At 34.7% G+C, this 56,776-nt stretch overlaps 6 protein-coding genes and 2 pseudogenes across 10 annotated transcripts; 3 read left to right on the top strand and 5 right to left on the bottom strand.

Annotated features, from left to right (window-relative positions):
- The first annotated feature begins 1,726 nt into the window (after positions 1-1,726).
- LOC146916868 (F-box/kelch-repeat protein At3g23880-like) lies at positions 1,727-3,053 on the top strand. The gene has a single exon (XM_085721759.1). The coding sequence runs from the start codon at positions 1,740-1,742 to the stop codon at positions 3,051-3,053; it is 1,314 nt and encodes a 437-aa protein (XP_085577885.1). The 5' UTR covers positions 1,727-1,739.
- Positions 3,054-4,555: 1,502 nt separating this feature from the next.
- On the top strand, positions 4,556-7,512 carry LOC146916867 (protein trichome birefringence-like 4). 3 transcript variants are annotated; one of them, XM_085718751.1, is made up of 7 exons: positions 4,556-4,817; positions 5,001-5,051; positions 5,530-5,583; positions 5,803-5,925; positions 6,627-6,823; positions 6,910-7,083; positions 7,165-7,512. In XM_085718751.1, exons 3-7 carry the CDS (start codon positions 5,539-5,541, stop codon positions 7,283-7,285), a joined length of 660 nt encoding a protein of 219 aa, XP_085574877.1. In that variant the 5' UTR covers positions 4,556-4,817; positions 5,001-5,051; positions 5,530-5,538; the 3' UTR covers positions 7,286-7,512. The 3 variants fall into 3 exon arrangements, with proteins under 3 accessions (XP_085574877.1, XP_085574878.1, XP_085574879.1); XM_085718752.1 differs by lacking the exon at positions 5,001-5,051; XM_085718753.1 differs by having other exon boundaries at positions 6,910-7,366.
- Positions 7,513-16,177: 8,665 nt separating this feature from the next.
- Positions 16,178-21,804, top strand: LOC146916866 (SPFH/Band 7/PHB domain-containing membrane-associated protein family). Its single transcript, XM_085718750.1, has 5 exons — positions 16,178-16,462; positions 18,283-18,403; positions 18,736-18,827; positions 19,928-20,024; positions 21,070-21,804. Exons 1-5 carry the CDS (start codon positions 16,268-16,270, stop codon positions 21,441-21,443), a joined length of 879 nt encoding a protein of 292 aa, XP_085574876.1. The 5' UTR covers positions 16,178-16,267; the 3' UTR covers positions 21,444-21,804.
- A 2,855-nt stretch (positions 21,805-24,659) lies between these two features.
- LOC146916864 (pentatricopeptide repeat-containing protein At3g62890-like) lies at positions 24,660-29,274 on the bottom strand. 2 transcript variants are annotated; one of them, XR_015015342.1, is made up of 3 exons: positions 28,324-29,274; positions 26,301-27,840; positions 24,660-25,984 (listed from the first exon to the last, which is right to left on the bottom strand). XR_015015342.1 is itself a non-coding variant. In XM_085718749.1 (2 exons), exons 1-2 carry the CDS (start codon positions 28,744-28,746, stop codon positions 26,647-26,649), a joined length of 1,617 nt encoding a protein of 538 aa, XP_085574875.1. In that variant the 5' UTR covers positions 28,747-29,198; the 3' UTR covers positions 24,660-26,646. The 2 variants fall into 2 exon arrangements, 1 of the variants encoding a protein (XP_085574875.1); XM_085718749.1 differs by having other exon boundaries at positions 24,660-27,840; positions 28,324-29,198.
- On the bottom strand, positions 25,319-26,309 carry LOC146916865 (uncharacterized; annotated as a pseudogene).
- A 10,938-nt stretch (positions 29,275-40,212) lies between the features above and the next one.
- Positions 40,213-42,767, bottom strand: LOC146916863 (uncharacterized). The gene is made up of 3 exons (XM_085721758.1): positions 42,264-42,767; positions 40,930-42,083; positions 40,213-40,639 (listed from the first exon to the last, which is right to left on the bottom strand). The coding sequence occupies exons 1-3, from the start codon at positions 42,765-42,767 to the stop codon at positions 40,213-40,215; spliced, it is 2,085 nt and encodes a 694-aa protein (XP_085577884.1).
- A 517-nt stretch (positions 42,768-43,284) lies between these two features.
- LOC146916862 (uncharacterized) lies at positions 43,285-44,269 on the bottom strand. The gene is made up of 2 exons (XM_085721757.1): positions 43,776-44,269; positions 43,285-43,636 (listed from the first exon to the last, which is right to left on the bottom strand). Exons 1-2 carry the CDS (start codon positions 44,267-44,269, stop codon positions 43,285-43,287), a joined length of 846 nt encoding a protein of 281 aa, XP_085577883.1.
- A 526-nt stretch (positions 44,270-44,795) lies between these two features.
- On the bottom strand, positions 44,796-48,342 carry LOC146916861 (uncharacterized; annotated as a pseudogene). The gene has a single exon (XR_015016648.1). The product of XR_015016648.1 is annotated as an uncharacterized LOC146916861 (transcript).
- Positions 48,343-56,776: the final 8,434 nt, after the last annotated feature.

Genomic DNA, 56,776 nt, shown 5'->3' with positions numbered 1-56,776 from the left:
GATATCCGGGGAGTGTGTCTCTCAAGGTGTTAGACCTATTCTCATGGCTAACTCCTATATTAAGATCCTTGATTGTACGAGATTCTATAAGTCCCAAGGTTCACTAGGCTATTCTCATGCTTCGCAATCCTTGTCTAAATTCACTTGTTCGGTTATTAAGACTTCTTCGTTCGATTCATCACCTTAATAACTAGGGTAACGAATTAACAAGTACTAACCCTCCGCGTTCGCATCCAAAGTTTGGTACTTGTTAATATCGTTGTGAAGAACGGTGAATTTAGATAAGAAAAGTAGGGTTACATAAACTAGGGTTTCGGATTAGGATTGTTGGATCAAGCCATAGGACTCTCCCAACAATCTTAAGGTCTAAGGGAATTACTCACTCATGGTTGGTGTTGCCATGAATGAATAAGAAGAAAACAATAAGAACAATTGAATAAAAACGAGAACTTTTATTGAGAAATAGTATTCTGTCACAATACAATATTCAGAATTCAAGATGATAAAACAAGGAGAACAAGCTCTCTATTTATAGCCTACTAATGACTTAAGCCCTAAGAAATAACTGAAGGAATATTCTCTGAAGATCCATGGGCTGTATCGTCAAAGCAGGCTGCGTAGAAAACCGCTGTTCGGAGCAAAAAGCAGCTAAAAGGGATGCTGGCAATCGCGCACGGCCGTGCGCCTTGCAGGCGTGGGCCGTGCGCCCTTCACTGACTTGGGGGAGCGAATTCTGATTTCTTCAAGTGCATATTTCGGTCCCAAATCTTGGAAATCTCCTATTTTTGTGCTCCAAATCCCTTTTCTTTAGCTACAAGCCTTGCAAATCATATATTTGATCCTGAAATATAATATTGGATTCTTTGAAGTAAAAAGCTCTTAAATATAAATAAAAACACATATAATCTAATTAAATCTAAATAGAATTAAACTAAATAACTTAATTAAAATACGTAATAAATCTACTTATCAGCCGCCTCAGCCAGCTTCTAGAAGCCTCTAGAGCTCGACCTAAATACATAAATACCCTCATTAATTATAGCTTAAGTAACCATAAATCAGGCCCATAGATGACTATAAATACAACCCTTGAGAGCTTTCTCAAGGCATGACCAATACAATACTAACCCTAATTGCGATTATTGTAATTTTGCAAGTACATGTTTGAAAATTATGAACGGTGTTTTTTTTATGAAATTTTGAATTTGATTAAAACTAAAAATTATATAAATGTTTGTTGCTTTCAAGTTATAAAAAATCAAACTAATCATGATTATTTATTTCAACGACACAGACAATAATACAATATAACAAAAAAAATCTAAATTCTTTTTTTAAGGAAACCAACAACAATTTTATTATAGAAAAAGTTGTTTAAGGGTATAATTGGATTGATGAAAAAGTAAGTATAAATACACTCATCTAGTTTGTTACCACTTTTTAAATGATAAAGGAAAAAAAACAAAATATATATATATATATATATATATATATATATATATATATATTCATATCGTGTTTGTTACATTTGTTTTAATATTTAAATATATTTTTATATATTTGTTGAATGGTAGCCCAAAAGTTGTGGCAGGGGTGGTTTTATATATATATATATATATATATATATATATATATATATATATATATATATATATATATATATAGTATAGATAAATACAATTGCTCAACTATTTAGGTTAGGGTTATCACTCTAAACTCCAATAACAAACGCCATAGTCATGAACATCCAAAAGCAGCCCCGTGTGAAGTACTCCGGTTCAAATCTCGCAAATTCTCATGAACATCGTCAATCCCTGGTAATTCTCCCGGACGAACTTATTACTGAAATACTATCACGGCTTAACGTGAAATCTCTGATGCGATTGAGGTGTGTAAGTAAGTTATGGAAAACGCTCATCTCTGATCCCACCTTCGTCAAAATGCACCTGCAGCTATCTAAACGAAACCCGAATCTCGCACTTCACATGGACAACGGATGTTTCGGATATTTATATACCGTTGCACCCATCTCTGTGAGTCGTTTGCTGAAGAGTAGGTCGAATCCCATCACACGTACTGGAAATCGTTACAGCCGATTCCATGCCCATCAGTGCCATGGGATTGTTGGTTCATGCAATGGATTGATTTGTTTGCACAGTTATAAATACAACAACAAATCTATAGAACACTGGTTCTGTTTCTGGAACCCAGCCACAATGTCAAAATCTGTTACTGGGTCTTTTCGCTCTGATCACATGCCCATGAATAAAATATTTAGGTTCGGGTTTGGTTATGATAATTCAACTGACACCTACAAGGTGGTGATGGTAAGATATTTTTTTAGGGATGGTGGCGCTAGAGATCAGGTGAGAAACACTGTCCAAGTTTTCACTTTGGGTGATAATATTTGGAGATATATTCAAAGTTTTCCTGTGGAAGTAGTGTTTCATAGTTATGGTCGTTCGGATGAATACGCAGGTGTATACGCGGGTGTATATTTAAGTAATAGTATTTGTTGGTTGGTCTGTCATCAGAATAATCTTATAATCAAGAAATTTGTGATCGTCTCCCTTGATTTGGCGAAAGAGACATACACTCAGTTGTTACTCCCTCAATGTTGTGATGAATTTCCACTTGATAATCAAACTCTTTGTGTGTTGATGGATTGTATTTGTTTTTCTCATGATTTTAAAAAAAAAACTCATTTTGTTATATGGCAAATGAAGGAATTTGGAGTTGAAGAGTCATGGACTCAATTCCTTAAAATTAGTTATCATAATCTTCAAACATATTATAAACTTTGTGAGTTGGATGCAGATTATGTTCGTCTTCATCGATTGGTTCCACTGTGTTTTTCTGATAATGGTGATACACTAATATTGGCAATCAATAGTGGAGTCCAAGCAATCCTCTATAATTGGAAAGATAATAGACTAAAGGGAATTAAAAGTACCTATAGAATTCAGTGGCATAGTGCTAAGGATTATGTTGAAAGTTTGGTTTGGTATCGACCTGTTGAAAGTAAGTTCCTCTTCGATGATTTACTTGTTTGAATTTGTGTTAATTCATATGATAGTTTCGAGTTGATCGTATTGTTGAATGATTATCTATCTTATTGTTAGCTTTTTTTCAGTTCTCTTTTTACATATCAAGCCTGTCTGTAACCTTAAAATTGATTATAACCATATGGTTTAACTTAAAATTAGCAAGGATTTGTCAATTTTTATTGACAATTATATCTTCATATTTGTGTCGCAGGCCGTAGGCGCTATGCGAAACTCTGTCATGTTGTGTTTTTTAGTAGATGTCCCTAAACTTTGACGTAGTGGCCATACCGCTATAGCGTTTTGGTGGTCGGCCTCTGCGCTCTGCTATTCAAATTCTAAGCTTGAGTGTATTCTATAGTGTAATATTGTGAACATGAATAGTTATTCAAAGCCCTCATTATCATGAATTTTGTCATAAATAGTTATTTATACGCTCAACCTAATAAATATATTTAATACACAATATGCAAGAGAAAAATACATATAAATGTGGTGAGAGTTTGAACTGTCTATTCCTTTTGGGCAATATTTAACTAGCAAAAACCAAGGTTGTAGAGTCCAAATGATTTAGGTGCTGAGTTCTACTTAAGAGATTCTAGCTGAAGCCTGCAACATTCACCAATATGGTTAGCAGTAAGATATTAGAAGGATGTTGTTCACACTTCACTCAATGCTAGGAATAACTAGTAATTTACCAATATAACATCATCGGCAGTTAATTGTCGATGGATTTTAACTGACGGCAGATAGATTTCGATGGACATTTACGTCTTTTTTTGGTGTGTTTCAGCCTTGTTAGAAGTGTATACGGCAATTTTCAAGATATTATATGAGTGGCATCTATGAATTCCCATACATTACTAGAAACTGTCGAATTACCTGCGGATTTTCCTGCGGAAATATATCCGCAGGAATACCTGGGGATTTTCATGCGGATATGGTTATACTGTGGTCCTTTCATGCGGATTCTCCCACCGCAAGAAAATCCGCAGGTAACTGTAACTTTTGCTGAGGATTTTGCTGCGAAAATGTGTTGGTCACTTTTCCTGCGGAATTTCCTGCGGATTTGTTTAATTTTTATTTTTTTAATTTCTTCATGAATTTTTTTTTTGACAGAATTTCTTCATGAAATTTTAAAAATTGAAAGATTTTGAGTATATTATTTTTTTCTCTTTACATTGTGAACATGGACCCTATAATATTAAATTTAAGTTCAAATAAAATATCAAACTATTTTTGTCGATTGTGATTATTTTTTAATACATATTCAGTGTTAATATAAAATTAATGGGACCTATTTAAATATTTTTCATTGGAGTCCTTATTAGTGTATTGGCAACAATAGGCTTCTATAAAAACAATTGGAAGAGATAATTGAGTTTTTTTATCCAAATAAAAAAGATACACATTTACTAACTTACACCTTATGTTTTTTTGGTTGGTTTAAATCAGCAAAACCTCATCATAAATATATATAAATATAAACATATACTATTATTTTTAGATAAAAAAAAACTCAAAGTGTCACAAAGAAAAAGAAGAGAAAACTCAGTCTATCGTTGTTCTCTCTCTCACCGTTCCACCACCGCTCCACCGCCGTTCCACCAGCGTTCGACAACTGCTCATCTCCCTTCCAGCAACGCAAAGCTTCAAGCTAATTTTTGCTCAAATCAAATTTGTGTTTGCTCAAGTTGAAGTTGCGTTCTCGTAGAATTTGTTCAAACTCGTGGTCTTTTAAGCTCGGATTTGTGGTCTCTTACTCTCTGATTGGTGAGTTTCATGATTCTAGTTTGTTAATTTGATCTAATCTATGAGTATTAGGTTTTAGATTACTTTCATTATTCAACTGAATTTGATTCTAGTTTGTTAATTTGATCTAATCTATGAGTATTAGGTTTCTGATTTGTGATTTTCATAATCCTAATTGTGAGTTTAATCTAATTTGAGTTTTAGGTTTTAGATTCTTACGGACGATGATGACGAGCTTTTCATTCGAAGAAATAGGTAATTCATTCATTACTTAGTAAAAATTGAATTTTGGAGAAGGCACATAAAGTGTTTGCTGAAATGATTGTGAGAAATTTGTTTAATTAGTCTACTGTTGTTTACTTAGTCTACTGTTATGCCAAATCTCAGGTTCAATTTGCTCCTAAACAGGCTTCAAACAAGCTTCATTGCCTTGTTACTTAATTTATTTCAATTCAATTTTCTGTGTCAATCAAGTTCCTATTTAATTTTGTTTGTTAACCTTTGTTATAATATTCGTGAATATGCTTTCTCTTTTCTCTTTCTCCTGGTGTTGTGATGCTCATATTTAGCTTTTTTTGTTGTTTGAATTAGGTTCTTTGTTTGTCTAGCTTTTATTTTAGTAAATTTCTGAACATGTGTTAATATCATTATACATTTTTCACCCCCTTTTTTCACTCTTTTTAATTCATTTTGTACCTTTGATGTGCTTTATATTGAAATTGGGTTTCTGCAGGCAAACCCTATGAATCTGAAGGGGCAGTGTCATGAGCTTCTTGCTGCTAAGCAGGTGATTACTTGCTGTTGTTATACTTCAATGCATTTTGGTGGGTTCTTTATGTAGAATTGGATTTGAATGGCTAATATAACAGTGACAATGTCGGGGACTAATTTGGTGGTTTGCTCGTAGTTCATAGTCTGATTATTTTTTGTAATAATATACATATGTTAGTTGAATTGGGAATAAGATCTAGGTTTTGAAGTATTGTTTGCTTGTTGAATTGTGCAGGATTTGATTGATAAAGGTCAAACAGTTCTTGTTGAGAATAGAAATTTAGTGCAGCGTATGGAATCATCTGTGGGAATCCCCTTTACTAGTGAAGATGATGACGCATTCACTAACTTCAAACAGGTTATTGTGTTTGTCTTTATTTTAATCTTTTTATACAGTTTGAATGATAATATCCTATATTTGAATGTGTGCTCTTTGATTTGCCTTTTTTGTGGGTGGCATTTCATAGTACCTTTACTCATTCATGTATGCATAATGATTCATCTTCTTTTTCTCCTCTTTGATTTTGTTCATGTAATTTAATTTCTTAAGTAGATGCATTAGTTAGTCATAAGGTCTGTAGGAGTGCTTAGGGCTCAATTCCTTCAATGGAGAGAGGAGAGTGGAGTTCAGATGGACACAATTTTGTCAAATAGCAGTTATATCGGCTCTGCAGTGTTGTGGAATTTGAACAAATCACTATAGTGCTGTAGTGGCTATTTGCTAGTAGATTTTAACAAACGGCTATTTTCTTCCATCCGTGATTAACAACACTGGTACACTACTAGATTAAAGTTAGGTAATAATGCTTACCATGCTGTCTTAGTCATGTCCTTGCATGGTGTCTTCCATCCTTTTCCCTTGTATATCATTTCTAGAATTCAGAAATGCAGAAAATAATTATCCTGTAAGTTAGTATAGTAGTTTGACTGTAATTTGGTGGGACAGGTTTGTGTTAGGATGTTGGATGTGTTTGTTTGGTTGTGAATTTTATAGAGCTTTTGCTTGCATAAGGTTTAAGGTTTGATATTGTGTTTTTGATGTGTTGTGATGTTAATTAGGATTATGGATGCTCCATAGACATTGTGAAATCCCCATTTCTTGTACAAGAATGGAAAGTGTCACGTAACGATGAAGTTCCTCAAAGAGAAACTCTTAGGCTTGATATGATTCAAGCTTCCAAGTCTCAATATTATGATGCTGATATAATCATTTTCAACACAGAATACTGGTGGAATCATGAAAAGACAAAAAATGGGTAAAAAACAATTCTGCTAAGACACTATTCTTTTATTATTAATAAGTAGTTCAAAGGCTAACTACTATCAATTTTCATTCTTGCAGTAGAAACTACTTTCAGCAAGGTAATCATGTCTATGACAGATTAGAAGTTTCTGAAGCATTACAACAAGCATTTAAGACATGGGCTAAGTGGGCTGATTCCACAGTTGATAGCAAGCACACGTACAAGGGTCTTTTTCACTGGATTTTCAGCTTCTCACTACAAGCAAGAAGAATGTGTACTTCTACTTCGTTTTATTTTTACATCTTGTCTCTATTATGTAGTTAAGTAATTGATTCTATGGCTGAAATTTGCAGAGGGGGGCAGGGGAACTCTGGAGGTAAATGTGATGGGGAGAGACAACCCATTACAAATGAAAGCTATCTTGCAGCATATCCATTGACAACGGGAATTGTCGAAGATGTTATATGTGTGTGATCCATTATAGGAAGTATGTTAGGTGGTGTTGGTGTAACAAACTTTTGAGAAGGATGAGACATTATCAATCGGGGTTTTATATTTTGTTGTATGTTTAGTTCAATTGTAAAACATTCTATTGAAATTTCAGTGTTTTTAAAGGCTATATTTTGTTGTATGACATTATCAAACGCTTTGAAGTGTATTATCTTTTATTAAATTAAATAAATTTAAATGCCTGGGCTACAGATTTACCAGCTTTTTTTTACCTCTTGAAAGCATTTCCTGCGGATTTTCCTGCGTCATTTGCTGCGGAAATACCTGCGGATTAGTTGCAGTAAACATGCTTACGGGCAGGTAAAACTGACCAAACTTTAGCTGCGGATTTAATGACATTTCCTGCGGATATATTCGCAGGAAGCTTTCCTGCGGATCCAAAAATCCTCAGGAAACAATTACCCACGAAGGTATTACCTGGGAACCAAAATCCTTGGCAAATTCCGCAGGAAACAGGTTTCCTGCGGAAATTTCAGTGTATTCCGCAGAAAATTCCGCAGGAAATTCGAGAGTTTCTAGTAGTGATAGTTGACATATGCCACCTCATCTGTTGTCAAAATATGCATGCCATCATGCACATATGCTATTTTTTCTAAGCTCATACCATAGCTAGATTGATCATGTGAGATGTGACAACTAATTTTAGATTTGTTGCTGCCTGGATGTAATGTACGTGAGTAAATGTATAGTAACCTTTAAAAAAAATAAACTATAGAGCATATATCAAAGAACAATGATAGGTAGACACCTCTAATATGTACACCCCTTTATACCACTCTGGAAAATTTAAGTTACCAAATATATGGTCTATGTGACCACATTTATTTAGTTGCATGACCACTATTTATTTGGTTAACTAAGTAGAAAAAAAGTGGTCATGCGCATTTTAGTTGCGTCACCACATTTTTCAGCTTTTAAATGCTGAAAAAATAGTATTCACGCAACTGAAAAAAATGAGGTTACACAGACCATATATTTAGTTAACTGAAATTTTTCAAAATGGTATAAAGGGATGTACACATTAAGGGTGTCTACCTATCTTTATTCTATAGCAAATAAGGAGGTTAGAAATTTGGTTTGGAATGAGCACAACATGAAAGAAAGCAAGTGAGGAATGTATCTTCCTTTAGTTTGCAATTTTATAAAAGCTTTATGGTGTTATTGTATCTTTTTTGGGCATATCTACATAACATATGTTTACTGGTAAATTCATATATGTTAGTAATCAATTTTTTAAAATGATATGTAGTTTATGTTTATTCTTACTGGCTATAATAATAACAATTGCAGGTGACTTACGGAATATAAAAGAACATGACTGGAAATTGGCGATGTTTTCTTTTGACACAGAAATCAACCAACCTTTCTAATTTTGTGAGCAAACAAAATCTGATACCTTGAACAATGAAAATATGATCAGATCAATTGATGGAGAACTTGATGAAGCAAAAAAAGTACTATGTAGTTTGCAGTTTCATTGGTTAATTCTTTCCTCCAGCACCCAAGGCCTCAACTAAATGCGCAGAGGATTATATTCTCATTTACCGTAACGATTTACTCCCTCCGTCTTACAATTATTGTCTTTTTGTTATTTTTTCTTTTTTACAAAATAATTGTCACTTTACAATACTAATGCAGCATTTATTTTTTTTTCCCACTATTTTACCCTTATTGAATTTCATCCAACTTAACTACTGCACTAACTACAATTAATAAGGGTATTTTAGTAAATGCTACTAATTTTACCATTGAAATCAACACAATTAATCATTTATTTAATAACCGTGCACAAACCTTAAACGACTAACATTTTGAGACAGATAGAGTAGAATGAAAGTGTCTCATTTAATAGGTCAGATGATAAAAATATGTTACTTATATGATACCATTAATATGGTAACATGTCCTTCATTCACTATATTTGCTATTAATACTGATAGTAGTATTTTCAATGAAAGTTTTTTTAACAAGGCAAAATGAATTATATTGACACTCACAGCGCAATCGGTTCAGCACAAGGCGTGTCAAAGCAACCACGAAAAATATAAAGAGTATGTCAAAAAACACACAAAAGGCTAGATGATGCCCAAACACATAAGGGGGCTCGACCACTACAAATGAGTACCAAAAATAAAATAGCCTTACTAGCTTTCAACCACCACAAAGAGTATGACTATACTTTATGTAACAGATGAGAAATAGAGCTTTCTTGATTCTTAAATAACCTATTGTTGTGTTCGTTCCACAAAACCCAAACACAAAAAAAGCCATATCAGTTGTAAAAGGGTGTGCCGCGATTTCAGATTGATCTGAAATAACCTGAGAGTCCACCCCATCAAAACCTATCCACGCCCGCATGGAACTATTAATCTTGACACGGAAGCATGGAACGAATGCATTTTAAAAAAATAACAAACTATAAAGATTAACCTTGACACGGAAGCATGGAACGATTGCATGACAAGGCAAAATGAATTATATTGACACTCACAACGCAATCGGTTCAGCACAAGGCGTGTCAAAGCAACCACGAAAAATATAAAGAGTCTGTCAAAAAACACACAAAAGGCTAGATGATGCCCAAACACATAAGGGGGCTCGACCACTACAAATGAGTACCAAAAATAAAATAGCCTTACTAGCTTTCAACCACCACAAAGAGTATGACTATACTTTATGTAACAGATGAGAAATAGAGCTTTCTTGATTCTTAAATAACCTATTGTTGGGTTCGTTCCACAAAACCCAAACACAAAAAAAGCCATATCAGTTGTAAAAGGGTGTGCCGCGATTTCAGATTGATCTGAAATAACCTGAGAGTCCACCCCATCAAAACCTATCCACGCCTGCATGAAACGATTAATCTTGACACGGAAGAGCATGGAACGAATGCATTTTAAAAAAATAACAAACTATAAAGATTAACCTTGACACGGAAGAGCATGGAACGATGGGTTCGTTCCACAAAACCCAAACACAAAAAAAGCCATATCAGTTGTAAAAGGGTGTGCCGCGATTTCAGATTGATCTGAAATAACCTGAGAGTCCACCCCATCAAAACCTATCCACGCCTGCATGAAACGATTAATCTTGACACGGAAGAGCATGGAACGAATGCATTTTAAAAAAATAACAAACTATAAAGATTAACCTTGACACGGAAGAGCATGGAACGATTGCATACCTTGACACGGAAGAGCATGGAACGATTGCATATTAAATAATAAATAAATGCAATGGCACCGTACTACCAAAGTAAATTTACTCTTTTTATATTTGTATATAATTTGATGTTATACATCTGTATATTAACACTCAAAGACTCTCTAAACTTTTCTATGTGGGACTTCTAAACTTTTGAAATATAAGAAAAAGTGAAAAACACTTGAAAACATAACAATCTCTCACATGTCTTAAAGTTCAAGAGTAAAATATTAAGCGGATTTTACACTATACTCACAATTTCTTGAGAACTTCCAGGTAGGAATATCTATTTGCATATCAAGTTTGTCCTCCATTCTTTTCCGTCTTCTTCAATAAGATCACTCAAATACATATCTTTCTTCCCCAGAATCATTGGACTTCTAACAAAAGAATTTTCTTCATCTCGTAACCAAGCATCATGCCAAACCTTTATGTCTCCCATCACCCATTCTCAATCTTAAGCCTCCCTTCACAATTACATGTGAAGTGTCGAATCCCCTCTAGGATAATATCTAGATTTGAAGATCCTTTCACTTATAGTATCATGGTTGGTAGTTAATTTCCAACTTCGCTTCCCTAGTCAAGTTGAAACTATAAAGATGTCGAAACCTCATATATTCCCATGTTCCTTTCTCATTGTTAATTTATCCCAACTCAACCAATTTATGCCTTTGCCATTGTTCCTATTCGACCCTCACCAAAAAGAATTTAACATTCGTTGAATCTTTTATCTCAATGTTGATGGAAGGAGAAAAGAACTCATACAATATGTTGGTATTATTGATTGAGCCACCGATTTGATTAAAACCTCTCTACCTGCTAAACACTCTATTTTATTACTCAGTGATATGAATTGAGACAATGAAACAATACTAGATGAAGTGTTAGAGTTCGATAAATTAAATACCAACATTTTCCCAATAAAACTATAAAATATTTTGACTTGAAAAAGTTCATCGTCAAACATAACTTTGCCTCTATGTGGTCCTACCATATATCCTATAAATTATTAGAATGCCAAGTTATTGTTTGATCTACCGCCTTTAGAACACCACAACACTCCTATTTTTGGGGTTAATGCTCTCAATGGTGAATTGATCATTCGATATCCTCCGTCTTTGCCTTTTGTTGTGAGAGAACGGAATGGAAGATAAGCAATGAAACCCGCAATGGCTACTGAATAACCTCTCCTCTGACTTTATCAATAATAAAGCCTTTCACGTTTGTATCAATAATAATGGCTACAGAAAGAAGGAACATATTATCAACTAGTTATGAGCAGATTCGTTACAGGGACATCATATCGTATAACTTAAATTTTGGTATTTTTACTTTCATAATGTAGTAAACAAAAAAGCACAAATATGATTAAAATCAAAATGGACAAGTTCATCATCAATAATGATTCATTGAAATATTTAAAAAGCAAAAATTCAAGGTCTGTGAAAAAATTAACGGATCAAAATAAAAAAAAAAAGTGATCAAGATCAATACCATGATAAAGAATCGCCGCCGTTCGTGGGAGAGAGACGGAGATCGCCGTTTGAGCAGCCTCAACATAAGCTCTTGCAGCTTCGTTTATCATATCTGGCATATAATCGCTAGCTGTCTGTTGATTTGAACCATCTTGACCATTTTATGGTTTTTGATAAGACCATCTTGAGAATTATTGTATACTTGAAGGAGCACTTCTCTACGTAGGTTCACTTCTCTTTAGTGATAGTTTTGGCTTATCTTTGTTATGGTCTCCATTCTACCACTATATGCTTCATGTTCCAAAAATAAAAAATGGAAAAATGGAAGAAAAAATTAATGGTTGTGTATGATAAAAGCACACATTTAGACTCATTTTAAAACATATATTAATTTCATTATGAAAAAGATAGCTCAAACATAGATTCTTGTATCGTTTCTTTTTTTAATCCAACATAGATTCTTGGTAACCCTTGACGATCATACTTTGGGGATCTTATTTTAGATAATTGGTTTTTGCAGAAGTTGCGCCAATACTATGAATATTAATGTTGCGCTTCGTGCTATTTCGTATGTATTGTAACTTATTTGAGATTGTGAACTTAGAAATGTCATTTGATTGATATAAAAAAGGGCTAATTGTTCAAAATAACCCTGTAATATATGGGAAGTTCAGAAAAATGACTCTGTAAAAATAAAAACACATATTTTAACCATGTAACTTGAGATTCTTCTTATTTTTTACCATGTAATATACGCTAAGTCTAGAAAAGTGTCCTAGATGTTGAATTTTTTAACCATTTTTTGCATTCATATTTAGGACGTTAAAATATGAAACTACACAAAAAAAAATTGATTTTTTTTTACAAGGGATTGATTAATTATGAAGTTTCGCTTGCCATAACTATGAATTCCTTAAACACTTCATAATTAATTCATCCCTAGTTTAAAAACTTAAAAATTTCATGGTGAAGGTTTTAATGATGTTCTAACCATGTCTACAAAATAAGTGAACAAAATTTGACTTGTGAGTATATGCTTGTTTAGAGCAAAATTCCAAATTTGCTCGTTCTGGTTGAAAATTCAAATTAATCGAGATGTCTTCGAAATGTCATGAAAGTTCTCAGATCCTTTATATATGTTTTTATAGATGTCTTTGTAAACAATCAGCAAAAAATTCAATTTCTAGATCAAGACTTCCTTTATTTTTGTTTTTTGAGTGTTTGATGCTTTAAAAATTCATAATTAATTTGTTTCTTGTTTAAAAATTCTATATTTTTTTGTGGAAAGTCATATTTTAAAGTCCTAAACATGGCTACAAAAAATCATGAAAAAATTCAACCTATAAATCATGTTTTTGAACTTCGCTTAACATAGAAGAATATCAAATTATAAGGTTAGAATGTGTTTTTTTTTATTTTTACGGGTCATTTTTTAGACTTCGTGTATATTACGGGTCAATTTGAATAATTAACCCTGTAAAAATCGGGATAAAACTTGTCATCGATAAATATGAAAATACGAAACAAATCATTGTCACTAATACATAAAAAAAAAAACATAAAACAAATATTTAAACAAACAAATCAAATCGGTTTTAAATTTGTGTAAGTTGATCTTGACAATTTGGTGCAAATATTCAAAACCAAACAACGGTGACCATAATCATTTTATTCGATTACACTGAAAATATATAATTGTTCGATGAAAAACATATTGTTGTTGTTTAATTTCAATTATATAGTTATGATAAACTTTATATTACAATTGTTTTAATCAATAAATAAAATATGTTATTCATTTCATAACAACATCATCTATAACTAACTTTTCATCGCACGAAGAAATAAATGTAATGTCGATGCATCTTTCTCAACGGTAACAAGTAGAGTTGGTATTGGTATATGTATCTGAGATGATCAATGGAGCTTCATACTAGCCAAAGCATAATGGATTTCACCTATTCTTAAAGTTGAGGAAGGAGAAGCTTTGGGTTTGTTATTTTCAATACGATGGTTGAAGGACATGTGCATAAATAATGTAATTTTTGAATTTAGTTCTAAGAAAGTAGTGGATAGCTATTATAGTAATCGTAGAGATGAATATGATTTTGGAGCTATTATTAGAGAATGTTGTAGAACATTCTTGACTTTTTTTTTACACATCTTTACCTAGTTTCCAATTGCTTATTGATATGTATGATTGTATCGAAACTCTTATTGATAATGAAAGAGATAGCTTTATTCTGGTAAAAAAAACTAACCTTTCATACAAAATAAAATAAAAACTTTTAGCCAAATACCTCCCCGGATCCTTTAAGTTTCGAGTTTGTTTTGGATAGGTCCTTTAAGTTTCTAAGGTTTCAGATAGGTCCTTTAAGTTTCGAGTTTGTTTCGGATAGGTCCTTTAAGTTTCTAAGGTTTCAGATAGGTCCTTAAGTTTCGAGTTTGTTTCAGATAGGTCCTTTCTATCAACCTCCGTTAAGCCAAAGTTGATCTGTCCGTTAAGCCAAACTCGAAACAAACTCAAAACTTAAAGGACCTATCTGAAACCTTAGAAACTTAAAGGACCTATCCGAAACAAACTCGAAACTTAAAAGACCTATCTGAAACCTTAGAAAACATAAAAGACTTATCTGAAACAAACGTAAAACTTAAAGGATCCAGGGAGGGAGGTATTTGGCCAAACTTTTATAAACTACCCATGTTTGTTTTTAAGGAAACAAATCCATGATATAAGAGAAGGATCCAGGACTAAGTTTTTGGTGTGGTTAAATAATTAAGTAAAAAAAATCTGGCCAATAAAATTTAAAATCATGTACTATTTCACCAAACTAATAGTTTTAGTAATTTTAATTGGGTTAGTTTTATTAATTTAAGTTCATCTGTAACATTAACAATTGTTAAATGAAACAAAATGAATTACCAACTTTCTCTGACATTTTATTTCTATAGACATTCTTCATGTGTAAAACAAAAACTGAAATTTTTTTTGTGTGGTCCTATGATATATCCACCCATGGCACAATATCTTTCTAGTTCTTTCAAACTTAAAATAAACGCTACACTGTATTTTAGATATTTGTTATAGTTAAATGATGTCGGTTAGTATGACAAATATGGTAAGGGGCAGTTCTATTACCATCGTCCTTATTCAATATTTTATAAAAAGTCAATAAAAAATCACAATCAATTGAGATTACACATAAAGAAAGAAAAAACAATTAAAATGGGGAATTAGTCACTTTAGTCCCTGAATGGGGAACGATTCGTCAATTTAGTCCCTGAATGCTGATAATATGCAAAACAGTCCCTGCATGATCAATTTCAGGGACTAAAGTGACTAACGAAGTCTACATTCAGGGACTAAATTGACTAACGGAGTCTGCATTCAGGGACTAAATTGACTAACAAAGTCTACATTCAGGGACTATTTTGTAATTTATCTGCATTCAGGGACTAAATTGACGAATCGTTCCCCATTCAGGGACTAAAGTGACTAATTCCCCAATTAAAATTTATCATCCTATCCATTGAGAAATGGGTAATAGTCATTTTGATTTTGCTTCTAACGAATAACTACAATAATTATTTATTGTATCAAAATTTTAAATTGTTTTAGATTAAGCACTTTTTAATTAAAATATTCTTTGACGTTTAAATAATCCTTCAGACAATAAGTAGTATATTGAAACTAATATGACAATATTAACAAGAGAAATGATAAAGAGTACCATTAGAGTCTGACCAAAAAATAAAAGTACCCTTAGAGTATTGGTTAAGAAGATAAAATTGAAATATTGTACTGAGAAATGATGAAAAGTAGTGAATTTAACTTTTTAAAAGTTTAAATATTGTTAAATTCAACAAAAATCTACTATTTTAATTTCTTTTCTTTAACAAAGTATCTTAAAACACTCGTTAACATAACTCTATTAACAAAGCATTTTAATATAAAAGTCTATTTCATTTTAAAATATTAATAAACGAAAGATTATCGCGATTACTTGTCACCAATAACCAAAATGAATGTGTTATATTCACTGGTTTTCCAAGTCTTTCATGCAAGTCGTGTAGGATACAAATCCACAATACACTCACATCACACCAAATTAATATTTCAAAACAACCAAATTAAAATTTTATTACCATAAATAGCAACAAAAACAAAAACATAAACATAAACCAAAAAAACCAAACTTAATTAAACATAGCGGTGTTATATCTACTTTCCATAACAAAAACCGATTCAATAGATCAAAACAAAAACATGGGAAACACGTTCTGTTTGTTCTGTGGTTGTGTTGAACAATCAAGCGTAGGAATTGTTGAACAGTGGGGTCGTTTTCAAAGAGTTGCTCAACCTGGTTTCCAAATCTTTAACCCTTTTGCTGGTGAATGTCTTGCTGGTATTCTTTCTACCAGAATTGCTTCTCTTGATGTTAAAATTGAAACCAAAACTAAGGTATTCTTCTTTTTTTTTTTTGTTCTTATTGATCTATTTTTTGTTAGAAATGATCCTAGTAATCTGGAGTTCGGTCTAATTCAATTTAATTTAAATTTGTTGAATAAAAAAAAAAGTGATTTTGATGATTAATTAGAATTTAGAGATTAATTTTTAGATATTTTTATAGTAATTATGAGTTGTTTTGTGTCTGTAAATGATCCTGGTAATCTCGAGTTCGGTCTGATTTGGTTAAAGTTTGTATTTTTAGGGGTTGACCGGGTTTAAGTTAAATTTGTTGAATAAAAAATAGTAAAAGTGATTTTGATGATTGATTAGAATTTATAGATTAATTTTTAGATATTTTTATAGTAATCATGAGTTGTTTTGTGTTTGGAAATGATCCTGGTAATCTTGAGTTCGATCGGATTTGGTTAAAGTTGGTATTTCGTAGTTTGGTTGGGTTTAAGTTAAATTCGGTTGACTAATAATTATTTTCTAGGTCATTTTGTTAGGGATTATGAAGGAAAAAAAAAGTGATTTTGATACTTAATTAGAATTTAGAGATTAATTTTAAGATATTTTTATAGCAATCATAAGCTGTGTTTGTGTTTGTTTGACGAAAAAACAGTGATTTTGATACTTAATTTAGAGATTAATTTTTAGATATTTTTAGAGGAAGCAGAAGTTGTTTTGTGTTTGTTTAACGTGCTGAAATCAAATTTGTTTAATCAGTTATCAAAAATTATTTTTTTCAGAGGCCAGTAAGTCTGTTTGCTACAGTTTTTTTAATGAAAAAATCATTTTTTTTTTAAACAAAATAATCACTTTTAGAAGTTTTCATTAGAATTTAGAGATTAGTTTTTAGATATTTTTAAAGCAACCATAAGTTGTTTTATGTTCGATTAACGTACTGAAAATCAAATTTGTTTAGGGCCCGTTTGGATTAGGCTTATTTTGAGCTTATGCAAATAAATAAGGTTTTATGTATTATTCAGAAGTTTCTCAGTGTAGTTTATGAAAAAACAGTTATGAAGATATAATTTCCGTTACTCTGAAAACTTATGAATTACCATAAAAAGTTTATTTATTTGCATAAGTTATTTTTCATAAGCTCAAAAATAAGCCGATACAAATGGGAAATGGTTTGTTTTAGAAGCTAGTAAGCCTGTGTTACAACTTTTTTTAGGATAAATGCACTTGTCTAAACAAAATAATCACTTTTAGAAGTTTTCATTAACTTGTTACGGATTTTCAAAAAATCATAATCTGGGAAAAATCAATGAACTCAATGAGAAGCTGGTTTTGATAGCTTCTCATGGAATCATTTTCTGATAACTGATTTTTGTTTTTAAGTCATTTTCATTATGGTAGACAAACACATAGCAACTTCTGCCTTTTTAAAAAATCTCTAAATTATTGAGTACCAAAATCACTTTTTTTTATATTCGGGAACAAACGGGCTCGAGTTATGTGTAGTAGTTTTTAATTTTATATTTTGTTTGTTTTACAGATACTCATTTTTGAAAACCTATAACAAACTAATGAAAACTTCTAAAAAGTGATTCTTTTGTTTAAAAAGTGTTGTTTTTTCATCAAAAAGTTGTAACAAATGGTCTCTGAGATATTGAATTTGGATAAGATCAATTTGATCTTTAATTAACTGCTTAAACCTGAATTTTTTGGTTTTATGTCTCAATTGGATAGAAGAAAGTAAAATTTGAGCTTAATTGAAACTTATTAACCAGTTGAATTTGTTTTATTTATAAATTTCATTTGTAATTGTCAATGTTTTATTATGTGATAATAATAGTGAGAGGTATTTTTGTGTCTGGCTGCAGGACAACGTGTTTGTGCAGTTGTTATGTTCAATTCAATATCGTGTAGTGAAGGAAAATGCTGATGATGCTTTTTATGAGTTGCAAAACCCGCAGGAACAGATCCAGGCTTATGTTTTTGATGGTTTGTTTGTTTTCTCTTGTCTTTGTTTATGATTTCGGCTGTTTTTCTATGCGGTTGTATTTAGTTTATAATGATAAATGTTACTAGTTATTACTATATGGTGCTATCTCGAACCGTGTTTCACAAGGTTGAAGAGTAATTTTTCAACCGAGTAACCTCTTGAGAAACTGGCTTGTTGTTAGTTGACCAAGTTGAGTTTATCATTGACGACTACTTTATCACTCAGATCTCTATGTTGCTCCTTAAAATTACCAAGTCATCTTATCACTATTGATTTATGTAGTTTTAGTTTTTGATTTACTTAACTGTGTCTATGTTGTTCGTTGTTGTAGTGGCCCGTGCTATTGTTCCAAAGATGAATTTGGATGAGCTGTTTGAGCAAAAAGGTGAGGTTGCCAAAGGTGTCATGGAAGAACTTGGAAAGGTGATTGTCACTGCTTTTATCAAATCATGTTAATTATAGTGAAAAATATATGGTCGTTTTCATAGAAATATGTAAGTGTTGGTAAGTGAAAAGAACCTTTAGACTTTTTACACAAGAGTTTCATAAATGGTGGGTTCTGCTGTGGACTCCCTTAACAGGTTGTCCGTAGTGGATATGTTCTTATAACGCCTCTTGAAAGTAGAAATTCACAGTCTTGCTCATGCTTACGGTTGTGATAGTGACTTTATCGGTGTCTGTTTGACAAAAACTAAAAAAATAACGAGTATAAGTAGAGTTTTGAGGCACACATATTTGTTTTCCCTTGTTTTTGTCAAACCAACACCGATCAAATTACTGTATGAATATCAGCTATGAGGACGTAGAGAACCATGAGCTTCTACTTTTGGAATTTGACATCTGTCTTTGTTGGAGTTTCAAACAATTTTCAAGATAGTTGTTAATTTTGCGTGGTGGTTTTCGTTGTCAGTTCTGTTGCTGCTCTTAAATTATTTGTTTCCTGATACAGGAAGATTTTAATTGTTTTTGGTCTAGCTATAGACCCTTGATATCATACAAGTTACATCAGGGTGAAATTTATTCTCTAATTTTAGGACGAGAAAGACATGGTATGGTGCCTCTGAGTGTTTAGAGGAGAGAGAAGGGTGAGTAAAATAAGGAGATAAATATAGGAGAAAAGTGTGAGTAAAAAGGGATAAAGAGGACTAACCTGAGTCAAGCTAGATGGATCCGTTTAAAAAAAAAATTAAAAACTCTCTTGGCATGTATTTTTTTTTTCTTTCCCTATTCTCAAACCTTAGATTGTGCTTAAGAAATCCAAGTCCATTGCAACTTCGATAGGCTATGTTAAAGCATCTGTTTTAAAATATTAGAGAATCGAGTCAGATTTCACTATACTCATTCACTTTCTTCAAGGTTCTACAACTGTGCGTTATTATAGTTAATTGAATTTATATTAATTTTATGCGTTGTATAGTTACGTTGTATAACTTTTTTCTGAGTGCTTCTTGCTGTCTTTTTCACATTTATGCCAGTACCAATCTCCTAATTTACTCGTCCTCCTTCTGAATATCATTTATCAGGTGATGGGAGAATATGGATATAGCATAGAACACATACTGATGGTTGATATTATCCCTGATCCTTCTGTGCGGAGAGCAATGAATGAGATCAATGCAGGTAATAATACTTTGTGGTTTTTAGACTGTTTCTTATCTTCCTATGGCCACATCAAGCAGTATACTCAATCACAAAATTTAAGTATTGGGTTCTGAAAGATTACTCTGCATGTTCCGATGTTTTGCTACTTCAGTTTCCTTCCCACGACTTTATTTGCATGATATCTGATGAAGTGGGCCATCCTAGTTTTATGTTTTGTGGGACCCTGAGGGGTTGATAAAATTAACCATTTTTCCGATATGAAAGTTGTTAGTGGTTATATTAGTTTTCAGGGTTTGAATTTTAGGCCTCCTGGTTAAAACTCCTTCAATGTCCCTTAGTTTACCAAACGGGCTGTCTACTTGGGACATACCTTGTATATCTTAAGCTCACTTTGTGCGTATTCGCCCCTGCACATGTGTTTATCCCATCTCCATAGTGTTGTTAAATAATGTCTATACAGCATAGAGAAATATGAACTAAATGCTCTTGTTCTGCGATACACTATTTAGTACAAAATGTTGTCAAATAGAAACTGTAGCGACACAATAACACTGTTGCATAGTGGAATATGAACAAACTGCTATTTTCTGTGATCTGCGATTAACAACACTGCATCTGCTTGTCCATATATGCAACCCCTGTATGTTTGTTTATTGCATTTGTATGCCCTTTATGCAGCTTGACTAAGAGAAATGATTTTTTTGAGATCAAAATTTTAATGTCAAACACTGTCATTTGGTTTTTGTGTGTATTTTTTAAATGTGCGTATGTTGTAAAAGATAAAAGGTAAGAGAGAGATAAAGATGAACAAATGGTGTCACACACGGTGTGTGTATTTCTTTGTAGCATCGACACTTCGGATCGAAGGCATGTCCGGTGTCCGACACATGTCATCGTCTGACATGAGACCGGCACATGTATTTACACTGAACTATGTTATTTTTTCAAATTATTGTCTGTGTCCACGTCTCAGTGTCCGGTGTCAGTATCCTTTGCTTCATAGGTGTATTTTAATGTTCAAAACAGAACTGCTTAACTAGTGAGTATTGATTTAATTTCACAGCTCAAAGGCTGTTACTTGCTAGTGAATTCAAAGGAGAAGCAGACAAGGTGCTTATTGTTAAAAAGGCAGAAGCAGAAGCCGAATCAAAGTTTTTAGGCGGGGTTGGTGTGGCAAGACAGCGGCAAGCTATCACAGACGGCTTGAGAGAGAATATCTTGCAATTCTCTAACAAGGTAGAAGGAACTTCAGCAAAGGAAGTGATGGATCTTATCATGATTACTCAATACTTTGACACAATCAGAGACCTTGGAAACAATTCAAAGAATACCACAGTTTTTATACCTCATGGACCTGGCCATGTTAGGGATATTGGTGATCAAATTCGCAATGGAATGATGGAAGCATCATGTGCTCAAGTTACTGATGTTGAGTGATTTTGTAAAATTGCATTTTATCAAAGAACACTTGTTTCTTATATCTATCAGTGTCACAAAAAAAAAAAAAAAAAAAAAAATATATATATATATATATATATATATATATATATATATATATATATATATATATATATATATATAAATATATATATATAATATATCAATTTATAATGGTAATATATGGATATGTCATTTGTTTATGTTGGATTTTATGAAAGAACAGTTTTGAACAGTTTGAAGTTGTAAATTAAGATGGTTGAGTTGTCTATACAATCTATGTAGCCATGCTATACACTCCTTGACATTGTAATGTTATGAGAATTCAAAAGATGATATGTAATCTTCTGCTTTATATGAACTTATCTTTTTCCTAAAGTATCAAAAGTATAGTTTTGTTTTTATGTTTAGGTGTATAAATTCGTGTGTGGTTCCAAACTTTCTGTAAGTTTGGAATATGTCTATGGTTTCTAATTGTTTTATTACAGTGAAATTTTAGTTATTAGTTGTTATTATATTAGTAATTTCTCCTCTATGTCTTGTGGTGCTATATTGGCATTAGTATATAAATATATAAACTTAGGTTCAATTTAAAGTTTGTTGCTGATTTTCTGCTTACTGATGGTAAAATGGATTCAGTGCTTGAGTTAGTAAGTCATGGATACATGTATGTTTGAAAGTTCTGGTTATGACTTGTGATTAGATTGACGTGAAGAATTGAAGTTTCTTCATATATTATAATGATTATTAAAATTCCTATGGTATAGTGACAATGTTGAATTCAAAAGATTAAGTTTCCAAGTAAACGAGTTTAATATTGCATCTATGCAGCAGACTTTGAACATTTCCAATTGTCAAAATGTTGTCTGAGCATTATTATATATGAGAACAGATTTGACTCTAGTGGTGCATATGGCTGTAGTTTTGACACTGTCACCACTGATCATAATTAATAATGTTTAAAATTGTTATTCGTGTTCAATGAATGACTATTGATTTGCGATATCTTGTTATATTCATTTATCATCCACTGAACGTAATTAACAAAGTGTCAGAATTGCGTTAAAACCAACCAAATTGTTGACAAAAATTGTTCCTTTTTGTGTCAAAATAACACAGTCCAGGACTTGTTCCAATCAAATTTCGATATGTCTACTTTTTAGCTTCCAATCTCTATATATCTACTTTTTTTTCTCTCTAAAATTGAGTTGCTTGCTCTCATTTTAGACTGTGGCACATTCCAGTAGTTCAATGTCATCTCTTGATATACCTGCAAATTTCAATGCCAGAAATGATGATATGAGAATGAATAATGCAGAAAAACTATTGCTTCCAAGTTTGTTAAGGTGGCAAGTTCTTGTCATATGGATGTATGCTGCTCACCAACCTATGATTAACAAAAAGAAAATCAAATGACAGACCATGTGCCTATGAAGCACAGACACCTGGCACGAGATTGACACGTTGACACAGATAAAATTTTGAAAAAATAACATAATTTAAGGTAATCATAAGTGTCGGTGTCATGTCGGACACAAGACACCCTTTCAATCGGAAGTGTTGGTGCAATAGAACCTTGTGCAGATCTATTGTGAACACACGGATCCTCTCTATCTTTGCATCTAAATATCGACTATTAGATCAAGGAATAATCCAAATTTTACGGCAGACAGTTGGCTGTACCGAAAGTAGAGGATCTGAGCTGATGTATTGCAAGTATTAACCTTACAGAAAAGCTGTTTGTATAGAATCCAGATTAAAGTTGAAATATTCTGGAAAAACGAGAGTTTGATGATGGTAAAAAAGAGCTGCACATTTATTTTTCCACAACAATTATACATTACTAGTTCAAGCATGTAGGACACTTTTTTCACAAACTAAACAAATATGATAACTTCAAAATATATAGAAAAATTGTAAGCAAATTATTGCAACAAGTGAAATTATTATAATGAAATCATAGTCATGTAGATAATTTTTTATGATTGACAGTTTACCGTCAACATCATGCATCAGAAAAACTCACTATCATGCACGAAACAACAGCATTTTTAGGGCTTTGTCAATCATCTCTTCAGTATCCTTCGAGAGCTCGGGGCGACTAAGTAAATCCACCATAACCTTGTTTTCATAAATCTTTCAATACTTCTCCATGACCTATCAGAAGCAACACCCTTGGAACTTGAGAAGAAAGAAATTGTTTTTATCAAACCATTGATCCCCGTTTCTCCTTGTACTCTTTCTTTGTCTATACTGGAACGTAAAGACGTTAATAATATTTGATGATTGCCTTTCCTTTTTCTTTCTTTGTCCTTATATTTTTCTCACTTGTGACATTTTGCTACAATGGTGTATACCTAGACATTGAGACCTCTTTTCTCACATGCCTAGTTGTTTTGGTATGTCTGTTTTTTTTTTATCTCTGTAGTTATAAATCTGATAAAGTAACATAGGTTCCTGTTCTGATGTCTTAACATAGGCAGGCATTCATGATTTTATTGAATCAGTTCATGCTTTTTGAGTGATAAATCTTGATTCAGAGGAGCATGTGATTAAACTTGTTGTGAATCTGGTTCAACAGATCTCCAAAGAAACTAAATGGCCATATATTCTTTAGTGTTTTGTTTTTCTCAATATACTATCAAAGTTTCATGATTGATAATTTCCTTGAGATCTAATGGTTCACTTGAGTTATGAGAAATGTTCTAGTTTAACAGAAAAAAATAGTGCAGATAAGTAAAGGCATGTGCTGGTGGTAACATAAGAGAGAAAGAAGAAAAAAAAATTCAATCTGAATACAATTATGACTTTCGGCACAAAGCAGTGAAATAATTGCACTGGATAGCTGGAATCAAATCCCGTGCACGAAAGTTGTGTGTATGACGATACCATGAAAGAAAAAATATATCGTGGAGATATTTTAGAAACTAATATAGCAAAGTGACATCATAATATGATTTGATTGAATATATGACGACAGCATGAAAGAAAGAAAAAAAGGTTTAAACAGATTGTAAGTTTTCAATAAAATGCTGACGTTAAGCATGAATGTCAACATAACTTAAGTTCAAAATGAATTTTGTTAAACTACACAAGGGATCCCACCAGAGGGTTTAAACAGATTGTAAGTTTTCAATAAAATGCTGCAGTATTATAAAGTTTGTTTGAAACTTTGAATCAAATACTTAATGCAGCCAACACAAAAAATGCTCAAGCTTTATCAGAAATGGAGATCCATGAGCATAGGCTTAGTAGAAGTTCTCTTTATCAACAGTCAAATATTTATTTACACAAACTTGATACAAGAAACAGCCTTAAAAGCCTCCCACAAAGCAACTATCCCCATAACCTGATACAATGAATAACGGACCTTGCCCAAAGAAAAGTAATATTGCAGGGCCTATGCCGGCTAGGAACAAACAAAAACAAGACTAGCCGAACTCAGACGACGACGCAGAAACTTAAGACCAAGAAACAACGAACTATGGGAACGCTTAAGCCAACTGATCAGCACTAGATTGAATAAAACAAGCAGCAGCAGCCACACACCAAGCGATTCCGATAATTTTGGCAAGCCTAAACAGCGACACCGAAGCTTGAAAGGCTAATAACGAAACCCGTAATCAGCAAGAAAAAAAAATAAAACTTCATATTGCGAACATAATCTGAAGCACCAAACCTTCAACTGATCTAGATGTGCCCAACCTTCCTTCTGGAACGCCGAGGATATCCCAAGCCATTGACGACCTCCAATCAGCAAAAAAAAACAGAGAGAGAATCCACTTAAGAACTAACTGGACACCGTCAAAAGTAAGTAACATCTGAAACAAATTATCTAACTTGCAGGAAAGACGATAAACTGATCTCTGGTGGGTTCACAACACAGTCACAACAAACCTGATGCGGCTTTTGTACATCAGCCTGCCTGAATTACACAGAAATGGAACCTCAACACACAGGAATAATACACGAGATGAAAATGCTGATGCAATTTGATATCCTGTAAAACATCTGAATCTGTCCTGTCGCTGCAGAATACTCCAAAACTCTATCAAGATGATATTTATCCGAGTCTGACCCATCTCCAAACGCGCAAAACACACCTCAACCTCACACCTGCGATTCCACACAGCCGAGACAAGCTCTGGGATTCACGAACCATTCATTCAGATTGTACTCCATGCTAGTTGTCTTGAATCTCAGTCAATTCCAGGAACTCAGTTTCACCGATTCAACAATATTTTCCAAGCAAACTTCCTTGTTTTTGAATAATTTGTCATTCCTTGCCTTCCAAATACTCCAAATGCAGGCAAACCAAATCACACCAAGTCTACTAGCGAAGACTCTCCCATTACCGATCAAACCTTGAGATTGATCTAAATGAGCCAAACCGTCATTTTGAAAAGCTGTAGGAATTCCAAGCCAATTTCTAATCACGTACAATGTACCAGTAAACACCGGACACTCAAAGAAAAGGTGAACGATTGATTTTTCAGCACCGCACTCCCCGAACTAAACAACTCATTGTGCCAAAAAGGCTTCTGCAGTATTATAAAGTTTGTTTGAAACTTTGAATCAAATACTTAAGGCAGCCAACGCAAAAAATGCTTAAGCTTTATCAGAAATGGAGATCCATGAGAATATGCTTAGTAGAAGTTTTCTTTATTAACATTCAGATTTTTTTTTTTACACAAAACAACAGTTTTTGTTCTTTACTATTCTTCTACAAAATACAAGACCAAGTCGAGGGGACTCAATTTATCAGAGTATTATATCTAATTTACTTTCAAACTCATCAGTATCTAGAGAAAATGGGCATGTCATTACTACATAATGTCCTAGATCTCAACAACATACCTGACGCATCACTATTGATTTGGAAGCGAACAAGGACCAAATTGTAGGGCAAACACAAACTGGAACTACATTTTCCTTTTACAAAGATATACAAGCACATGCTCCACCAAAACTCACGATGATCCAACTCAGTGAACAAACAATCCACATCATGCAGCAGAAAATCTCACTAGACGCACAAAGCAACAATGGCTTTAGGGCTTTGCCAGTCAACCAAACTCTCGAGACACTGGTTCCTCCTCAGACACAATGCAGGCAGGGACAAGAGAAATGTCACTGCAAGGAGAACAGTTCACTTGTTGCAACTTATGCATCACGGGTTAGGATTGCAGAGCACTTTCTTTATCTACCAGTAATCTTTGCAAGAACAAATTCCATCTTTGAAGTGGTGATACCTCATCCTATCTCGTACTATAATTACTCGATCATAAACCTTGGAGATGAATTTTGTTGCTTGATGACAATCCCCACAAACTCTTAAATTCTTCACTATGCGAATTGGAGTTCCGGGTGCTGTGTTCATCAGTCCAAAAGCAATAGCCAACTTCTCACTGTGTACAGAAAGAGCAGTCTCTTTATCTTCCTCATCATCAAAATCAAGCAAAACTTCCCCTAACTCGGGAACATACCCGGCAATCTTCAACTTGCTTATCATCTCATCCAAAAATGAATAAATCTCCTTACTCTTAGGATGTGATCGATCACCAACAAGGAATTGATGGAATATCCCATTCAATTCAATTGAGCTGAAACCAGGAATTTTTTTTCTGTCACTACTGATTTCATTTTTCTCTCTTAGCATCCTTGCTTCATTCCATCTTCCTGATGTAGAATATATATTACCCAACAAAACATTACAGCCTATATGGTTAGGATCAATTTCTTTAATTATCTTACCTATTCTATATCCGCGCTCCATGTCTTTGTAGATTTTACATGCATTCAACAGTGCTCCCCAAATCGCAACATCCGGAGCCATCGGCATGCTCAAAATCATCTCTTCAGCCTCCTTCAAGAGCCCGGAACGACTAAGTAAATCTACCATACATCCATAATGCTCTATTTCAGGATTAATTCCGTAATCACTAGCCATCAATTCAAAATATGATTTTCCCTCCTTAACCATATAGCCATGGCTACAAGCATTTAATAAGGCAATGAATGTTACTTTATTAGGAGAAACTTTTTCAACCTTCATTTTTTCGAACACAGTTATAGCTTCAGGTTTTCCATGCATTGCAAACCCACCAATCATGGCATTCCATGGCCAAACCTTTCGCTTCACTTTGTGTTCATAGAAAACACTTGACGCAGATTCTATCTCTCCACACTTTGAATACATGTCAATGAGGCTAGCAAGAAGTCTATCATTCATCTTAATATTGTCCCTCCGAATGTAAACATGCATCCACTTTCCCTGATCCAACGCGACAAGATTTGAACAGGCTGCAAGAGCGCTTACCATGGTATATTCATTTGGTTTGACATCGGATTGCAACATTTTGTGGAAGAAGTCCAAAGCCTCCATGAAACAGCCAACCTAGAAAAAACATAAACAATCAACTAAAATAAAAATACAGTCAAAATTGCACCAAAGGTCCTTTCAACTTAGTTTAAAAGTTTCAAACCGCTCCTATTTTTATCCTAAGTTAGTCCTTTATGTTCTAAAGTGTCAAAAATGATAAACCAAACTTCATTTTTCATCTAAGTATGTTACCAAAAGTCTTACTTAATAAATCAAACAGGTAAATTACATCTTCAATTTATCAAAATAACATCTAAATTATATCGAAACAATAGTTACAATATCTAATCAATCAAATTTAACATGATGTTTTTCTATTTATCTACGATTGTGACTTCGTTATTGTCAGCGATGGTCTAATTGTGGTACTGAACGGTGAGACATTCTATACAGCATAACATTCAATGACCATGTACACAGCTAGTAGAGTTTACGTAAAATGTAATATACCTTCAACTGTTAAGTATCATTATTTATATATTTTACTTTCTAAAATACCTGAACATAACCAGCTATTATAGTACTCCATGACACAACATCTCTCTCTAGCATTTCATCAAACAACTCCTTCGCTTGAATCATATTACCGGATCCAACATATGCACCAATCATAGTGTTCCAACTATACAAATCTCTATCTAAAGCCGAGTCAAAAACCCTCCTCGCATACTCCACATTTCCCCACTTTCCAAACATACCAATCAACGCATTCACAACAAACACATTACCATTCAAACCAACTTTCACAGCATGTGTAAAAACCTGCTCCCCTTCCCTCACACACAACCCATTTCCACAAGCACCAAAAGCAAACACAAAACTATACCGATTCGGGAAATAACCCGAATCCCTTATTAATGACCGGAACACCGTGACAGAATCACGATACGAATGCGGCGACATAGAATGTGCTTTAATCATGGTGTTGTAAATGAATAAATCTCGTTGAGGAATTTGATCAAACAGTTTATGTGCATAAGTAAGTGAAGCTAAAGTAACGCTTTTGAGGAATTTGTTGGCTATAACAGGGTGTGTTATTTGTGCTGTGGTGATTAAGTTTGCATGGGTTTGTTTAATTTGGTTAATGGATTTGCATAAATCAATTAAAGAGCTAAGTTTTGAATGGTTAACATAATGAAAAGGTTTAGTGTTAATTATGTTAGAAAAACGTGTTTTTGTGTGGATGCAGGACAACGTGTTTGTGCAGTTGTTAGTTATGTTCAATTCAATACCGTGTGGTGAAGGAAAACGCTTTTATGATAAATGTTAATTATCTATAAAGAATTAACATAGACACCGGACACAACATTGAATGTAATTACATGTGCCAGTGTCGTATTGACGTCTAATACTGACACGTGTCAGACACATTCCACGAGAAATGTCGGTGCTAGATAATTAATTATTACTTTTGTATAGTTGAATGCATGATCTTTTTATCACTTAGGTTGCTTCCTCATATCATTGAGTCAACCTTAACATAATGAAAAGGTTTAATGTTAATCATGTTTTTGTGAAGGTTTTGTGTTTGAATAATTACTACATTGAATTTTATTTAAACTTAGAAAATTGAGAAATATCCCAAAGGTTTTATCTTTGGGTTGGGCTTGTTTTGTATGGGCTGGGCTATTTTGTTTTACAAATATAAGAGGATTAATATCAGCACCACCTATGTTTTCTACCAACACCCTCTTTTCAGTATTTCCACCACCTATGTTTTCTACCAACACCCTCTTTTCAGTATTTCTAAATGAAAATTAAACTACCACCTAAGTAAGGGAGCTACTTTTTTATCCTGACGAATAATACGTATTTGCTTCTTGTTTGGCAGAAAATTCTGAGAGATAGTGTTGAAGTTGGAGAAGAAAATTGTTTGTATGGGAGATTGAGTTGATAAAAGAGTGTAAAATTTTATTATCTAACATTTATGTGCATGATAATGTGGAAGATATTTGGATTTGAGGTCTTATTTGTGATTGTATGTACTCGGTTAAAGAGACTTATGAGTTGATAGATAATTTTGAAAATATAGCAAATTCTTCTTTATATAAAGTCGTTTGAAATAGTTTGATCCCTTTGAAGATTTGATCGTTTGGTTGGAGATGACTGCATGACCGTCTTTCCACCAATGATAATTTATTGCGGAGGGTTGCAAAATTTAGTAGCACATTCTTGTGTTGTTGGTAGTAAATTGAATTAAACACCTAAACATTCTTGCATTGTGGCACATTCTAGCGTCGTTTGTGGAAAACTATGGTCAATGTTTTACCATGGTTAAAAATTAGTTGTGTAATGACAAATAATTGTTATTGTCATGCGGTTCAATTCATAGGTTTGATTTTTTAAGAAAGTAAAGTGAAAGAATGCTTCCATATGCTTTGGTTGACATGTTTTTCCATCAAATTTGGTATAAAAAGAAAAAAAAATCAAATTTAACTCAAATTTACTCATTCAGAAAAGAGAAAGTATTTCTTTTCTTCAAAATTATCATTGTAAATAATAGAAGGAATGTATCAACCTTAGTGACACTCATATTTAAATAGGGGTTTTCTACCCATGCCCCTAATATTACATTCCAAGCTCATTGCCCTTTTTTATTTTGTTTCCTAAGTAACTAACTAGGAATCCCTCCATCCTTCTTTTCCCCTCTCCCTTTTTCCTAAACTACTCATGTCCTTTAGTGGTGCTCGAGTCGTGAGATTATAAAAATTTCATTTCTAAAACTAGTTTTGGATAAAACTATCCATGTCAAAATAGTTTTTCATTATGATGGTTGAAAAATATAGACATTATAAACTATATATATTTTTTTTATCCCCGTGAGCATAGCTCAGCTGGTAGGGATATCGCATATTATATGCAGGGCCGGGGTTCGAACCCCAGACACCCCACTTCTCCACAATTAAATTGTGTGAGCTCTAGCCACTAGGCTACTTGACAAAAAAAAAACTATATTTTTTTTTCACTTTCTCTAAAAATCATATTAATCAAAATAACTATTTTATTTTTGGAATAAATGTCATTTTCAAAAAAACAATTTTCACACAAACATAATTAAAATATCAAAATTCATTTGGTTTAGTCCCTCCAACATTTTATTAAGTTTTTCAACACCATTTTTTGTCCTTACTTTTAAGTCAACTCATGTGTATTGTTCAAAAAATTTAAAAAAAATTGCAATCATGTTTAGAATATTATATCAAATCTCTCTAAAAAAAACCATTATTTTTCTTATTAAAACATTAATTAAACATAAATTTTTATAATTTTAGCTCTTAAAAAATCATATTTAATTTATGATGTGTTAAAAGAACGGTCTTGCTAATGAGTGCCTCAGGGGCACTCTACAAGGATTCATAATTATGAAATTATTTTTTAAAGAAAACAAATACTTTATTTTCTAATGCATTGAGTACACTATTTTTCATGAAAAACTTTCATTTTTAAGTCATTAAAGAGTAACCCGAGGACACTCATTAGTATTTTTCTAAATAAAACGTTAGAGTATTTATAGGGATAAAAATATATTTAACCCTAAAAATAAATCATAGAAGAATAATTTCGGGGAAAACGAGAGGATGAGTCGATGAAAGCCATTATGGGGTATATGTAGCAAGTCCATTTAAACATTTTAGTTATTTTCAAGTCCATTTAAATTTTTTGTATTTTCCAATCCATCAAATAGTAGGTATGTATGAGTCTTTATGCTATTTTTCCCAAAGAATTTCTTATTGCCCCCCACACTTGTCGTGTGCTCTCCGAAAAATCCACAAATATGCCTCCAATTTTCTGATTTTAAAATTGGAATGTGCTTTTTTGGCATTTTTCAAAGTACAAAAATTAGCCACAAGGGTTTTAGCCACGATTCGATTGTAGCTAACTGATGTTTTCAGTATTTTTACCAATTCGGAATCTTGAATCCAAACATAACAAGTTATTCGGGTTTTAGGATCCGAACAACCCTCTTATATGCTTCGAAGCAAGTACCTACTTAACAATCTACAACTTAATTTTTTTTTTTTTTTTTTAGGGAAAACTACAATTTAATATAACATCTCTCTCCTATAAATTTGAGGTTTTTTTTTATGTGAATCGAGTATCATCTCTACACAACTGTAGAGATTAGTCCCTCATGCTAGGTAGAACTGCAATTGATGAAACAGCTCACCCTCAAAAGATTTAACATTGTTATATTCTTAAGACAGTATTCCAACCCATGATCTCTTGTTAAGATGAAAGTGATCTTTGCCCATCTAATTCAAGTGTTCTTGGGTGCCTTGAGGGTAAAGGTAAAATAATATATATTATTGCATTTCAATATGTAGGATGCCTTTTGTGTTGATGTTTTTGGTACTATCGTTTTTTTACATAAATGTTTCTTGTCCTTACTGTAGACCACAATTTTCGGGTGTCAATCCATTGATTGGCTTTGAACCCTCAATCGTTTGGACTTTCTCGATTTTTCGTGGGAAGGGAAAATGAGTTAAACCCTTATTTGGATCCGGGGGTCGGTTACGATTGGGTAAGGTGTTAAGCACCCGCATCGTCCACGGTACTCCGTGGGAACCTCTTTCTAACTTTATTTTTATTTGAAAATTTATTGCTTAAAGTCTAAGTGAAAGAATGGAGGGAGAAGAAGTATGAGTTTTTGTTATTTTTATTTGATCGATTTGGAAGGAATAAACCTTCTGCCTACGTACCCTTAAAAGGGATCAAAACCGCCGTAGTTCTCTCTCAAAAATATTTTTGTGGGTTATGTTGATTTTAATTTGATTTAGAAAATGGTTTTGAGAAGGGTTGCGAGACCTCAAGGTATAGAAGAATAAAATAGAAGTGAGGTTGTTTCATTTTATTTGAGAGATTTAGTCTAAGTTTAATTAAAGTTCATTTAGGAATTTGATTAAGAAAATAAAAGGGAAAACAACTTGGATTTGGATCCAAGGTTTATTAAGAAAATAATTTAACTTTTGCTTATTTGATTTTTGAGATTTTAAAAAAAAAAATTCTAACTAACGGAAAGCTAGTGTAATAACGTGAAAAGTAAAGCGAGATAAAAGCGATAAGTAAAGTGATATGGTGTCGGTGCAAGTGTCGGTGCTTGTGTTACCTACATTATTACAAAAATTCCTAGATACATTATATGGCCTCTTTGCCAAGCTACAACCCAATGGTAAAAATATGCACACTAAAATTTTGGAAAATAAAGTGCATGAAAGCAATATGAATCATGAAATTATGAGATATGGTAATAAAGTGAAAATATAACATAAACAGTAAAAACAGTAAATAAAAAATGAAATAAACACATAAAAAAAAATTTGGAAATTTTTAGAGGAAATTTAAATGAAATAGAGGTGTAAATAGCAAACCAGTTTGGTGCAAATAGCAAAAACATAGAGAAAAAGAAAACAGAAGGAAATTTGGGCCTTCACTTGGTCCATTAGGCTATTAGATTTGATCTGGGCCATAGGATCATGATCATGAGGCTAGAATTACCAGCATACAGTATGCAAGAATCAAGGAAAACATGGAATTGAATAGAAGGTAACAGTAACCGTCAGATCTATCAGAGGATGGATCTGACGGTTCATATCCAGTAAAGCACACAACAATAAACCAAGACGCATGATAATAAATCAGAGATGAACAAAAGCCGCTGTATCAAATAAACAGGATAGATCTGAGGGATGAGAAGGAAGGAGGAGGAACCGAGAGAAAACCGGCTTGGTTTAGACGAACCGGACCGGCCCAGTGGGTTTATAAAAGCAATTTTGGTCCGGTTTTCCTCATTCTTCCTTTCCTTTCCTCTCTCTAAACAAAACCTAGTGAGAGAAGCTCTCACCTCTCTCTAAAACCAGCCGCCGGAAGTTAAATGGAGAAGACGACCGGAGAAGCTCTGGCGTGGTGGCCGGCCACCCAAGGGTGGCGGCGCCGCCGCCGGAGCTTTTTTTTTTATTTTTTTTTTCAAATTTTTTTTTATAAACCGGTTCCTCTTCTCCTCCTTAATCCATTTTCGAAATTGTTTTTAAAAAGGGGTGAGAGATTCAAGCTAGATCTACAACTAAAAATTCAACTATTTTAAAAACAAATGAACCAAATCCGAGCAAGATCCATACCTCTTTGGATCTGTTAAGATCTGGAGGTTAAAGTCTTCAGAATACTTCAAGTTCTTTCTTCCTTCCTTTGCATCAACGAAAACGAGACCTAGCTTGTATGAGCTCTGATTCAAACTCGTGATGCTTTTGTTCGGTTGCTTTTTCCTTCTTTGAAATTGCTTCAGTTCAATATGCTACTGTTGGAAGCCGATTCGAATCTGTTCTTTGTTGTTGAGTTCGATCTGGAAACGTTGATGTTTCGATGGTTAAACAAGATTTCGGTTGATGATGATTTGTTGTTTTGAATCGTGAGACAGTGTTGGATTGTGTTTATGTGATTCTGGAAAATTAGGGTTTATGTGTTCTTCATGTTCTTCATGAAGTTCATATGATTTTTTGTGTTTGATTCGGATTTGGGAAGAAAGAGAAAGTGTAATGTGTTTGTAATAAAAAATTGCTGCTATGACTCTGACTGATTCGACAGGTGCAATAAATGCAGGCTTTAAATACTGCTAAAAATTAGGGTTTCTGACTCTGAGAACAAAGACCAAAATGCCCTTATGTCTTTGATGCACAAAAGGGACAGCACAACACCAATGGATTGGTGACCAAGTTTCTAAGAGGACCAATGCTAGATTGACACATGGACAATAAAGGACTCAATGACTTAAACAAAAACTAAAAAGAAATAATAATAAAAAAAAGAAAATAAAAACAAATGTGAGTTTTTAAAACTCACGTGACCTTATATATATAAAAAAATATTAAATAATAATAATACTAATAAAATTAATAATAATAATAATAATAAAAGGATAATAAGACTAAAAACTTTATCTTAAATGAGGTATTTTAAAATACCTCTCTGCCGAAATTTTGACTGAAACGTCTAAAATAACGCGGCGTTTTAAAGTGCGAACAAAATTCTCTTAAAGCGATTTAAAGACGGACAAAGAGGAAATTTTGAATTAAAAGCTTTTAAAGGAAATTAAAATAAAAACAGGACACTAAATGCTTAAAAAGAGCGCGTAAAATATTTTAAAATACTGACGCACAAAAGAAATGATTTAAATTACAGAAAGCTTGAACAAAAATGAATTCCACTTCAAACTGTAAAATAAAGCCTCAAAAAAAGAAATTTTAAAAGACGAAAAAAAGTTTGAGACGTTTTTGAAAATACGACTAGAAAGAGAAATAACTGGTCCAAAATTGGGGTATGACAGATGCTCCTATTTAAGTTTCTTCGTCATGAAGATTTGAAAGAAGACTTTTAAATCGATGGGTCGAAGAGACTTAAATACTTAAGTACACCACTTTTGGACCAGTCGAGATGCTAAGAGTGCAATGCTCATGAGTATTATGGTATGCATACGTGCAATGCGATTATGAATGCAATGACGACAAACATATACTGACTGGGAAACAAAAGCTGATAAGTAAGACTGGGGAGACAAAGCCTGTCTATTACTAACTGTTGTGATAAAGGCGAAAATACAGATGATAAAGCTTGTCTTTTATCAACTTCCGTGGTAGAGACGAAAGAACGGAAGATAAAGCTTGAACAGAAGATAAAGCTTGGACGGAAGATAAAGCTCAGACGGAGAATAAAGCTTAAGACGGGAAGTAAAGCTTGAAACGGAAAGTAAAGCTTGAGATAGAAGGCAAAGCTTGTCTATTACCAACAGCCCGTGGTAGAGACAAAAATAGGGAAGATAAAGCTTGAGCAGAAGATAAAGCTCAGACGGAAAATAAAGCTTAAGACAGAAAATAAGGTTTATGACGGAAAGTAAAGCTTGAGATGGGAAGTAAAGCTTATCAATTACCAACAGCCCGTGGTAAATGATGAAAAATGCGGCAGATAAAGCTTGTCTACTACCAACTGCCGTGGTAAAGACGAAAATGTAGAAGATAAAGCTTGTCTATTACCAACTACCGTGGTAAAGACGATCAAACTGATTAATATTGGTAAACTGATGGGACCTGCCATTTGAGCACAAACTGATTGGTGACATTTGTGAATTTAACACCTTGGGATTGACATTTTGTGTATTGGAGTAAGACGCAGGAAAATAATGCAACTATGCATGAATGGTATTTGTATACGTGCTATGTATGCATGAATGAATGCGTATGAGACTTATATGACAGTTTAACAGAAAAATTGTTGAGACGACATTGGGCAGGTCCAAAGAAAGTGACCCGACATCAGGTTACAAGCATCCAACACCCTTCATTGGGGATAACATCACTGGGGATAGACCAAAACAAAAGCCGGGGTACAACCCTTCAAACAAATCACTGACAGAAATCGCCATTTCTCGACCGAGGCACCTTCTCCAATTCATGCTCCACACAGTCATTGCTTTCTTTTGTATGTTTTTCATTCTTTTGAAATCCCTAACTTTTGCCTGGATCGCCCTTTCGGGTTTTCAATCCACCGGGAATATATTCTTTTTGCATTTTTTTTTCATGTCCTTAACTTTTGCCTGGACCGCCCTTTCGGGTTTTCGATCCACCAGGACGCTCATTCATTTTTTTTTTCCTAAGTCGCCCTTTCGGGTTTTCAACTTAGCGAGCTTTTTCTTTTTCTTTTTCTTTTTTCTTTTTCTCTTTTTTCTAGCAATGACTATGTCCATTTGTTGTATCTACCTGCTTTTAGACCGAATGTTGACACATGCTTCCATGATACATAACTGTAAAGATAATATGTTTGTCATTTTTGTTTTATCAAAGAAAACGCCAAAAGTTTTAAAAAGATTTTTCAAAGTTTTTGTTTCAAGTACTAATATTAAAAATGGAACAAATTTTGCACATAGAATAAACAAGAATTCCAAATAAAAGCACAGACTCAAATTAATGTGTTAGAAATGGTAACCGGCCAAAGGCATGACACCACGGATTACAAAATTTGGAAAATGGTAATTAATATATGGAAGGTACATTGAACACGATAACCGCTATATTCCCTAACAACTTTGAAATCCACTGCTATGATGCTCTGCTATCGGAGATCTTCTGACAGCTAAGGTGCCCCAAGTGAGTGATGCTTAGTCTGATGCAGTTACTTGTCATAAACCCTTAACTTTTGCATAGATCGCCCTTTCGGGTTTTCAATCTATCAGGGTAAACATTCTTTTTTTTTGTTTTTTTTTTGTTTTTTTTTTGTGTCTCTAATTTTTGCATGGACCGCCCTTTCGGGTTTTCAATCCATCGAGACGCTCATTTTTGGTTTAGGCCGCCCTTTCGGGTTTTCAACCTACCGAGCTATTCTTTTATATATTCTAGACAAAGTATTTCTTGACTGCATCAGAATTCACAGGACGAGGTAACTCTTCTCCATCCATATTTGTAAGGATCAAAGCACCACCCGAGAAAGCTTTCTTAACAACATAGGGACCTTCGTAGTTAGGTGTCCATTTGCCCCTTGGGTCTGGTTGAAAAGACTTGATACTCTTGACCACAAGGTCTCCTTCTTTAAATTCGCGGGGCCGCACCCTCTTGTCAAAGGCTTGTTTCATTCTTGACTGATATAGTTGTCCACGACACAAAGCCGTCATACGCTTTTCTTCAATCAAATTCAACTAATCATACCTATCCTGACACCATTCAGCTTCAGACAATTCAGCTTCTTTCAAGACTCTTAAAGACGGGATCTCAACCTCTACAGGGAGTACAGCCTTCATACCATATACCAAAGAGAAAGGGGTTGCCCCTGTCGAAGTACGCACTGAGGTACGATAACCATACAAAGCATAGGGTACCATTTCATGCCAGTCCTTGTAAGTGACCACCATCTTCTGCACAATCTTCTTGATATTCTTATTTGCAGCTTCAACTGCACCATTCATCTGTGGTCTATAAGGAGAAGAGTTACGATGTTCAATCTTGAAGTCATCGCACAATTCTTTCATCAACTTGTTATTCAAATTGGTACCATTATCCGTGATAATCTTGTTAGGAACACCATAGCGGGAGATGATATTGTTCTTGATGAATCGGACCACCACTTGCTTGGTCACATTAGCATAAGATGCCGCTTCAACCCACTTGGTGAAGTAATCAATAGCCACTAGTATGAAACGATGTCCATTGGAAGCTTTCAGTTCAATGCGACCAATCATATCAATGCCCCACATAGAGAAGGGCCACGGGGAGGAGATAACATTGAGCATAGTTGGCGGTACGTGGATCTTATCCGCGTAAATCTGACACTTGTGACACTTCTTGGCATGATGATAGCAGTCAGCATGCATTATTATCCAATAATAGCCTGCCCTCAACGCCTTTTTAGCCATTGCATAGCCATTGGCGTGAGTCCCGAACGTGCCTTCATGTATCTCATGCATTAACAAATCTGCCTCACGCCGATCTATACATCTGAGCAAAACTTCATCAAAGTTCCTTTTGTACAATACATCTCCATTCAAGAAGAAGTTACCAGACAATCTTCTTAGAGTTCTCTTATCTTTGCGAGATTCCCCTGGTGGATACTCTTGCGTCTGAAGGAAAACCTTGATATCGTGAAACCACGGCTTGTCGTCAAAGACTGCTTCAGCAGCAAACACATAAGCGGGCCTGTCAAGGAATTTGACGCTGATTAAAGGCACATTATTGCGATGATTAAAGCATCTGCCATTTGATTCTCCTCACGAGGTACGTGGTTCAACTCTACTTTGTTGAAGAAAGTTAACAAACGCATGGCATAATCTCTGTAAGGTACCAACCCAGCATGATGAGTTTCCCACTTCCCTTTGATCTGATTAATCACAAGAGCTGAATCACCATATATCTTAATTCTCTTAATCCTCAAGTCAATGCCTTCCTCAATGCCCATAATACAAGTTTCATACTCTGCAATGTTATTTGTGCAATCAAACTGTAGCCTTGCAGTAAAAGGGATGTGATGCCCCTTAGGAGCGATGAGAACTGTCCCAATTCCATTACCATAGACATTAACGGCTCCATCAAATATCAAACCCCATTCGGACTCAGGATCAGGGCCTTCGTCCAACAACGGTTCATCACAATCTTTCATTTTCAAATACATGATCTCTTCGTCCGGAAAGTCGAACTTGATTGGCTGGTAATCTTCAATTGGTTGATGAGCTAAGTGATCAGCGAGGATACTACCTTTGATAGCTTTCTGAGTGCGGTACACGATATCATACTCGGACAATAACATCTGCCACCGAGAGATTCTTCCATTCAAGACAGGCTTCTCAAAGAGGTATTTGATTAGGTCCATTCTAGAGATCAACCAAGTAGTGTGGTTAATCATGTAGTGGCGGAGACGCCTGGCAGCCCAGACTAAGGCACAACAAGTCTTTTCCAATGCGGAGTATCGAGTCTCACAATCAGTGAACTTCTTGCTCAAGTAGTAAATTGCATGTTCTTTCTTATCGGTTTCATCTTGCTGACCAAGTACACAACCCATAGAGTCTTCCAACACAGTCAGATATATAATCAAAGGCCTTCCATCCACTGGAGGGACAAGAATTGGAGGCTCTAAAAAATATTCCTTGATACTATCAAAGGCTTTTTGGCATTCATCAGTCCACACGATCCCTTGATCCTTGCGAAGCAACTTAAATATCGGCCCACATGTAGCAGTCATATGAGAGATGAATTGGGATATGTAGTTCAGCTTACCAAGGAATCCTCTGACTTGTTTCTCTGTTTTTGGAGCAGGCATTTCTCTGATAGCTTTGACTTTGTCGGGATCTACTTCAATACCCTTCTGACTAACAATAAAACCCAGAAGTTTCCCGGATCTGACGCCAAAAGTACACTTATTGGGATTCAAACGGAGCTTGTACTTTCTCAACCGCTGAAACATCTTCAACAAATACTCAACATGCTCATCTTCAGTGCCTGACTTGACAATCATATCATCCACATAGACCTCGATCTCTTTGTGTATCATATCATGGAATATCTTGTTCATACCCCTCTGGTAAGTGGCACCAGCATTTATCAACCCGAAAGGCATCACCACATAGCAGAAAGTGCCCCACGGTGTGATGAAAGATGTCTTCTCTCTATCATCAGGAGCCATCTTGATCTGGTTATATCCAGAGAAACCATCCATGAAGGAGAACACTTTGCATTTAGCAGTATTATCAACCAATACATCGATGTGAGGTAAAGGGAAATCATCCTTTGGACTAGCTTTGTTTAGATCTCGGTAGTCAACACACATTATGACCTTACCATCTTTCTTTGGAACAGGTACTATGTTGGCCAGCCATTGAGGATATTCAGATGTGATTAAGAAATCAGCATCAATCTGCTTTCACACTTCTTCCTTGATCTTGAGGGCCATATCGGGATGAGATCTCCTCAACTTTTGCTTAACAGGAGGGCACTCGGGTCTTAAAGGCAAACGATGTTCCACAACTTCGGCATCTAACCCCGGCATATCCTTGTATGACCATGCGAATATGTCTGCATACTCTCTGAGAAGCTCAATGATTCTTTCCTTAACAGTGGCATCCAACAATGCCCCAATCTTGATCTCTTTCTTGTCTTCCTCTGTACCCAGATTGACAATTTCTATCTCTTCCTGATGAGGTTGTATAGCTTTTCTTTCTCGTTCTAACATCCATCTGATCTCATCAGGAATCTCTTCATCACCTTCTACCATAGCCTCATACACAGGAACCTCAAAGTTGGGAGGAAGCATAGGGTTACCGTGTTCAACGGGCTCATTTATGTTCAGTCTGCACATGATTTATGATTGATTTTAAGTGAGTAAATGCAGACTTTTAATTTTTATTTTTTAAAAGAAAAAAGAGAACGATTTTTGGTTTTATGTATTACCATTTTTCCAGAAAAAGCACTAAAATAAAATAAAATAAAGTAAAGCAAAAGTCGTGACAGAAACGACGATTTTCATTCATAACAAAAGTACTTGAAACAAAGACAAAGCCCTACATAGTTTCACTTTCGTCTTGGGCAGGACGAAAGGAGTTTTCTTAAAGAAAAACAAAGACAAAGACAAACATATTACTTAGAACGAGGTATCACAGAAGGAACATCCACGGCGATCCAGTTGCAGCAGGCTCCTCCCGGTGTTACAAAGACCGGTGCCACTTCCTCAGACTGATCCTCAATGATTGCATTAGTCTCTGGCGGATCATAGATAAAACCAGCACTGTAAAAAGTACCTCCAGTAGGGTTGAATACCCGAGGCTTGCTATTCGGAAAACCAATCCCCTCTTTGCGCTTGTTCTCGGGTAGCTCCACTAACTGACCCCAACCTTCAGTCTTGCCTTCATGGATCACCCTCTGAGCGTCCTTCAAAGAAGTCATACTGGTCTCAACTTTCCTCGCACTTCCTTCAGCAGATAGACCTTGAAATGACGACCCATCCGAGCTATTACCACCAATGTAAGAGAAAGTAGACAAATTACTGACCAACATGGCCGACTCACCACTTACGGTTATCAGTTTCCCCTGGCTTATGAACTTCAACTTCTGATGGAGAGTGGATGTCACTGCCCCAGCATCGTGGATCCAAGGCCGGCCAAGGAGGCAGCTGAAAGAGGCCTGAATCTCCATAACTTGGAATTTAACCTTGAATTCGTGTGGGCCAACTGAGATGGGTAACTCTATTTCTCCACATACTGACCTTCTGGTTCCATCAAATGCTCTTACTGTCACATCGCTGGGCTGCAAGAGAGCCTTTGAATATGAAAGCTGATCCAGAGTGTACTTCGGCATCACATTTAGAGCAGACCCAATATCTATCAAGACATTAGAAAGAGAGTCTGATTTGCAGAGAACCGAAATAAGCAAAACTAGGTTGTGATTCTTTCCTTCCACCGGGAGATCTTTATCGCTGAAACTCAAATTGTTACAAGCAGTCACATTCCCCACAATACTTTTGAACTGTCCCAGAGTCACATCATATTCCACATAGGCTTGATCTAGCACCTTCATCAAAGCATCTCTATGGGCATCAGAGCTAGATAAGAGAGACATTATAGAGATTTTGGCGGGCGTTTGTAGCAACTGATCCACTACTTTGTACTCGCTCCTCTTGATTAACTTCAGGATCTCATCATTATCCTCGTAGATAATCTCGTTGGGTTGTCTGATAGCTTTACCTTTATCCAGATTTCGCTCTTTCGCCGGTTCTTCGGCTGGAGCACTAACTTCTTTCTAGACAACAACAGGGAGCACCCGTCCACTTCTCAAAATCTTGCTACTTTCCGCAATACTGTCCACAGGGACTGGTGAGTCAAGAGGTACCTTTTTCCCATCTTCCAGAATTGTATACTCATAATTATATGGCACAGCTTTTTAAGAAGAATAAGGTAATTGTTCTGGCGGACAGATCACTAGAGGGGTGCCGGCTGGTTTAGCACGATTAACCATTATCACAAGTGGTTCCCGCGTTTTGAACACCGGAGTAACAACACAAACATTCTTATCTTTCTCTTTTCTGGTGATGAGCTCTTTCCTGTCTAGTAACCCTTGCACATCATCCTGGACCTGCTTGCAGCCACGAGGATTCACTGAACATAGACCACAAGCCTCATGGTTGTGGCTGAAGAGGGTGGCTTCACACATCTTCGCATGTATCGGAACCAGAGGAGTTTTGATATCACATGCATAGAGAACAAAGTTGTCTTCTTGAATCATGTTAACGGCCGGCCCATGAGGTGGCAGAGGGTTATTTGGAACAACAGGGTCAGGATTTGTGAAGGTTAGTTCTTTACTTTGGATTAACTTCTGGACCTCCTCTTTAAGGGCGAGACAATGTTCAACGTCATGCCTCGGTGCCCCTTGATGGAACTCACAGGTGCGGTCAGCACGATACCATGCAGGTAGAGGGTTTTGCATGCGGGGTTGAGGCCTGGTCTATACCAGATTTCTTGCAAGGAGAGAAGGCAACAAATCTTTATATGGCATGGGTATAGGAGGGAACTGATTTCTAGGAGGGCGTGGCTGTTGTTGAGCTTGAGGACGGTGCTGTTGTGGTTGAGGTGGTGGAGGATAATATGGATGTTGAGGGAATTGTTGAGGATTGTATGGTTGATAAGGTTGCTGGTATAATGGTGGATAGTATGGTGAAGGTGCTTGGGGCCTAGATGGTTGATAATTCAGGTTTTGTGGAGCTAGCATTTGTGGTGCGACACTGGCAACATAAGGGTAATTTGGGTATATGGGCTGAGATCCGCCATGGGCCACCATGCCGACCTCTTGAGTATTCATTCTTGGGTATCCATTTCCAGGCCTCCTATTGCCGTTAGATAATCCACTTGATGAGTCACCCGAAGAACCGCTCGACGATCCACTATCCTTAGACACATGTCCCTTCCGGGCCCATTCTTCAATTCGTACCCCCATATCCACCATGTCAGTGAACTTTTATGAAGCACAAGCAAGCATCTTCTCTGAGTAAAAAGGGGCTCAAAGTTTCAAAGAATAATTCAGATATTTCCCTTTCATCCGGCGTGGGGCGAATCTGAGCTGACTTCTGGATGAAACGCTGAGCATATTCCTTATCCCCTTGTGTCATAGACTGCAACTCTTTCCGATTAGGTGCTAGATAGGAGTTGTACTTATACTGCTGGAGAAAAGCATTGGCCAATTCCTCAAAAGTATTAATACCCTTCAAATTCATGTACCATGTGTGTGCGGGTCCGGCCAAACTGTCTTGGAAATAGTAAATAAGCAGAGGTTCATCTTTCCTATGAGCTGTCATTTTCCTGACATACATGGTTAGGTGCATTTGAGAGCAAGTTTCTCCTGTGTACTTCTCAAACAATGGCGTCTTGAACTTAGGCGGTATCACCACATCTGGAACCAAGCAGAGATCATGCACACTCTGACTGAACACCTCTTTACCTCGGATATTCCTCAATTCTTTCTGCAGCGTGGACAGTAGGTCCTGCCTGAGTCATAGTAGCCTGAGGAATCGGCTGACCAGTTTGAAAGAATGGTGTTGACTGTCCGTGAGGAAATGGAATCTCATTAGCTCCAGAACGAACGTCGTCATTAATCATGAGTGGCATGCCCCATGGGTAGCCAGGAGGCATGTAGTAATGAGAAGCAACACCAAAAGGCCCAGGGGGACGGAAGCTCTGATTGTACATATCACCTGATGAGAAACTTACCATGAGAGGCTGCGCAGACCCAACAGATGTAACAACAGTAGGTATTGGCTGCGGAGTACCATTAGGTGCAGCAGAAGCGACCACGGTGGGAATTGGCTCAGAGACCACTGCTTGCTCTCTCTCGGCCATCAGAGTTTCCATCATAAGTGCCATTTTCTCTAACTCTGCCTTCAGATTACTAACGTCCGCTCTGAGCTGAACGTTTTCCTGTTCCGCAGTTGCCATCTTCTTCTTGATAATATGCTCTAGTGTGATGAATACGAGTAGGCTTGTACTGAATTCGTCGGGCCACTTTCAATTACTGCAGCAGAGAGGAATAAAGTGTGAGACTGGATTTTGACACTTTATGAATGCAAATGATGCATGATATGCTGAATGCAAAAATGTGCAATTTTTCATTTTTATCGAAGGACTTGTAAAAGTTATTTTGTAAACATAACAACTTAAAATATTACATTGATGATAAGAGAGTACTACCAGGTAATTCCCTTTCTAACAACCAAGCCAAGGGATAAACTTACAAATATAAAACACTACAAGATGAGTCCCTTTCTAACAGACTGAGTCAAGGGGTAGACTCCAAATATAAAATACTACAAGGTAATTCCCTTTCTAACAACCAAGCCAAGGGATAAACTTACAAACATAAAGAAAACTACAATATAATTCCCTTTCTAACAACCAAGCCAATGGATAGACTTAAATATAAAACATAAGACAGTAAACAACTCTGGAAGAAGCTTCGGACACTCTAGGGAGATGGATAAGAACATGTGCTGGCAAAGAAAGCACTCCGTTTCTTCTTTTGTCCCGGGACCCTGTCAAGTGCAGCATCTTTTTCTTTGATGATGTCTTCTAATTGGGCAATCTCAAGTCTTCTCTGTTCACTTTCCCAAGTCTTTGTCTCTAACATACCCATTACTATCTCATAATCCTGTTCTTTCTTGCAGAGCATTCTCTCCAAAGTGGCTTTCTCGCAGTTGGACGCATGCAAACGCTCTTGGTACTCTCTCTTGGTCTCTGGGGGAAAGGCCTTGGTATTTCTGGATCAGTTGCAGACACGTGCCTTGGTATGGTGTAGGGCATACCGAAAGCCACAGCCCTTTCGATCACCCATTGAGTGTAAGACTCGTGTGCGATGTCTTGTTTTTTCCCTAGCTGGATTCCATCAAACTTACGAACAGTATACCAAGCTTGCACAAACCGCATCCTCAAATCTGTATGACCCACCTCACTGTTGAGATAGAACTCACCGGATAAAGAAATACTGTCAGGCTTCCCTCTCATAGGATATCCATACTGGCGCATAGCAAGGGTCGGATTATAAGTGATTCCCCCACATGTACCAATGAGGGGCACGTTCTCAAATTCTCCACAAGCACCGATGATCCCTTCAGTGTCAGCAGCAGGGTGAGCCCAAACAATGTCGGCCGGGGTGAGGGGCATAAGCCTTTCAGACCAAGAAGTTGTACCGATGTCGGTCTTGGAGAAGATGCCTTTGGGTAAGTGTGAAGCAAACCATTTGTATAACAATGGTGCACAGCAAACAATAGTTCCGCCCTCTTGGCGCTGTCTATGGTGGATGGAGTGGTAAGTATCTGCAAAGAGGGTAGGGACCGAGTTATTAGAGAGGAAGATCTTGATGGCATTGATGTCAACAAAGTTATCTATGTTGGGAAACAAGAAGAGGCCGTATATAAGTAAGGTGAGAACAGATTCAAATGCATCGGTTTTTTTGGCTTTGAGAAAGTCAGAGGCTTTCCGGTAGAGGAATTTAGCGGTTAGGCCGAGGAAATTGTTTTTGATGGTAAAGTGGGGTTGAACTAGGTCGGAAGGCTTTAGATGGAGTTCTTTTGCAATAGTTGTCTCTTTAGGTGCGGGCTCAAGACCATTGAAGGGTACTTCTTTTGACACTGGTAAGCCAACCCAATAGGAATACTCCTCGAGTGTGGGGAACAAATGATAAACCGGATCATAGAATTGCACCAAAGTTTCCAAAATGCCGTCGTCCACCCTCACCCTGATGAGATCGAGTAACCTCTCATACCGATCCTGGAACTTCTTAGGATTAGCAACTTGATTCCCTAGCTCCCTTAGTCTTGTCAAATCCGGTCTCTTGAAACTATACTTCTTAATGCTCCTTGTTTCGGGATTCATCTACAATGTTTACAAAAAAAACTTGTCTAAATCCTTCGATAGTTTTATGAATGGGAAAAAAATACTTATGGATGAATGCATGAATGCATGATGCTAAGAACATTGAATACATGAGGGGTTAGATTCAAAATGTTGGAGGTGAAAGGTAACACCATTTGGTAAGGACTATGGTTTTTAACTTGCACTTGTAACAAAGGTTCTACCAAGTTCCCAAATTACAACTACCCTCATGGACTTATCGGTGCGTAGGATTGCTCCTAGACCAACAGTATTCATAAGGAAGTCTAGTTTGAGTGTAGTATCGCGTGACGACTAAAGTCAAGACCGCTCTTGGTTTAGCCATCGCACTACGTCCTAGAAAGGCCAAGATGGGTTAAAGGTAATCTAAAGGTTCTCAACGCTTGATGGGTTTCAAAAATAATATCGCCAATCACGACTGCTCATGGTGACGTATATTTACTCTTGAACCCATGTTGAGTGGAGTTATATCACATGCACACATAGGCAGGACCGCTCCTGGTATGGCACTATGATCGTACTACGTCCTATCTTATGTTTCACTCAAGTTCGGGAGTAGGACTTTTATTTTTCTCACCCCTCTCGTAGCAAGGTAAAATATATACAAAAATAGTAAAGCAATAAAGATAAAGGAAGAAAGGTGGGTTTAACCCGCGTAGGATCCCCAGTCAAGTCGCCAATTTTGTAGACCACAATTTTCGGGTGTCAATCCATTGATTGGCTTTGAACCCTCAATCGTTTGGACTTTCTCGATTTTTCGTGGGAAGGAAAATGAGTTAAACCCTTATTTGGATACGGGGGTCGGTTACGATTGGGGAAGGTGTTAGGCACCCGCATCGTCCACGGTACTCCGTGGGAACCTCTTTCTAACTTTATTTTTATTTGAAAATTTATTGCTTAATGTCTAAGTGAAAGAATGGAGGGAGAAGAAGTATGAGTTTTTGTTATTTTTATTTGATCGATTTGGAAGGAATAAACCCTCTGCCTACGTACCCTTAAAAGGGATCAAAACCGCCGTAGTTCTCTCTCAAAAATATTTTTGTGGGTTAGGTTGATTTTAATTTGATTTTGAAAATGGTTTTGAGAAGGGTTGCGAGACCTCAAGGTATAGAAGAATAAAATATAAGTGAGGTTGTTTCATTTTATTTGAGAGATTTAGTCTAAGTTTAATTAAAGTTCTTTTAGGAATTTGATTAAGAAAATAAAAGGGAAAACAACTTGGATTTGGATCCAAGGTTTATTAAGAAAATAATTTAACTTTTGCTTATTTGATTTTTGAGATTTAACAAAAAAATTCTAACTAACGGAAAGCTAGCGTAATAACTTGAAAAGTAAAGCGAGATAAAAGCGATAAGTAAAGTGATATGGTGTCGGTGCAAGTGTCGGTGCTTGTGTTACCTACATTATTACAAAAATTCCTAGATACATTTTATGGCCTCTTTGCCAAGCTACAACCCAATGGTAAAAATATGCACACTAAAATTTTCGAAAATAAAGTGCATGAAAGCAATATGAATCATGAAATTATGAGATATGGTAATAAAGTGAAAATATAACATAAACAGTAAAAACAGTAAATAAAAAATGAAATAAACACATAAAAAAAATTTGGAAATTTTTAGAGGAAATTTAAATGAAATAGAGGTGTAAATAGCAAACCAGTATGGTGCAAATAGCAAAAACATAGAGAAAAAGAAAACAGAAGGAAATTTGGGCCTTCACTTGGTCCATTAGGCTATTAGATTTGATCTGGGCCATAGGATCATGATCATGAGGCTAGAATTACCAGCATACAGTAAGCAAGAATCAAGGAAAACATGGAATTGAATAGAAGGTAACAGTAACCGTCAGATCTATCAGAGGATGGATCTGACGGTTCATATCCAGTAAAGCACACAACAATAAACCAAGACGCATGATAATAAATCAGAGATGAACAAAAGTCGCTGGATCAAATAAACAGGATAGATCTGAGGGATGAGAAGGAAGGAGGAGGAACCGAGAGAAAACCGGCTTGGTTTAGACGAACCGGACCGGTCCAGTGGGTTTATAAAAGCAATTTTGGTCCGGTTTTCCTCATTCTTCCTTTCCTTTCCTCTCTCTAAACAAAACCTAGTGAGAGAAGCTCTCACCTCTCTCTAAAACCAGCCGCCGGAAGTTAAACGGAGAAGACGACCGGAGAAGCTCTAGCGCGGTGGCCGGCCACCCAAGGGTGGCGGCGCCGCCGCCGAAGCTCATTTTTTTATTTTTTATTTTCAAATTTTTTTTATAAACCGGTTCCTCTTCTCCTCCTTAATCCATTTTCGAAATTGTTTTTAAAAAGGGGTGAGAGATTCAAGCTAGATCTACAACTAAAAATTCAACTATTTTAAAAACAAATGAACCAAATCCGAGCAAGATCCATACCTCTTTGGATCTGTTAAGATCTGGAGGTTAAAGTCTTCAGAATACTTCAAGTCCTTTCTTCCTTCCTTTGCTTCAACGAAAACGAGACCTAGCTTGTATGAGCTCTGATTCAAACCCATGATGCTTTTGTTCGGTTGCTTTTTCCTTCTTTGAAATTGCTTCAGTTCAATATGCTACTGTTGGAAGCCGATTCGAATCTGTTCTTTGTTGTTGAGTTCGATCTGGAAACGTTGATGTTTCGGTGGTTAAACAAGATTTCGGTTGATGATGATTTGTTGTTTTGAATCGTGAGACAGTGTTGGATTGTGTTTATGTGATTCTGGAAAATTAGGGTTTATGTGTTCTTCATGTTCTTCATGAAGTTCATATGATTTTTTGTGTTTGATTCGGATTTGGGAAGAAAGAGAAAGTGTAATGTGTTTGTAATAAAAAATTGCTGCTATGACTCTGACTGATTCGACATGTGCAGTAAATGCAGGCTTTAAATACTACTAAAAATTAGGGTTTCTGACTCTGAGAACAAAGACCAAAATGCCCTTATGTCTCTGATGCACAAAAGGGACAGCACAACACCAATGGATTGGTGACCAAGTTTCTAAGAGGACCAATGCTAGATTGACACATGGACAATAAAGGACTCAATGACTTAAACAAAAACTAAAAAGAAATAATAATAAAAAAAAAGAAAATAAAAACAAATGTGAGTTTTTAAAACTCACGTGACCTTATATATAAAAAAAAATATTAAATAATAATACTAATAAAATTAATAATAATATTAAAAGGATAATAAGACTAAAAACTTTATCTTAAATGAGGTATTTTAAAATACCTCTCTGCCGAAATTTTGACTGAAACGTCTAAAATAACGCGGCGTTTTAAAGTGCGAACAAAAGAAATGATTTAAATTACACAAAGCTTGGACAAAAATGAATTCCACTTCAAACTGTAAAATAAAGCCTCAAAAAAAGAAATTTTAAAAGACGAAAAAAAGTTTGAGACGTTTTTGAAAATACGATTAGAAAGAGAAATAACTTGTCCAAAATTGGGGTATGACACTTACCATTTCCAATAAATAAGATAATCATATATGATATATATGCTCATAGTTTAAGTGTACGAATATATAAGATATACAGGAGTATAATTATATTATATTAAGAATATATATGATCTAATAAAAGGAAAAGTTGCAAAAAATAAGAGAATCATCGATGATGGATTGGTCTAAGTGGTAAGGGGTTTGGACTTCTTAAATATATGGTTAAGAGTTTGATTATTGGCTCATGTGTAATGAAAAAATCCAGCTGGGAGGGGAGAACCCGTCTTGCGTGCCCCATTGGTACTAAATGGCTGTGGAAACTTCGTATCAATATCACGGTAAAAAATAAAAGGAAAGTTGCATAATATCAATAATATTAAATTAGATTATAGAATGCTTAACAAAATGGGATGGAAAGTACAATTAGATCTTTATGGATAATATGATAGGAGGTAAAGCAAATTGACCTCAATTTTTTTTCTCTTTGATAAATTAATAAAATAATTCTTTTGTGATACTACTTTGATATTAATATAATCAAACATCAACAATAGGTCCTTCAACTGTTTATTGTCTCAACAACACTATTTAACCACGCAGCTTTTTTGAATCCGACCATGTATTTTATCAAAACACAAAAGAAATACTTTCAATTAAAATTCATCACGTCTATCCTCTACATTTTTAAATAATTCCCTACCAACTTGGAGCTGATTTGGAATAAATTGTAAAAGAAGTTAGCACAATTAATTTTGAATATTAAAGAGAAACTGTATACACATGTGCATGCTCCTACATAATATAAAATTTGTTTGCTAGAGTATTGTACACTTAACAAAAACAAGACAAACATGAAAGATTATTGCATAATACTACAAAGAAATGATATGATTAACAACCCAATAAGCCTAAGAATCTTTGTCATGTTTAGGTCTAAGTGGTCCAATGGAATTACATTTACAAATGTGTTTTTTTTTTTTTTGCTAGTAGTACAATAATAGGTTTTGGTGGCCAAAAGTAGGCATTGTTTGGGAGTACAGTAGTAATTATGGAACTAGAGGAATACAAGAAAGAAAAAGTATAAAAAAGCTCTGTAATGATCATACACGATAAGCATTATTAGGTAAGGTAAGGTAAAATCTAGATTTGATTGTTGCACTAATTTCTTCTCTATGAGTGTTAAGTTCTAACTAAAACTACAAAATTCGTTATTAATTGATTAACATGTGACATTTTTTTTCAAAAAAATAAAATAAACTAGCATGTGATTTTTTTCACTTTCAAATTTTGAGTATGGTTTCTTTTTCTTTTAATAAAGAAGGTTTAAAATATAATAACTTCTTTGAGCTTGGATCCCTTTTTATTCCCTTAAGGAAAAAGGAAAAATAAAATAAAATAATATTATTAAAAGGAAAACTATTAGCTTTCAAGTGGGAATGATTAAGGGGTGGTCACTTTCCAAAAGTAGTGTAATCCAATTGAGTACTAAAATCTTGCTGATTGGTGCCATTATATATGTTATTCTTCAATTGTTACCTTCCCCTTTCTTTTCATACCAATTATAACTCCTATTTTATGTAATAGTCTCTATCTAGTGTCTATTGTCTAATAATACTAGGACCCATCTTTGCTTTTTAATCAATGTAATTTCTTAAAATTTTAGGGTAATAAACCAATAGTACAATATAATTATTTTTTTTCTATTGTTTTTCTTTAAAATTGGGGCCACTAAAATAAGAGCCAATTATGCCAAAGATTGGTGGGATAAACAGTGAAGACAGAATGAGGAAAAAAAAAGAGATTACATGTAGAGAGGATTTATTTTGGCAAAGTTTGTAGGGTCATACATTAAGTGGGAGCAGCAAAAGTAACAACCATGTGATAGAAATTGCTCATATAATTACTTGTACTTAAAGTTAACTTCCTGTCAAGTGTATGCAGTTAAATAATAACCGTAATTAATGTCTAATTTGACAAGGTAATATTCATCATGTATCATTATTCACAAGTGTTATGGAGCAATGGTAGGAATTGTTAGATTTAAAGAGAGATACATTATTGTTTCTCTCTTTAAATCTAACTATTTCTACTGATATCATAACGCAGTTGTCAGGGATAATATAAGTGATATTAGATTTTAGATATCTTGTAACTGATATAAACGTGTTCGAAAGAGGACACCTTACTAGTATAATTAGTAGATTTTTCGGCAAAGAATAGTTATCAATAAAGTTGATAAATATTTCATATAAATGGCATGGTAACAAAAAAAACATATCCATTCATTTTGATCTTTGACTTAAGTTATACAAAAAGAGAAGTTGGGATTGTAGAAATTATTTATAATCCAATTAATTATAAGAAAAAATGTTAGCAAATATAATTTTCAACATACATGTTGATTTTTATTTGAAACTTATATCTATCCACTTCTGAAGTTGAACCTAGCATAAGAGGTTAGACCCTTGCATCATGATAAACCAATTATCGAATCTCAATTGAAAGAGGTACTCATGATTCATGTCTAACAATATCTCCAATTAGATTACTTTCATTGGAAGAAAAAAAATACAAGAAACAAACTGCACTTTTTCGCCCCCTAAGATTTAAAATGTTGCGATTTTGTCCCCCTATTAAAAAAAATGGCAATTTTGGCCCATTTCGTCCCAAAATTGCAGAGAAGACGCTACGTGTCCAAAAACAGGGGTCATAATCGCAACTTTTTGAGAAGATAAAGGGTTAAAAGATCATATTTCCCTTATGTTAGAGGGTCAAAATAGCATATTTCCCTAAACATGGGTTCACTTTTGCCATTTTTTTTAATAGGGGGCCAAAATCGTAACATTTTGAAACTTAGGGGACGAAATTTACAGTTTAGCCAAAAAAAAAATCACATTTGTCCCGTTAAACTTTTGTGTAACCTACACAGTTTGTTGAAACTATTTGAATTACAATAGAGTATGTTATAAATTATGTGCTAGAGAATCAACTTTATATTTGTTCAAGTAGAACTGAACTAAAATTCTTGAAGCAAGATCTCTTGTTGAAACATATGTCGATGGAAAAAATGTAGATGGGTGAGGAAACCCGCTTAAGGTAGCCATGCTCCAATATGATTAATCATCAGAAAAATTGTGAATACTTTGCACCAATAATAAGATTAAAATAAATGTGATAGAGAGCATTTTATAAGTTTTTATAATTGTGTTTAGAAAGAAAAAAAAAAAAAAAAAAAAAGGGTAATGCTAATAGTACCTTTTAGATTTTACTGTGTCTCCAACACATTAGACACCACCCCACTAAACCTTTTGTCTTAATGAATGATAATATGATAGTATTGGCCTTTGTAGTATTATTTGAAATTGATACTTGACCTTTTTCAAACCATATAGTCACACCAAAAACAAAACCATATAAAATCAAAATATCTCTAATTCACTTTCAATCTAAGCCTCATAATTGTGATATTTTTGTCCTTTTGATTTGAACATGAAAGTTAAAATAATAGATTCACAGTAGCACCAAAGCATCGTAATATACATATTTAAGTGTTTGACAAACTAAAGCACCGGATATTGATAACTTCCCCATAAATCACCAAGAGTATAAGTAAATAAATTAATGCAGCATTGTGTCCACTCTTACCATCATGTCCACATAAATCACGTAGGTTCATGAACAATATCTATGAATGAGTGGTGATAGGTGAACCACCTTACCTGGCATACCACCTTGTACACCTCTTAGCTTTTTAAGTCGGTTGATTAAAAAAGCGATTTTAAAAGACTTTTGTCTTTTTTGAAAATAAAAGATTTTTATTTTCATCCCTTAGGATTGTAATACTGGCTCTGATACCAGGTTGGGCGCAGAATCGCCAGCGGAATTTTGTTGTCGAACTTGATTTAACATTTGTTCGATTTTAATTAATCCTTGAAATGGTTTTAAGAGCGTTTTTGCTCTTTCTCTTTGTGTATTGGTAAGATTTTCTAAATCTTCAATTTCTCTGAGAAAATCGTCAATATATTCTATATGATAAATTACAAATTCTTTAGAATGAAATAAAATTTGTCTTAAAACAACTCTTCTGTGATAAAATTCTATATCAGAGACTATGTTCTCTAATCTTTCTTTAAAAAGTTTTAATTCTGTTACTAGGCCTAAACCAGGCATTATGTATTTGAGGAACTTTCCTGAATTTTTTCTAATGTCTGTTCAAATTCAATTAAATTTTGAGATGGCCATAACAGGGTTGTGGCTCTTTCTTTTTGTGTAACAGAAATATTTTCTGTCCCTTCTAATTCTTCTATCATTTCATCTATATATGAAATCTGTAAAATCATTAAATCATGAATTCCCCAAAGTGTGTTTTTCATTTCTATTCTGAAGAAATTTTCTTCTATTCTGTTAACTAGGCTATCTAGTTTTATTCTGAATAAACTTAATTCATTTTTTATTGTTATTCCTGGCATTATAATTTTTTATTAATGCCTAAAAGTTCAGTTTTTATTTCTGATAAGGTTTTGTTAAGTTTTCTTTTTTCATTACTGTCTAATGAAGTTCTTGCTGGTAGAAACTTTGGTTCACTAGTACTTTCTTCTTGTTTTAGAAGAGGTGTTCTTTCTATGGTCATAATAGATTTTGATCTTTTTAGTGGTTTTAGAATTGGTGATTCCAATTTTACTAATGGTGCAAATAGTTCATCTATTTGTATTTTTTCTTTTCCACTAAATTCTACACTATAATGAGAGTTACTTAGTGCATAATTCATTTTATAACTTATACTAAAAGGATGGTTTCCTGGTCTCATGAGATCTTGATCTTTAAGTTTATAATGAATTACTAAAGATCTGTCTAGATCTATATCATTTAGACTCAAACCTATTTGTAGATTTATATCAAATTTTATTTTTCCACCTATTAAATTTCCTTCACCTTTGGTTATTAGTGAATGTTTTTTATTCATTCTAACGTCTTCTATAAGAAGTTCTAGTTCTGAGTTTATTCCTTTCATAAAAGTACTTTTTATGATTATCTGGATGGTTGATATATGAATATATCCTATCTTCTGTCTTTTTTCTAACGATAGATGTTTTAACCTGTTATTAATTTGTTCTTCATCTATTATGGATATTACAACAGATCCATCTGTTGATTCCATTGGTACAGGGACTTCTCCTACCATCATTCCATATTTTAGAATATTTTCTCTAGATAATTTTTCTTTTATTAAAGAAAAAATATTTTTCTGTTTGAAGTTTTCTTCTGGTTTTAAGGTAAAATCTACCTTTTCTATATGATCTATTAATACATCTGTCATAAAACCAGATGAATCTTCTTTTTTCATGCTAAATTCCATTATAAAAATTATAAAATATTTAAATTATTTAAAATCATACCTGATTTTGTCTTGGATTTTTGATGATTCTGATCTTTCGATCCTTTGGTATCTGAAATAATCTTTCGATTATTGATTTGTTTGAAATAATCTTTCGATTATTGATTTGTTTATGACAACCTCAAATCCTGCGAAGCCCTTTCCCAACAATGTTTTTCACAAACTACGGTACTTACTTCATTGATTTTAGTTGTATCTACAAGTGAGCATCGAGGCTCTTATTTATAGGAGGATAGGACTTACAAGTAGTTCACATGTCCTTATCCGTGACAGCAAAAAAGAAAGACAATTAAAACACGCAAAGAAAAAAGGAAACGCATTATCACCTAAAGTTATAAGATTCTTATCTCTAAGTGGACCCCATCTGACTCAGATGATAAGGTTCCATTATTACATCATGATATCTACATGACGCGTGTCTAGGCTTTTTCTTTTGCCTTATCTTCAATTGTTGGAATTGTCGGTATTTTGTTTTCTTCTGCCGACACTTTGTCTTTTGCACACCATTTACAAATATGCCCTTTGTAGGTTGAGAAGTATTGGCAACACTCCTGTTGTACTTCATTTGGGATCCGGTGGAGACCATTTTCGAATCCTGAGAATAATTCTTCGAATTGAAGTGTTTGTTTGAGGTGCTCTGTAGAGACCTTTTTCTTTGAATCGCAGACCATGAAACAATAATCTGAGACATATAAAACTTTATAATTGATAATGGATGACCCATATTTGATTAGGTAATCATAAAAACGCTTCATTTGTTGAACAAATGAGATTAATGTCCATCCAACACTTGTTGCATTTGGTTCTAGATAGGTTTTGTTTGAAATGTCTATCTTTATGATAGTTCTTGGCCTTACAGCCATCTGATTATTTTCTTCTTCGAACCATGGATATGTTTGTTCGAATTGGAGAAATATTTCTCTTCCTTTGGCAAGGAAATCATTAAATCTTTTTGTTGTATCACCAATCTCCTTTGGAAGATCAGCGAGTTCTTGAAATCTATAACCTTCTTTTTCCTCAAGATATACAGTCTTGAGCATTCCGTAGTCATAGAATTCTTTAAGTAATTCCTTGGATATTCCTGGAACTGTATTAGCTTTTACCCCATGTTTGGTATTAACTGGATAAAAACATTCAATTGCCAGTTCTTCTTTGAAGTTGGCTAGCCATCTCCATTTTCCCATGAAATCATCAAGGGTCTTTATCTTATTTTTTTCTTTTTGGAGATTTATAATTGAGCCTATTGAAACCTTCTTTTTAGATTTCATTTTTGATGGTTGGCCAATATCTTTTGCTATGGCCATTTCCTTGTAGGAAGCCTTATAAGCTTCCTTTGCTTCTTCCATTGTTGGATAAGCTTTGTGTCTGACATTTTTGCCATTAATGTGGAGACTTGCAATTGCCCAATTGTTGTAGATGCCTTTCATTGGACCATCAAAGATGACATACACCTTCTTTGTTGGTTGTAGATCGACAGCATCGCTTGGTTGGTCTGAACCATTTTTTGACTCTTCATCTTCTTGTTCGATTTTGTCAGCCCATGACTTTTTCGTATCTTCCTCTGGCATAGAACCTGCTGAAGATGTTGATGAAAAGCTTTGTTGTTCATTCAAAGTCTTTTTTGTTGGTTCTTCTTTTGTTGTTGTTGTTGGAGTTTCAACATTTATGATCTTGGTTAGACTTTCAATCATTTTAATCATCTCCCCCCTCTCTG

The sequence above is a fragment of the Medicago sativa genome, chromosome 6, assembly GCF_051527215.1.
Source record: "Medicago sativa cultivar Bolivia chromosome 6, Bolivia_mono, whole genome shotgun sequence".
NCBI classification, from domain to species: Eukaryota; Viridiplantae; Streptophyta; class Magnoliopsida; order Fabales; family Fabaceae; genus Medicago; species Medicago sativa.
This window is presented reverse-complemented; position numbering and strand designations above follow the sequence as displayed.

Coding starts and splice junctions, on each gene's coding strand:
- LOC146916862 (XM_085721757.1), bottom strand. CDS start 44,269: ATGGCAACTGCGGAACAGGAAAACGTTCAGCTCAGAGCGGACGTTAGT. Junction 43,637..43,775: donor AGAATTGAGGAATATCCGAG/GTAAAGAGGTGT, acceptor CATGTATGTCAG/GAAAATGACAGCTCATAGGA.
- LOC146916868 (XM_085721759.1), top strand. CDS start 1,740: ATGAACATCCAAAAGCAGCCCCGTGTGAAGTACTCCGGTTCAAATCTC.
- LOC146916864 (XM_085718749.1), bottom strand. CDS start 28,746: ATGATTAAAGCACATTCTATGTCGCCGCATTCGTATCGTGATTCTGTC. Junction 27,841..28,323: donor TAATAGCTGGTTATGTTCAG/GTATTTTAGAAA, acceptor TGTTTTTTCTAG/GTTGGCTGTTTCATGGAGGC.
- LOC146916863 (XM_085721758.1), bottom strand. CDS start 42,767: ATGCAAAACCCTCTACCTGCATGGTATCGTGCTGACCGCACCTGTGAG. Junction 42,084..42,263: donor AACCAGCCGGCACCCCTCTA/GTGATCTGTCCG, acceptor GTTGTTGTCTAG/AAAGAAGTTAGTGCTCCAGC. Junction 40,640..40,929: donor TCTGTGATACCTCGTTCTAA/GTAATATGTTTG, acceptor AATCATGTGCAG/ACTGAACATAAATGAGCCCG.
- LOC146916866 (XM_085718750.1), top strand. CDS start 16,268: ATGGGAAACACGTTCTGTTTGTTCTGTGGTTGTGTTGAACAATCAAGC. Junction 16,463..18,282: donor AAATTGAAACCAAAACTAAG/GTATTCTTCTTT, acceptor GTCTGGCTGCAG/GACAACGTGTTTGTGCAGTT. Junction 18,828..19,927: donor TCATGGAAGAACTTGGAAAG/GTGATTGTCACT, acceptor ATCATTTATCAG/GTGATGGGAGAATATGGATA.
- LOC146916867 (XM_085718752.1), top strand. CDS start 5,539: ATGAATCTGAAGGGGCAGTGTCATGAGCTTCTTGCTGCTAAGCAG. Junction 6,824..6,909: donor CATGAAAAGACAAAAAATGG/GTAAAAAACAAT, acceptor TCATTCTTGCAG/TAGAAACTACTTTCAGCAAG. Junction 7,084..7,164: donor TCACTACAAGCAAGAAGAAT/GTGTACTTCTAC, acceptor TGAAATTTGCAG/AGGGGGGCAGGGGAACTCTG.